The 60,948-nt window shown below is 35.9% G+C and overlaps 3 protein-coding genes across 3 annotated transcripts; 1 reads left to right on the top strand and 2 right to left on the bottom strand.

Moving 5' to 3' along the window:
* Window positions 1-32,128: 32,128 nt before the first annotated feature.
* On the bottom strand, window positions 32,129-35,143 carry LOC143563851 (putative disease resistance protein At1g61300). Its single transcript, XM_077051301.1, has one exon. The coding sequence runs from the start codon at window positions 34,963-34,965 to the stop codon at window positions 32,245-32,247; it is 2,721 nt and encodes a 906-aa protein (XP_076907416.1). The 5' UTR covers window positions 34,966-35,143; the 3' UTR covers window positions 32,129-32,244.
* Window positions 35,144-48,060: 12,917 nt separating this feature from the next.
* LOC143563858 (uncharacterized) lies at window positions 48,061-48,741 on the bottom strand. The gene has a single exon (XM_077051307.1). It carries the CDS (start codon window positions 48,739-48,741, stop codon window positions 48,061-48,063), a length of 681 nt encoding a protein of 226 aa, XP_076907422.1.
* A 3,782-nt stretch (window positions 48,742-52,523) lies between these two features.
* LOC143563859 (uncharacterized) lies at window positions 52,524-55,509 on the top strand. The gene is made up of 6 exons (XM_077051308.1): window positions 52,524-52,673; window positions 52,745-53,213; window positions 53,336-53,850; window positions 53,934-54,487; window positions 54,622-54,757; window positions 54,853-55,509. The coding sequence occupies exons 1-6, from the start codon at window positions 52,524-52,526 to the stop codon at window positions 55,507-55,509; spliced, it is 2,481 nt and encodes an 826-aa protein (XP_076907423.1).
* Window positions 55,510-60,948: the final 5,439 nt, after the last annotated feature.

A 60,948-nucleotide genomic window follows, 5' to 3' on the forward strand; every position in this document is an offset into this window, starting at 1 on the left:
CGCAGCTCAAGAGGGGAATAACTATTAACGGAGAGCGTAACAGTATTCAGGTGAGTTTCTAGCCCCATTTATGTGTTATGTTTTCGGGGCTGTGTGCATACTCGATGTGTTGTTAATACATTTATCCTAAGTGATAAGTGTATGCCATATGTGATATATGTGATGGTTATGAATGGTTGCTTGTCGGTACGCGAACGATCTTCGGATATTGCGCGTACTGTCAGGTCAAAAATAAAGGTACGAATATTATACATCGAAGATGTATGAACATTACAAATGAATACTTGTCGGGGCGTGAACGATCTTCGGATATTGCACGTATCGACAAGAGGTATGGTTGTTAAATGAATGATGTAAAGAACGCCTAGGGTGTTCTTATGCTATGATGTAATTATTGTATATGTGAAGTAGGTGTATGCAGTTACACGAATGGTATGTGAGTTCTACGTTCGACATAGTAAGTTAGGATGGCAAATCCCTCTAGCTTTTGTCGGACATTGACTCGGCTGGTGATGGCGTAGTTAAGGACTGCGGGCCTTATACGTAAAGTAGATGATAGATGTAAACGTAGTTAAGGACTGCGGGCCTTATACGTAAAGTAGATGATAGACGTAAACGTAGATAGGGACGGTGGGCCTTATACGCGTTACAGATAATAGACGACAACGTAGTTAAGGACTGCGGACCTTATACGTATTATAGATAGGCATCAGCATAGGAAAGGACTGTGGACCTTATACGTGCTGTAGTTGTATTGTGGTAGCATAGGGGAGGACTGCGGACCTCGTACGTGCTATGGTTTAGGTTGCAACATAGGGGAGGACTGTGGACCTTGTACGTGTTGTGGATGTAGGATGGTATAGGGAAGGACTGCGGACCTTGCACGTACCATAAAGGGTGAACATAGGTAAGGACCGCGGACCTTTTACGTGTTCACGACCTTGAGTACAGGTATAGACGGCGGACTATGAACGTACTCACGGTAGACTGAGGTTAGTGGTTATAAATATGTGTGTATGTATGGTAGTAAGTGTGTATGTAGAACAGAAGGGTAACTAGTGAAGTATGGATATGTATCTACGGATATGTATGTATGTGTATGTATTGTATGGCGTTCGATTAACTAGAACTCACTCAGCGTAGCTGACTTTTAGTATGCACGCAGGTGAGCTGATTACAGAGTTAGCATGAGGACGACACACGGCATGGATTGAACGGCTGGCATCTAAAGAAAGAAGTAAAGATGTTTTAAATATAAAGTTTTGTGTTATGGTATCAAAGAAAAAGTTTAACGTTTTGTAACAAATGATTGATGTTTTATATTCCGCGAAAAGTTTTAATAAACTCTGATTGAAGAACTGTGTTTATGAGTAAATCCGACGCTAAAGTAGGGCTACCGGGTTCGGGGCCTTACAAGTAAGTCAGCTACGCTGAGTGAGTTCTAGTTAATCGAACGCCATACAATACATACACATACATACATATCCGTAGATACATATCCATACTTCACTAGTTACCCTTCTGTTCTACATACACACTTACTACCATACATACACACATATTTATAACCACTAACCTCAGTCTACCGTGAGTACGTTCATAGTCCGCCGTCTATACCTGTACTCAAGGTCGTGAACACGTAAAAGGTCCGCGGTCCTTACCTATGTTCACCCTTTATGGTACGTGCAAGGTCCGCAGTCCTTCCCTATACCATCCTACATCCACAACACGTACAAGGTCCACAGTCCTCCCCTATGTTGCAACCTAAACCATAGCACGTACGAGGTCCGCAGTCCTCCCCTATGCTACCACAATACAACTACAGCACGTATAAGGTCCACAGTCCTTTCCTATGCTGATGCCTATCTATAATACGTATAAGGTCCGCAGTCCTTAACTACGTTGTCGTCTATTATCTGTAACGCGTATAAGGCCCACCGTCCCTATCTACGTTTACGTCTATCATCTACTTTACGTATAAGGCCCGCAGTCCTTAACTACGTTTACATCTATCATCTACTTTACGTATAAGGCCCGCAGTCCTTAACTACGCCATCACCAGCCGAGTCAATGTCCGACAAAAGCTAGAGGGATTTGCCATCCTAACTTACTATGTCGAACGTAGAACTCACATACCATTCGTGTAACTGCATACACCTACTTCACATATACAATAATTACATCATAGCATAAGAACACCCTAGGCGTTCTTTACATCATTCATTTAACAACCATACCTCTTGTCGATACGTGCAATATCCGAAGATCGTTCACGCCCCGACAAGTATTCATTTGTAATGTTCATACATCTTCGATGTATAATATTCGTACCTTTATTTTTGACCTGACAGTACGCGCAATATCCGAAGATCGTTCGCGTACCGACAAGCAACCATTCATAACCATCACATATATCACATATGGCATACACTTATCACTTAGGATAAATGTATTAACAACACATCGAGTATGCACACAGCCCCGAAAACATAACACATAAATGGGGCTAGAAACTCACCTGAATACTGTTACGCTCTCCGTTAATAGTTATTCCCCTCTTGAGCTGCGCACGGCTAACTGTATAATATTTACACGTATCAATTAGCTACTACTACTTATGTTGCGTTTCTATCTTTATATGACCCACAACGAACGGGGGTCCGGGGGCAGCGCCCCTGGTAGCGGGGTTCTAGGGGCGGCAGCCCCTAACGGGGTCCAAGGGGCAGAGCCCCTGGCTGGGGTTAAGCTGCCAGGTCAGCTTGGAAAAATTTTATTTTCGATAACTGCCTTAACACATTTTCCATTAGGTTTTTAATTTATTTTACAGACGAACTTCGCTTCAGGCGAAGTTAAACCTTAGGCGAACTTGGAAACAGCTTGGTTCTGGCTTGATTCGATCGAATAGGAACACGTTCGATCGAATAGGAACACGTTCGATCGAATACATCACGTTCGATCGAATAGGAACACGTTCGATCAAACAGGAACACGTTCGATCGAATACATCACGTTCGATCGAATAGGAACACGTTCGATCAAACAGGAACACGTTCGATCGAATAGGAACACGTTCGATCGAATACAACACTCATTCGATCGAATACAAAACTCATTCGATCGAATGAGTTGGAGACCATTCGGTTGCTTCCCTATTCGGTCGACTGGACTTGTTCGATCTACGCATTCGATCGAATGGACTGATTCGATCGACTGGTTCGATCGAATGAGTCTGATTCGACTCCTTCAAGCTGGGCGACGGAGAAACCCACGGGTTTTCCAGATTTTCCAGATTTTTGACCCAAAATCGAAGTTTTTGACATGGAAATGCTCGGGATTGAAAGGGCTATCGATCCCTAGTACTTTTAAACACAAAAGCTTGTATTTTGACACCAAAACAAGGCGGTTTTTGACCCGAAAACTCAAGTTACGAAAATGGGAGTTTTTGCTCGATTTGAGGTCGAAAATGGTTATGAAAACGGATGATTTTCGAGGGGGACTTACCAAAAACGATTAGGAACAAGATTGTGGACTCGGATTTGTGATTTGAGAACTTTCTCTCTCTAGCTTCTCTCTCTAGAAATTAGAGTGTTTGGGTGGGTGTAAGTGAAGGAAGATGGTGAAAATGGTGGAAGTGTCAAGAACTTTCGTTTATATACTACGGGTTTGGTTAGGCTCGGGTTGGCTTCTTACGGGTCGAGACAGGCCGAGTTCATAAAATAACTAAGCCCAAGACCCGTTCCTTACTCGACATTAAATAACTAAAACGTGAAATTACTAAACATAACTTTCTTTATTCAACATTATAAATTTTAGGATGTTACAAGTCTTCCCTCCTTAAAGAGGTTTCGTCCCCGAAACCTAACTTATTCCCTAAAAAGGAAAACTTCTTACATTTACACGTTTTATAGAAATGCCTTCGCTTTCTGAGTTACCCTTCCTACTTCCGACTTTACAGCCATCGAATGGTGGTCATGTGTTTTAGCTATTTAAGGTAGCTTGTCCATGAGACCCTCGATGCACCAAGACTCATCTCATCCTTCTAAGGGTTTCGATTAGTACTTTTAACACTATTGTCTAAAACAACATTTCACCATAACATAATAATCATTCTTAACCAAACTCAAAATAATTACACGCCACAGATAAACATAAGTTTTTAGACCTTAACACAAAACAAGTTCTTAAGCAAATGTAATTTAATAAAACCATTGCATGAGCAATTATTCCTTCATCAGGTGTTCCTCTCTGCAGTTTCCCAAAGTCTTCATCCTTTCGCACCTACCGCCCCTGATTCCTTGCAATCCCTAGCCATGTGGTCAGCTTTTCCGCATTTGAAGCACTTTGGACGATCAGGGCATTCTCGAGAATAATGCCCACTCTTTCCACACCGATAGCACCTGTCTGTCCCAGTCTTGCATTCTCCCAGGTGCACTTGCCCACACGTCTTACATGCATCCTTGTTCCCAACCTTGGCCTTCCTCTCATCAGTTGTTGTCACCATCTCGCCAGACCGCTTAGCAGAGGTAGCCCATTTCTTCTCCTTCTTTTCCCCCACCACCACATCGTCCTCAGCCAGGTCAGCATAAACCACTTCTGCAAGTTCAACAGCAGAGTCAAAAGTAGCAGGTTTATTTGCCCTGACCAACATGCGGACTTTTTGTGGCAATCCCCTCACATAACATTTGATTCTTTTGACCTCATTGTCAACCATATCAGGCACCAATCTAGATAGTCGGCTGAATTCAGTAGTATACTCACGATGCGTCATCATACCGGCCTTCAAATTCAGGAACTTCATCTCCGTCCTTTCAACCTCTGCATCTGCACAGAACTTCTTCATCACCAACTCTTTCAGATCGTCCCATCTCAACGCCTTGATCTCATCCCTAGTCTTTCTCTGCTCCACACTTTCCCACCAATACATAGCTTCTTCCACAAATGACTGAGTAGCATAACCCACAGCTTGGTCGGGACGGCATTCGCTAATGCGGATAACCTTGTCCATAGTGGTTATCCATTGGAGAGTAGCGATTGCGTCTCCCAACCCAGTCAGCTTCGGCGGGTCGCATCCTTTGAAGGACTTATAGCTGCACCCACCTTGTCCTCTTCTCATATCATCGACTTTCACAGACTTATCCTCGCTCGAGGCCCCTCTTTCTCCTTCCCCAACCTCCTTACCATCACCCCCTGCCCCTTCAGCAGTTCGCTCACGGCTTCCAGCAGATCCTTCGGGATTCAGGTTCTTCACAGCAGCAACTACAGCTTGAACAATGGCTGCTTGAACTGCAGGGCTAAGTTGAACTTCTTCATTGTTGTTCTGGTCTCCTCCAGCTGCGCTTCCTTCATCTTCGGTGTGGGAAGCTTCTTCTACCGAGGGTTGCCGGACAAGACGAGGCCTGCCACGACGTCCTGTGCGACCCCCAGTTCCCACAAATTCTCCAGCTCCAGCCATCCGTATTCTAAAAGGGAAAAACACAAACATCATCACTCAAGGAACTATTTAGTACAAGGATAGTAAGGCTAACAGGTAATAACAGTGGCCAGTTGTGATTAGCTGATCACGTTACTTTCCGTGTCCTATACACTTCCCTTTATGAGTCTATTTGTGCTGGTTCTACTTAAGCAGTTTTGTCAAATCAAACAATCAATTATTCCTATCCCTGACGTTCACATATCTTTCTTTTCTCATTATCATATATCATTTAATCATACACTTTACCTTTACTGATCTTGCTTGAACGACACATGGCATTCTTGAACTGGCATCTTCTTTCCTTTCTTACTTAAATCCCATTTTCTGTTCGAGTCTAAGCATGTAGGATGCTTAAATCTCTCGAACTTATGCTCTGATACCAACTTGTAAGGCCCCGAACCCGGTAGCCCTACTTTAGCGTCGGATTTACTCATAAACACAGTTCTTCAATCAGAGTTTATTAAAACTTTTCGCGGAATATAAAACATCAATCATTTGTTACAAAACGTTAAACTTTTTCTTTGATACCATAACACAAAACTTTATATTTAAAACATCTTTACTTCTTTCTTTAGATGCCAGCCGTTCAATCCATGCCGTGTGTCGTCCTCATGCTAACTCTGTAATCAGCTCACCTGCGTGCATACTAAAAGTCAGCTACGCTGAGTGAGTTCTAGTTAATCGAACGCCATACAATACATACACATACATACATATCCGTAGATACATATCCATACTTCACTAGTTACCCTTCTGTTCTACATACACACTTACTACCATACATACACACATATTTATAACCACTAACCTCAGTCTACCGTGAGTACGTTCATAGTCCGCCGTCTATACCTGTACTCAAGGTCGTGAACACGTAAAAGGTCCGCGGTCCTTACCTATGTTCACCCTTTATGGTACGTGCAAGGTCCGCAGTCCTTCCCTATACCATCCTACATCCACAACACGTACAAGGTCCACAGTCCTCCCCTATGTTGCAACCTAAACCATAGCACGTACGAGGTCCGCAGTCCTCCCCTATGCTACCACAATACAACTACAGCACGTATAAGGTCCACAGTCCTTTCCTATGCTGATGCCTATCTATAATACGTATAAGGTCCGCAGTCCTTAACTACGTTGTCGTCTATTATCTGTAACGCGTATAAGGCCCACCGTCCCTATCTACGTTTACGTCTATCATCTACTTTACGTATAAGTCCCGCAGTCCTTAACTACGTTTACATCTAAGCAAATGTAATTTAATAAAACCATTGCATGAGCAATTATTAACCCAACTTATGAAGACTACCATCTCCATTCATTCTACCTTAAAATATGTTTATTAACTTACTATTTTCAGTATAAACCTAATGTTTTGACATAAGTTTTTTTCATAGGTTTACTCCACATCATGGTTGTAAAAATCGCATCTAAATGTCGAGTACTCGACAAGTAATCCCTGAGTACTCCCCGCCTAGGCCGATTACTCGGAAGATTAATTATCGAGTACTCCCTGACTATAGTCAGCTGGTACTCGCAACTCCCACTCAACTAACTAGGCACCGCCTAGCATTTTTTGCAACCGTACTCCCCACCATAAGACCATGTGTAGTGGACGTTTTTAAATGAATATTGAAACTAAAATGCATCCAATATGCTAAAGTTCGAACAACTTGAGACTGTAAATGTAAATATTAAACTAGTAAACTCTAAAGGAAGTCGTTTTGCTTACATGGGCCACGAAAATAGAACAGATCCAAATGTGAGAGTCACGGGAAAATCGCGTAGCGGCTGAGAGAGCGGGCCATTTGTGCTTCTGGTGACCGGAGGAAGGTGGTACGTGGTGGGTATGGCTTGGCGTTTTAAGACTAGGTGACTCAAACCCCTTTGACGAAACACACTTCTTTGTGATATTAATATCAGATATTCAATATTAGTTGAGTTATAGTTTATTATTTAATAATATAACAATAACTAAGAGATTTGATATGATATTATTGAATTTTCTTTATTATTTTTCCATTGAATTTTTTGAAACTTGATGGGAGGGGGTGGTTCCAAATTTATCACTCATCACATCCAATGGTGGTGTGCCACCTCACCTCATCACATTCCATCACTAGTAATGGAATTTAGTGGGATGGTGGTAATGTGATAGTTTTGATATACATACATATATATAGGTTTTTTTTTGTGTGTGTGTGATGGGTTTTGTGTGGGGATTCGTGTGCGTGATGGCAATCACGTAAACCCTCTCATCACGCGTGATGAGAGGGGTGGCGGCGGTGTTTGTGATGCCATCATGCGTGATGGTTTCCCATCACGCACCACCCCGAGTCCCCTAAACTAGTGGGATTTTCCCATGCTACATCACAAGCATCGGTCAGTATTAATTTGGTTCGTTAATCGTATGTTACTAGTACAATACCACATTTGGCTGATCTCCGTTTTAGCCACACCAAACAAAGAGTCCACTATTTTTTCAACTAGGGAACTGATGGACCTCCATTCTTTTCCAGTCGTTTGGATGCAAAAGTGGTTCAGAAGGATAGCTAGTATGTAGATCAACAAACAAGAAACAATTGTATGGTCGATAAAAACGAGTTTTTTACCAAAATGGATTGGGAGGAAAAATTATTTACTAAAATTGGTGATTTTAACACTATATACCAAGATAAGTTATTTTCTCTCTCTTAATCACCATAATAATGGATAAGAATAATTTCTATTATAATTTTTATAAGATATACAAAATATTTTTACATATTGAAAAGTAATAAAACTCCATGTTTTGCATCTCGTATTCTCAATAGTATTCAAATATTTTCTTGAAAACTGTATATTAAGTTTTTTCTATATAATTGACAAAACCGATAAAGAAAAGGTGTTATATTATTATATATTTGTTTTTTTAATCTTTATTGTTTTTATTGCTATATATTCTTTTATGGTTTTCTTCAAGCTATTTTTATATATTAAGCGGCCTAGAAATTTAAATTGGACTAATACTAATTACGGTACCTATGTTATCAAGTCAGACGTAGTTCGCTTCGTCATCGATACCGATACGATTGTTTTGAATACTACTCCGTCGCAACAAAATTTGTATTGTAATGTCAAAGGAAAAAAATAAACATGGTTACAAAAGCTACAAAAACGAATATGATATAACCAAAACCAAAATATGATAATATAAAGCTCGTACATTGACTCACGTTTACACAAAAATGTGAGTTTTATTACTTTTCAATGTATATATATATATATAGGGTTGGTATCATTTAAGAACTCTAAAAAAATTAAGAACTCTTATGAACTCTAAACAATTAAACGTTTTTTTAAATTTTTTTTATGTATTAACATTATTTAATAGTAGTTTTATCATATTTTATATAAAAAGTTTTGATTACATATGTTAATCACAAGTTTACATATGTGTAAAATTTATAACTAACAAATTTACATAGGTGTAAAAAAAGCATAGATATGTATAAAAACTAATTTTCAAAATTGTAATCTATAATATATATAAACGAAAACATAAAAATCATACGTGTCACGATTTGGTCGCTCCCCCTTTTTTTGGAGTCACCAGATTTGCTTGATTTTTAAATGAAGTTTTCTCATGCATTTGACCCGAATTCATGAGTATGGGTCTTACCAAACCCAGATATTCCAAAGCATGTCTGCGGTCGAGTATAGGGCCATTCTTAAGTACCATTTGATGGTCCCAATGTACACAGAAGACGAAACATGTCCGATCTGCCGTAAGGCTTGCCTGGATAAATTCGGAGAGCATGCGGTTCATTGCAAGGAGATGCCTGGGTTCAAATACCGACATGATTGGGTGCGGGACGTTCTTTGGGACATCTTAAGGCGAGCTGGGATATCAGCTAAAAAGGAAGCCCCCGTAAACTTCCTTACTGTCTCAACGGAAGGGAGATCCACTCTACCACTGTCAGATTTGTTCGTCTTTGGTTGGGCCGGGAGAAAACACGCTTGTCTTGACCTCACATGGGTATCTCCTTTAGCTGGTTTGAGGGATAATGGGTTTGTAGTTGGGCAAGCAATGAAAAGGGCTGAAACGAAGAAGGTGGAGAAACATGCTAAAGCCTGCGAAGAGAACCAACATGTTTTTGTCCATCTGGCTTTTGATACCTTTGGCTCCTTGGCACAGGAAGCTATCCGTTTCCTAACCAGGGTCCAACGGGTTGTGCATAACAATGTGTCGACTCCAAATGGGGCAGGGGTATGTCTTTAGCAGGTTAGGGTTTGCAATTCAGAAAGGGGTGCGCGGCGCAGCTTTTTGCCCGCCTACTTGCTATGTTGATGTAATATCTATGTTTCTATAAAAAAAATCCAATTAAAAATTATTCTTATCAAATATGATGTAAAAATCCTATAAAATAGGATATACTAAAAATTAATATCTTATTTATTTTAAAAGAGATATATATATTTTTTAAATTAAAAAACCAATTTTATAATAAATAAAAATAAACGAGTCTTAGGTCTAATTAAACCATAAGTATATTATTAACTTTCATAAATATTATTTATAATTAAAAAACCAATTTTATAGTAAAAGAAATAAACGAGTCTTGGGTCTTATCAAAACCATATAGCTTTTAAATCGGGTTATAACATTTTATTTATTTGTGAAACAATTTATCACCAAACCATAAGTATATTATTAACTTTTATACAAAAAAAATTAAATTCAAAAAATAAATAAATATTTGAACAAATAATATAAAACAACCCCCGTAATACGGGGGATAAAAACTAGTTGTAAATATATATATAGAAAAATGATAAAACTATACTCAATTAATATTGACATACATAATTTTTTATAAAAAATGTTAGTTTTCAAGGGTTTCTTCAAATTCTTAAATAATTTAACAGTTTTGTAATGATACTCATCATATATATATATATATATATATATATATATATATATTAGTACTTAAATAGAAATTATTCTAATCCATTAATATTTGAAGTGAGAAAAGACCATTTTACAAGAAGAAATATAAAAAAACCTATTTAAATAAATAATTTTTAAATCACCTATTTTAATAAATTCTTTTTTCATCAAACCCATGGTTAAAAAAACCTACGTACCTTCCCAAAAAGTCACATAATGGTCTTAGAAAAAGACAAATATTGATTGATTTGAAAATATAGATTAAGCCCTTTCCTTTTTTACTCCTATTATATTGAATATACCATACACTTAATGGATATACTTTAATTAATTATAACTTTTAAAATGGAACGATCTTTTAGTCGCTAGCCTTACATTCAATTTACTTTAGTTATAACGAACAATACATGTATTAACAAGCATGTTACATGAGAGGTTAATTATTTTTAGTTTATATTATTTTTTATTTTTTTAAAAATTTTGTGAACCTTGTTCAAATATATTGTTTTTTACATGTTATTGCTATTTGACATATGTCTTCCATGTGGAGAGTAAAAATCAACAAATGTGAGTATTCTCTTTACGCCCTTCAATTTTCTCTTCAAATTAATCACTATCTTTCAATATCTAAGATAAATAGACTGGATTGCTCATGTATTTCTTCTTTATTGTGTATACTTATTTAAACGCAATCCTGTATACTTAATCCATATTTACGTAAAGCTATTTCTTGCATTCTACTAATTAAATTGATGTGCGACTCATTTGACCTTTTCTTATGGATGAAATTGAGTTAATTAAATCAGAAATCTGGTAATTAACTATGCTACGTGCCCCTTTAAATTTGTGTCAAGATCGTGGAGACTAGAAACTCTTGACCTATTCATCTAACTTTTTTCGTTTGTTTGTGTTACTCATTTACTCCTCATTTAAATACGTTATCTTGTATCTGCAATCAAAGTTAATAAATTATTATTTTAACATTAAGGAAAACGATGGTGAGGGATCCATCTATTCCGCAATGTCTTGGAAAACCTACCAAAAACAATAAAAGAAAAAAAAAAACTTTATAGATCCTTGTTTGATACAAAAAAGTGTTTTATTTGACGCGTTACGCTGTAGCAACTAGTAAAACCCCAAAATTGAAACCCGGATATTGGTAAAATTCGAGCGTTAAGACGTCGAGTTGATGCGTATTCAGTCAGTACGCTTCTGCCCGTTACGATATAAACACCATTGGTAAAATCTAAGCGTTAAAAACCCACAAATATATTCGTCAAATTAACATATAAAAAAGATTTAAAAATAAAAGATCAAAATACTCGACGTTTATCGGGTCACTAAACCCGAGCCTTGTTGGTCATACTTCCAAGTATGGAGGCGGTAACTCGACACGACACTACAACAAAAGGGGTTTTTAGGACCTTTTGTGTGAGACGCTTGTAAAATAGGGTCCTAAAAAACTATTTAATAGGACGAATGAATTTTTGGGGTCCTTTTATAATATACGTTACTAACCGGTGTCCTAAGAAGCTATTTAATAGGATGGATGATTCTTTGGGATTCTATTATCATATAACATTATAAGACACTTAAAATTGTAGATCCTAATAAAGTATTTTATAAGACATTTAGTTGGTGGTGTCCCATTATGTGATAATGTAATAGGACACCTGATCAAAAGGGTCTTATTATAACATAACTTAATAAGACACTTGAAAGTTAAGTCATAAATGTTCAATGCTATAGGACACTTTCTAGTCGAAGTCATATTAGAACATAACTTAATAGGACACTTAACATCTTTGTAAGACGCTTAATTATTGTGGTGTTATAATAATACATCATAATAGGACACTTGATATTTGAGTCATAAAACATCAGTTTTATAGGACGTTTACTCGTTAAAATTTTGTAACAACATAATATAATAGGACACTTGACACTTGGGTTTTGAAATCACTCCATTTGCCTCATATGAGGCTCAAACCCACACCCGAGCAAAAGGCAAACACCATAAGATGACTAGGAAAAAGATATTCGATTATTCCAGTAAATCAATCAGCCCAACTGCCCACACAAGAAGTCCAATATTAGTCTACGTATTTTGACCTTCAAAGTGGTTTACCTAATTCTAAAATTACACATGCTAAAAATTTAAACATGCGTAACATTTTAGTTTGAAGAACAAAACAACAACGAAGGAAAATACCATGAATCCCTCCCATTCAATTTTTAAAAAGATTCGTATGACATAAATTTATATTAATTATAAACATCACATATATTGATGTAAATTACTTATAAATTCTTGTAATAAAAATACTAAGAAATAAAAAAGGCCTTTAAATAATAGACATATATAATGTTACATTCGTTGAATAATAATAATAATAATAATAATTTAAGTTATAATACTGAAAGTCAAAGATTAAAATTTGTGCTATGAATCACGTTTTTATACCTTTTTAAGCTTCAGTAAATAAGGAGCAAATTTTGGGCTCACGAATCACATCCTTTCCAAAGACGATGAGTTGCCAATTAACCCTTTGATTGAAATCCCATAAAACCTAGTTCGCATCCCACGTATATCCACGTTTCTGCTGTCGTGTTTCTCTGGCCTCCATTTCTCAGTTCGCCCACAAAAGCATTGCCGACGAGTTCTTAAACTATTGCGAAGCATCACACAAAAATCGGCTTCTACATTGTTGATCTTCGTGTCTGCCCTGTTCTACAGCCACAAGGATCGAAGGAGAATTGTTGTTATACTCTCAAAGTAAAACCAGGTAACAATCAACAGCTTTTGTTGGGTTCATATGAAATCAATATGGCGATGTTTTGATTCTTTGAATATGGTTATGTTTGATTAAGCTTGATTATCTACTTAATAGTTTTTTCTAGATGAAACATATACTTAAAAGTACGGGTGTTTAAAAGCTTGAAACCATTCAAACCGGTCATTGGTTTAGCTTCACCGTCGGGTTTTATATTAACTTTCGGCCCGTTCGGTCTTAAAAACTTTAAACCGTGATAAATGGTTTGGTTTACGGTTTATATTTTCAAACTGTACAGGGCCGGACCTTAAGATTTATATATGTTTCAGTTTATAAAATATTTTATATTATATATATAGTTTTATACTTTGTATTTAAGAACTGGATTCTGGTGTATGTTTTGTCATATTCCTTCACTTACATGTTTATGTAATTTCAATCATTATTTGTTAGTTTAATAAAAAATAAACCAACTAATTGCTTCATCACCTTTTTTTAAATGGGTACATACAAATATGGATCAACAGACGCCGCTCCAGTTTGTGTTAAGTGGTTAGTTTAGCAATGAGGTAAATGATTTTATGTATGTTAGGATAGAATTATGTAAAAAATTACTTATGAATCAAAATGTGTTATCAATAATGTGACGGGTCTATCTCGCCTGAACTGCTGACCAGAAAATGAGCAAACTCTACATGAAACTCGGGCTTGCTATAGATATTAAACCCAAAAACTATGATATTCATTGAAGAAACCAAGCTATAAACAGAGGACTTTTTAGCTACAAACTTTCAGTTTAATACTTTAATTAAGAAAACCTATATAAATTTAATCCAATTTCATTAAGAAGGACCAACCAAAAAATCTTGAGTTTCATCTTTGACAAGTAGTCATTTTAATCTAGATGCAAAACATTTAATGTTTCATTCCTAGTTACAAGATTAGTTCTCAAACCACAATTAAAGAGTGTGAGATTTAGGAGAAAAATGCTAAACAATACACTTACATGACTTGGTTAAACAAATAACAAATAATAAATAACTGATCAATGTTGCTAAAATTAAAAGAACACAATTTGGTGACTAACTGAAAACCAAAAACAGCACAACTTCTGCAATATTGGCACTTAGGAACAACCTATGCTTCAATAGATAACTAAATTCCACAATAACATGTTATTATACTTAAATGCATTAGTAGATAACCAATGGCAGCCTTTTTTGAACTTTTCTCTCCTCATATACCTTCTAGAAATGCTTTGGGCAATCTGAGTTATGTTTTTATACTGGTTGGATACCTAACTTCAGTTTATATATTGATATTGTGTATAATGCTTTGGGCAATCTGATAACATTTTTCTCTATTGTGTACACCGGTGATGGAAGATAAAAGTATGCAAGGCCAAAGCTCCACAAGACATATGAATAATTATGAACATGGTAGAATGTTGAACATTCAAGAGAACAACAAAAAATGTCAAGCTTTGGGAGTGCCAAAACTTGCTAAGTCTTTTGTGAAATATTATTTTTTTTAGGATACACTAGAAAACAATAATATTATTTTTTTCTATAAAATGTTAGTCTGCTAGTGTAAAAACTTCTTTTTTGTGAACTGATTTTTACACTATATATAATGACTCGAGTTTAATATATAACTGCTTGTTGAAAACTAAAATCTAGGTCGGAGATGAAGTTTTCCTCAAAAGCATTCTAAACCCTACTGAGCATGTAGCAAGAGGATGGGTGTAGAGCCTGGACCCAAATGAGCTAGTTTGTGGTATAGAGATTGGACCAAAATGGTGTGAGGTAAATGTTCAAGTACCAATAAAGAAAGATGAAATGTTGGTGAGACCATATGGGTTATTTTCCATAATTTAAAATTGTATTGGTGCATCCATCGCATTGCCTTGTCCATTCATCTCGGTATGTATTTGTTAAACTTGTGATACGAATAATTTTAATAACATGGAACTTAATGCTTATACATGGATGGTTTTTTTGTAGGTAGTCCGTGAGGATTGATGACGTATGTTGACTCTAGATTTTATGGTGCTTGTTTCTTTTATTGCTTTTAATTTTTTTGTTGAATGTTACAAGAGTTTATGTTGGATAATGTTATAACTTATTTATGTTTAGTTTTTTGGTTATGAACAAGCTTATTTAATATAATGGAGTTTTATTTCTTTCAATATTTAGATGTCCATAACTGTATTGTAAAATTGTGTGTTTACGTTTAGAAAAGGGTTGTATAATATGATTTGTTAGAACTTCAAATGTTTGCCCTATTAAACGTTAGAACATTGTAAATCATAATATGTTTTTTAGGACGTTGATTAAGTTGTTCATAGACATATTATGCGACCATAAAACTTAATTTCATAATCTTGTTTAGGATATTAGGACTCTTTTCTTGGTACAATAATGTTCCATTGTAAAGGTCCTATAAATTAATTTTTAAGGACGTTTGTACGTGTATCAAAAGTTTACAATTAGGTAAACATATGTCAGAACATTGTAAAAGTGTCATAATATGTTTTTATTGGGACGCTTTTTGGCTGTTAATGGATATATTATGCGACCATAGAATTGGTTTCATAATCTTATTTGGGATATCAAGACACTTTTTGAGTTTAGAGACTTATTACGACCCCTTTACATGAAACGTTTTTCTTGTTGGTCCCATTAAATGAAAGGTCCTATAAAATAACATTTTAAGACGCTTTTGTGCGTACTAAAAAGCCCTATTTGTTGTAGTGCGAATTCAGTCGGTTTTGATTACGCTTGTTATGGAACCGTAGCTAAAAACGGAAAAAGAAAATAAAAAAATTGATCGAGGTAGACTAGTGGGGTCGTTTTGGTCGGTAAACTCAGACTTTGTTAGAACCCGAGCTTAGTCGGTTATGACCGTTGAGGCGGTGAGTCTAGACGAAATCGGCCGGTTCCTGTAATGTTCATTTCAGTATCGAAACTAAAACAAAATGGTTTTGGTTATGGTTTTTGTTGTATTATTAAGTTATGGTTTTGCCCCAGTGAACATGGGATTACAAGTAATCCCTTCTCCATATATATATATATATATATATATATATATATATATATATATGATTGAATTCTTTTGAGAACCAATTTGGGTTTTAAGAACTCGAAAAAACTCAACGTAACATTTTTTTTTCGAATTGTTTTTGTAGCTGGGCAAGCAATGAAAAGGGCTGAAACGAAGAAAGTGGAGAAACATGCTAAAGCTTGCGAAGAGAACCAACATGTTTTGTCTCTCTGGCTTTTGATACCTTTGGCTCCTTGGCACCGGAAGCTATCCGTTTCCTAACCAGGGTCCAACGGGTTGTGCATAGCAATGTGTCGACTCCAAAGGGGCAGGGGTATGTCTTTAGCAGGTTAGGGTTTGCAATTTAGAAAGGGGTGGCGGCGCAGCTTGTTGCCCGCCTACCTGCTATGTTGATGTAATATCTATGTTTCTAAAATTGGAGAATATATTGTTAAAATCGATTTTTATCAAAAGAAAATTGTTTTTACACACATGTAATACATAAGTGTAAGTAACGTAAAAGAAAATTACGGTATGTTTTTACACACCAAATTAACTTATTACACATGTGTAACTAACATTTAAACTTGTGTAATTATCAAAAATACTTATTCTCTCTCCTGATTTATTTTTTAATTAGATTTATTCTCAGCCACATAATCCATACTCATTTAATTAAATGTGTGGTCTATATTGAGTTCTTAAAGTTCTTACAACTCATCAATGTTATTAAAATAACCCTCCCACACACACACACACACATATATACATACATATATATAGGTAGTTTGGGGCTTGCTATTACATGAAGGATTCTTATACTATCCATTATCCTCCAGCTCATTCGTCATTCATTCTTTTATCCTCCAGGCCTTAGCTTGTGTTGGGGGACATACCCATCTTGGGCCTTTCCCCTGACTCAGAGGAACAGTGCCCAGGAGATTCCTTTCCCTCCTTCATGTTGACCTTCTTTCCTGATTCATATCTTCATTACTCACTTGGGCTTCCTTCCTTAGGCCTTTGTTAGGTCTCTTCTAATCTTGTTCATCATATGCTTGCTTGTGGTCCACCTTTGATTGGCTATTGTCGGGCCTACCATTTTTCTTATCCCGGAGGCCTCACTACAGAGGCTTTGGGCCACACCATGTTATTGGGCCTGCATCTCTTGTTTCTGTACTAGCCCATTACGAGGGTAACCTCTTAAGGTCTCCATAGTCTATTGTGCTCGTTGTTTATGACGAATATAATGAACTTACAACAAGTCTCTATTGTACCTTTGTTGTGACCTCTTATGTGATCCCTCTTAAACTTCGATTGACTAAGTGATTGTGAGTATTTATTCTTTCAAGTGGGAATTGAGTGAGAACAAATGAATGATCCCCACCTTTTATATCATGAGGTATCTTTGATACAAAAGACTATTTCTGGGACTATTACATGTTGGCTCTTGACTTTGGAGCTTTCTCTCGGACTGTTGTTCTCTTTGACTTAGGCCCTATCCATTCCAACAATATGGCCTAACACATGTATTGCTCTATTAACTTCTTTTGGGTTGGTACTTGTCACACCCCAACCTAATGCGGAAATGTCGGGGCGCGAACTAATTGTTCACAGCTCTCAAGGTACTACCATGCAATAAATTAAAACTGGCAATATCTATTAAATTAAATTAAATATTCCAATAATCCAAACAATTCCAAAAAACAAGTACAAAGTATTAAAACAAAACAAATAAGTTCAAGTTAAGTCTTGATAGATTGTGTCTTGATAATATTCTTCTAACTTAAAGCAGCATTTAAATTTCTTCCAAAAGCTTGCATTCAATTCAATCTAAAACCTACATATACGTATAAAATAGATATATATTGTCAACACTAGGTTGAGTGAGTAAAACACCAGTTAATTCAATACAATATAATATGAGAAAAATAAGCAAACTGTCCTTATGACATATACAATCAAGCCAAATGAGCAAATAAATGAGAGTTGGTAAAACCATCGCCATGCGAAGTGGGTTTTGGCTACTACGACGGTCGTATGATCATACTAATATGTGAATATGTTGGACCTCTCCGAATACGTTCAAACAAACAAATTAACAAGTAGCAAGTTAGGCACATAATTGATAGCACACAAAGTTAACAGTTGCTAATGTGAATACTAATAGTATGTAAATAATGTAAATACACATATGTTCGCAAAAGTTAAAACCAAGTAAAATGAGGGGAGTGAATTACTCACCTTATCAAATAAACGAAGGTATGAATATGATAAGAGAAATAAATACTATGCGTCATGCTCTCCGGGAAATATCATGGGAAAATCCTAAGTAAGAGTAATAATCGGAGAATACTACGAATTAATAAAGAATTTGAGATATGAACGGGTATTTGAGAGTTTAAAATAATTTATTTAAAGTTTATTTTATAAATACTATTAAAAAATATATAACTACAACAAAAATAAATTCTTTTAATTATAAGTATTATTTAAAGTTGTAATAAATCATATAAATATTTGTTTATAAAATAATTAGCCAAATTATATTTATATAATTTAATTATGTATTTTAAATTAAAAACCTTATTAAATATTTATAGTTAAAACTTATTAATGTTTAATACTTATTACACACACGCGAGCGCGCGCACGCACACACACACATATGGGTTTAACAAATGTTCGGAAAATCGACTAGTTGATATGTCGGTTAGGACAAAATATTAATTAATTATTGTATTTATGTTATTAATAATATGATTTAAATGATTGAAAGACTTAATAATATTGATTTTTTAAAAATAAAAAAAAGCAACACGGACAGGGGTGACTTGAACCCGCTCCCCCAGCCACTTAGAGCCTTAACACACACACCCTAGCCATATGGGCTAGGGTGTCAGTTGATATTATCTTGCAATCGGTTAATAATAAACACACAGACGCATACCCAAACCATAATATGAACCCTAGAATCGTCAATCGGCCAAAACGTAAATCGTGTGGCCGATTGAACTTGGGGCATTGTTAATGAAATTAAGACGAACTCAAACACATAAACAATTACCTCGTACGTCGGTAAGTATTAATTTGGTTCGTTAATCGTTACGTTACTAGTACAATGCCACATGTGGCTGATCTCCGTTTTAGCAACACCAAATAACAAGGAGTTCACTAATTTTTTAACTAGGGAACTAATGACCTCCATTCTTTTCCAATCGTTTGGATGCAAAAGTGGTTCAGAAGGACTAATTATATTATATATATAATAAAAACCAAAAGTTTGTTCTCTCAGTGTTTTCACTATTCATGAAACTTTGATTTATAGCCACATGTTATTCCTCAAACGTTCATTGCGGACCACACACCTATTATTCCACTGTTTGCTTTACATTTTCAGTTTGATAAACCTGCAAACGGTATTCACACATCTTCTAAACCTTCTCCTCATCTCTCTTATTTGTGGTCGTCATCATCAAATCAGGTACCTATTTTTTTTGGCTTATAATAATCAAATTTATTTTACTTTCAGTTATTGATACTTAATTTTAGTTGACTTTATTTTGTTCCTGAGTAGATGTGTGTTGGCGTATTTTAACCAATTACGGTGAGTAATGGCCAGAAGAAGGAAAACCCTAGGATCTACAATGGCAAAGAAGGCTACATCGAGACGCAGTGGATCGTATCGCCAGTTTTCCTAAAGCCGACATAAACGCCACCTCGTGGCTAAGGTAGTGTTTAATTTTAGGATTACTTACCTTCTTATTTTTTTTAATAAACTTTTTATATGATTATCTGTTAAAATCATTTTTTTCAAAGTTAGTATGGAAGTGACATAATGAACAATTGGTTGTAGTGAACAAACTTGAATGATGATGATCTTGGTAATGCATGGAGGTAATTTAGTTCTAATATGTTATATGGAGGCTTTTCTATATAAATGGCATTGCTTATTCTTTACTCAAGTTGTGACACCATCTATGTGTATTCAGTTTATAGTCATCATATACACTGCTTTTATTTCAGTGTTAGTTTGATCAAAGATATGTTTTGATAGTTAGTTAGTCTCAGTTTAGTAAAATCAGTTTTCTCTTGACTTTAGAGAGCATATAATATCAGTTGGTACATATGAATGTGTGGTTTAATATATAGTGTGTGTCAATGTCACATATAATATACCTATTTGAAACATTTTGTATGATGCAAGAGGGTCTTGCAGTTTGGAATATATCAACTAATTGTGGTACACTTCGAACTATGTTTAAACGTGCATTTTTTCACTGCCGGTTACATATCTATATCTGTTGAGGATTGCAGTAAGGCATCAATGTGAGTTTATGATTACAAAATAACACAATTTTACCCTAAATAAAAATGATATGCACTTGCACATACTAATGGGTCGGGGATTGACTTTACAGCTCCTTCTGCCTAAAAGACGGATTTGCCCTTCAACAAAAAGTCAAGTGTAATCCTCATCGAACCGGTTCTCTAACATCATTTTCTGCATCATCTCATAAGAACATTTATGTTTATCACATGAGGTACTAAATTATTCATAATTTGCAGTTTCTTTATAATAAATATTACCATGAAAGGCAGCGGGTTGTTCGTTGTCCACTGGTGGTTATTAATAACAAAGGCATAGCTCAATTTGGTTTGGGTTATTAGTTTTCTATGCATTTGGTTAGTATAATTCATTAAAATTCAAGGGTATATACTATTTAAACAGATTAATCAAGCACGAAGTCAAAAACCGCTCATTTCCAGGGCAGTGCACACATCAACATGGCTGATATTGGTCGATTTTTAAAGGAATTGCGGAAGATGGGTTGAATAAGGCAGAATCTTCGGCGGCAGAGTTAGCTGGAAAATTTTGAGTAGGGTAACAAGATCCAAACTATAGCATCTACATATAGATGAAATATTTTGTAGCCGGACTTTTCTTTTTTAGGTAGAATGCCAACTTACAGTTGTAAGCAAATCCAAGAATAATGAAATCTGTATTACAACATTTATACCAAGTTAAAATCCATTTTTATGTTATTGATAAAGACTGTTATTTTAGCAAACCTTTTATTAAACTTCTATTATGTGTTCGTACTAAATAAATAGAATTTAATTCCTAAGATGGAGTGTGAACTGTGAAATATTTGATTTTTTTTGTTTGCATAAATATCTATAACACCACTCTCACCTTACTCTTTAGTTTTTTTTAAACAATAAAACTAAACATACATGTGTTTTGTGCAACTGGGCAGCACATTTTTGGTTTATGACTGAGCAAACATGTACCATTAAAGGTAGTTGCATTTCGTATATCGACTGACTGTAAACACAAAAACACGCCCGCGCGCCGCAACGCGCGGGTACAAAACCTTGTTACCGTGTAAAAGCACTTCTCTTTTATTTTTAGGAGTTTATAGTATATTCTTTATGCATGTACAAATTGTTATATCGATCAGATGATAAAAAGGTAATTTATAACATATCTGTTATCTTTTCAATTTTACTCTTAACTCTTATATATTTATTTATTACTTACTATATTATAGGCAGACAGGACTAGCTACCCGCCTCCAAAGTATTGAAAAAAAACATTACATATAGATATATATATTTAATCGGTGGATTAAAATTAAAAATAACTATTGATTTAGTGGTAAACCTATGTGCTGCTTAGTGGTAGGTCACAAGTTCAAGACTAGTTTTTTTATGGATTTTTAACACATTTGTCTAGAAAGAGTCACAAATATCTTTTTAAGGCCTCCAACATAATTGAGCCGAACCTGATGACATAATAGTTATTTGATAACCCTAAACTGACCTCTTAGAACCAATCGAGCAAAAATGAACTATGTGAACTTCAAAGGAAATAGAGCGTGCGTGCACACACAAGTAGCTTTAATTTTATCATTTTATTTTGTGCGAAATAATATTAAACTAAAACTATAACTTGATTGTACTAAACAAAACTTAATAACCATTTTAGTAAATATTTTTTTGTAACTACACTCGTTAAATAAATATAATTTTCAACTATGTACCCTAAAATATAATTTTACTTTACAATTTTTAATCATTACCAGACATACGCATGGACAAATCCTATGCCCATAAAATAAGGAACTTTGAATCAAACTTAACCTACTTATATTTTTTTAGAATAAACAAAGGTACTATGTCAAAACCGACAAATTTTGTTTAGATTCTTCACCCAAACCATCAAGATTTCGTCGAGGGGATAAATGATAATAAGTCTGTTAAGTTCTTGATTTTTTTCTTTATATGGAGTTACAATATTTTAGTATAATTAGATTAACTGATCAACCAGTGTAATTATAAAAAAACATTAAGCAAAATAGGGATAGTGATAAAAAACATTAAGTAAGTTAGGGATTGGAGAGTGCACACCTATTTTAGTTTGTTATGATGTTAGGGGCAAAACCTCTAACGAACAGGGGTCTGGGGGCCGCCCCAGTTAGCAGGGTATAATGGGCTGGCTAAGGCAATTTTACTAATTATTAAATTTGATTTTTGAAATATAATTGCATAAGTTAGTTTTTCAAACCCAAACTGCTTCTCTGATAAAGATTACGTTTGTTTTATTTAGTTGCTTCTTTTGGTTAACACTCACAAAATCATACTAAGTCATGCGGGTCATTCCCACTCTCCCTAATCAGATTTTTTTTTCTTTTTTATTTCTATATATTATTAAATAATATGATAACAGAGAATTATGGAGAACGAGCGGAATAAACCATAACATGTGTTAAGTGATGAAGTTGAATGATGAAGGAAATGCTAAGTTGGCACTGAGGTTGCGCAAATGTGACGAATAATGAAGAATGATGAAAATGAACTATAACACATGATAGTAGTAGTCCTGAATTTCATGACCCAGTGATAGAGAGAAAATCTATATAAAACACTCAAAGATCTTGAGTTTAGATCCTGTAAACTAAAAAAAAATTGCTTAAGAAAAACATAACCATCGGAAGGATTACATGTTTCCAAAGGTTGTGTTGTGACTTGTGAGATAAAATGGCTTTTTCATTTTTTAAATCCAACTGGCTACCGACCTTCCCAAAAAGTCACATCATGGTCTTAGAAAAAGACAAATGTTGATTGCGTTGAAAATATAGATCAAGTCCTCCTCTTTCTTCTGTTTCTTTTGTTATTAATATTATATTTTTAAACACTTGGTATAACCTTTTTTATTCATATATTATATATACAATACAGTTAATGGATATAGTCATTATAACTTTCAAAATGGAATGATCTTCTAGTTTAAATTCAATTTACTTTAGTTATGAACTACACATGTATTAACGAGCATGTTACATTAGAGGTTAACTTATCTTAGTTTATTATTTCAGATTTTTTTATTAAGAATTGAATTTTAATAATCCTAAACTAATGCAGTTGACCGATATTAATTTCAACTTAAAAAATTGTTGTTACAAGTCTCAACTTTCACACAATTTGTTTTCATTGTATATCTGTTAAAAAAAAACTTAACGACGTTATTTTTTTTTTCAAATTTCAAATTGATGTTTTAGGCTTTCATTTGGAATGAGGATGTCAATTGATCGATGTAAAACTTACCCTGAAACGGTGCTCCAAACAACTTGATTTTTGTTAATAAAAATTTTACACACTGGAATTGAAGCGTCGTTTAGTCGCTTGGACCACCATTTTGAGGTAAGTTTTACACCAATTGTACAGTATTCTCATTCTGAACGAAAACCCTAAAATATCAATTTGAAATTTGAAAAAAAACTTAACATCGGTTAAGGTTTTTTTTACGGGGGTCAATAAAAACAAAAAATGTGAAAGTTGGGACCGGTAACAGCTATTTTTTAAGATGAGATTATTATTAGCCAACTACGTTAAATTGAGATTATTAAAATCCAATTTACCTTTTTTTAAAAACTTTTGAACCTTGTTGGTTCAAATTTATTGTTTTTGCCGAGTCACTTTTGTTTAAGTCAGAAACTGCGTGAGCAGCCCTTCAGAGCATTCCTAGCCCGTCTTTCATCCTCATATTTATAATTACGTTAAAATAACACTACAATCCTCTCATTTTCAACTAAATAATATTTTCTTATACATTTATTATTATAGTTTATATCTCCTCTATTCATAACTAATTTCAACAAATATTAAAAAATTAATGGATGCAAACACTTTACCAAAATTTAAAAAAAATTATAACATTTTCTCTTCTTTAGTCACATCCACTTTTAATTTTATTCTATAATTTATAAAATCTCACAAAAATTTAGGGGATATTTGGGAATTCTATACCTTGTTTAATTGTATTGTTTTTGCCGAATCATTACTATTTGACATGTGATTTCAATATGTTGAGAAAAAGTCAACAAATGTGAATATTCCCTTCATGCCATGCTAGTAATCAATGTTGTAAAAATCGCTAGTCGAGCGGTGAGGTGGGGACTAGCGATTAATTGAGATTAATAAGGATTAATCGGATCGGACTTTAATGAATATTTTTCAGTTTTAAATATACAAGCACACATTTTTATATGTAATTTTCAGTTTTATACATACATAAACATATTTCGGCCGAAAATTGGTTGGAATATGGCTGAAAACTGTTTGTTTTTGCAGAAATCTTGCCGGAAACAGCTCATTTTGGTTGGAATATCGTCGAAAACCGTTGATTTTGGTTGGAATCTCGCCGGAAACTGTTGATTTTGACCGGATTTAATCGTCGACTGATTAATTGGCCGACTAGCCCAAAATTAATCAGTGAAGTGGGAACTAGTGATTAATCAAGGATCAATCGGTGCCTAGTCGAAATTTTTACAACACTACCCGTAATTTTTCCCCTCAAATTTGTCTCTACCTTTCAATATAAGATAAATAGACTAATTGCTTCATACCTTTCTCCTTTATTGTATATTTATTTGAACACAATCTTATATATTTAATCCATATTTACGTAATGCTATTTCTAGCATTCTACTAATTAAATTGATGTATAACTCATTTAACTTTTTCGTATGGATGAAATTGAGTTAATTAAAATCAGAAATCTGGTAATTAACGATGTTACGTGTCCCTTTAAATATGTGTCAAGATCGTGGAGACTAGAAACGCTTGACCTATTCATCTAACTTTTTTCGTTTGTTTGCGTGACTCATTTACTCCTCATTTAAATACGTTATCTTGTACCTGCAATCAAAGTTAACAAATTATTATTAAGGGTGCTGATAGATGTATCATAATTTATACTAGAGATGAGATCGCTACCGTATTGGTACGAGACTGAGATTGAAGGCAAAAATTCAGAAAATACCGGTCTCGTACCGTACCGGTACCGATACCGATTTTGCTCATCCCTAATTTGAATTTTCAAGTCTTTATTGTTTAACTTTGATCGGCAATATTTTTGTGTGTTATATAATACTTGATAAAAATTATTTCAATGTAAAATACATTTAAAAACCAATCCATTTATATATTTTACATCAAGTATTATATAACACAAACAAAAATATTGTCGGTCAAAGTTAAACAAGAAAGACTTGAAAAATCAAATTAGGACACCTAAAATGGGACGAAGGGAGTACCATTTTGACTGAATATACACTCCTGAAACTTATTATATCAATTACTATTAACTCTTAACATTATATATATATATATATATATATATATATATATATATATATATATATTAGTCACTATAACATTTTTTCACTTATCCACTACATATATTAAATTAAAAACTATCATGCATTATATTAATTTAATTTTTTAGTATTAATATTATAAATATTTATATTTTTTTTGAATTTTAATAGTATCAATATATATATATATATATATTGTTTTAAAAATATAATAATACATCGATAGTGATAATAATAAATATTATAATTATGATCAAGACAGTAAACACAAAAAAGTGAGACTTTACAGTTTTTAATTTAATATTTTAAAGAAAGACTATAAAATACAAAAAAATGTTACATGAAAATAATATGTAAAATAAAATTCTTAAAAAGAAATGAAAGTTAAAAGGAGATAAAAAGTAAGATATAAAAACTTTATAGTTTTTGATTTAATATTTTTAATACACACCATAAAATACAATAAAATGTTAAGGGTGAGTAACCCTTATTCCAGTGTCTTGGACAACCTACCGAAAACAATAAAAGAAAAAAAAAACTTTATAGATACATGTTTGATACGGACAACTGCTTTACTTGACGCGTTACGTCGTGGCAACGGGTAAAAACCCAGCATTAAAACCCAAATGTTGGTAAAATCTGAGCGTTACGACATCGTGTTGATGTGAATTCTGTCAGTATCGGTTACACCCGTTACGGTATAAACATCGCTGGTAAAGGCCCTAGACATCATGAAGCCGATCTCAAATCCAGAAACTGTATGAACATCAGCACAAACCGTCGCGATGCCCATGCATTCAAGCTTGATACCCTCCCGTAACTCATTGATGTCAAGGGCGCTGATGGCAAAACAACTCTTCTACATTCCTGGTTCAAGAAATTATTAGAACCGAATTGTGCTCGGGCCACCAACCCCACCACTAACCAACTCGCAAACGGTCTTCAAACTATCTCAAACCTATGTTCTGATCTTTCATATGTTAAGAAAGTTGCAGCCATGGATTCCGAGGCTCTTAAAGAAGATGTTAGACACTCGAACGGGATTGCTAATACTATTGATGTTGTTAAACTGATGGAAAGCAGAAAGTTTTCTGATTCAATGGGCAGATTCTTGAACGTTGCGCAACAGGAGGTGATGAAAATTTTAGTTCAAGTTTAAGAAAGTGAAACACTTTGTTTGGTTAAGGAAATAACTGAATATTTTCATGGGAACTTCGCTAAAGAAGAAGCTCATCCGTTAAGGATATTTATGGTTGAGATATTTCTTGACGATTCTTGATATTGTGTGCAAAGAAGTCGGGATGTTAAATGACCGGTCGATGGTTAATTCGGTTCATAAGTTCCGGTTCCAGTAAACCCGACTCCAGTTTTTAATAGGTTCATGGGAGGCGTCAATATAGTTCTTCTGATGATGAAAGCTCGTGTTCTTTGTAGGTATTTATAAAGACAAATGTCAAATGTTTAGATGAATGTGGGAAGCACAAGAAAATGAAATCCATGTTTAAAGGTTGGATCACTATTAATTAAGTTTGTCAATTATGAAGAAATCAATTTGAATTGTTGGTAATTTTGATCAATGTTCACAAGTTGGTGAATATGGAAGGACCTAAGCTCACAAGTTGGTCAAGTTGATTACTTTCCAAATTGTATTATGATTTTTGTGGTAATGTATTGATCACCAAGTTAGGGTTTGATTATAAATACAGCGCTTGGTTAGAGGCTTTAGATGGTGATCAATAGAGAATTATTTTTACGAGTTTTTGAGTTATTGTTTGGTTTTCGAATGAGGTTTTGATATCATTTCAAATGGGGAAAGTTTCGGGCATGCCCTTAGGAGGAAAAATTCCAACTTTGTCCGCGTAACAATATCCCAAATCCCACAAATGCCCCCACCCCTCCCTCAAAGTACTCGTGATGCCTAGATTTATAGCAATGCCGAGTATTTGCAGACACCAATCAAAAACTAATGTGTGACACTAAACTAGCCGTGACTAGCAGTTCCCCCCTCAATCTCATCGTCCCTAGATAAAGCACTCGTCCCTAACATTTAAAAGATATTAGATTCAAAAATAGTAGGTTTATAAAAATACAGAGTAAACCTTTTGGGTTATATGTACTTTTATTACTTAGTTTAAAATATTCCTTTTGGATTACTATGTATTTTTATAACTTAGTTTAAAATATTTTTAGTATATTGTTATAAAAAATTAGAATATATAACTCAATTATTCAGTTTAAAAAATAATATATTTAAAAGCAAGTTACAAAAAGACAGAATTACAAATTTTGTCCTTTAAAAAAAGCCAAATTACGGTTCGTGTCCTTTTCTAAGTTTCCTTGCAGGCGGTGTACTTTAAACTTTTTTTTTCTACACGTTATGTCCTTTACGCTAACTGGGTTAGAAAAACTCAGTTAAATGCCCTCACGTGAGACGCATGTGAGGGCATTTTTGTCTTTTCACCTGTACCTGCAACTTCTTCTTCCTCTTTCTTCTTCATTTTTGTTCTTTCATCAAACACTTGGCAGACCTTTCAATCTCCATTGCTACCAATAACCCCAAATCCTACCAACACACTCTTATAACAATCAAACCCACAAATTACACAAACCCCTCAATCTCCATTGCAATTCTCACATACCTTTCTCACTTCACGGCTCCACCACCGTCGCCCCTTCCAATTCCGGCCACACATCCGAGGATTTCGCATACAAGCTTCGCACATGGGATTTCGCATACCACCTGGCCGGAACTTCAAAACTCCGGCAAACCACCGACCAATTCTCATCCTTAATCTTCCTCTCTCACTCCATCAAACCCTACTTTAAAATTTTTGGGTCGGGTTCCGTTATCTTGCACCATGGTCCCCTCGTCAGAGGCTGAAGCTTCTGTGCAAAGATACCCGTTGGATAAGCTTGGATTGTTTTCGAATGTTCGAGGAGATATCGCGCTTCGAATCTACCTTGTTCATGGTCAATTTTCCACAAATCAACAGCAACCGCAAGAGCTAGGGTTTGGAGGTGGTGGAAGATGGTGGAGAATGAATGGACGGATTTGCGCCACGTGGCGGTGGACCAGAGGTGGTGGTTTTTGCGGTGGATGGTGGTGGTTGGACGGCGGCCGGCGGCGCAGGAGGATTTGGGATGGTGGTTAGGGTTAGGGTTTGGTGAATTGCAGGTTTGTGGGAATTGGAATTGGAATTGGAAGAGGAAGATTAATAATATTAATGTGGCAATGGTGATTGATAGGATTGAGATCTTGTGTAAGAAGATTTGAATGTGTTTCTCCATTGATGTTAGGGTTTGATGCTATCAGATGCACTGAAGCAGAAGAAGAAGTTGCAGGGTAGGCAAAAAGACAAAACTACCCTCACATGCTTCTCACGTGATGGGATTTAACAGAGTTTTTCTAACCCAGTTAGCGTAAAGGACATAACTTGTAGGAAAAAAAAGTTTAAAGTACACCGCCTGCAAGGAAACTTAGAAAAGGACACGAACCGTAATTTGGCTTTTTTTAAAGGACAAAATTTGTAATTCTGTCTTACAAAAATATGAACTAAACAAAAAGGTATCTTTAAACAACATACCTATAAAAATTGATTTGTTAAAAATACACATTATATTTTTTTTGTTTTTTAAATCAAAATATACATTAAAAAATTAATTGGTTGGGATGACTTTTTTGGCTTCAAATATGGTAATTTTACGAGTATTTTAGTGCCAGGGACGATATTTTTGGTTTCGAATATGGACTCCACGAGTAGTTTGGTGCTACGTTTACAAGGCTCTCGCATGCACGGGCCGGATCGAAGACACATGATATTGTCTAGCCTTGATCACAAAACCAAAGATAGTCACTGACGATTTCGATTTAGACAATATTATTTGGGTCAATCGAGGCTAGTTTTGAAGTCGACTTCAATAATCCCGATTTGGTTTTGTTTGGCTTTGATCATGGTTCGGGTTCTATGATAAAGTTGTTGCTTGATGGTGATCATTCGAAGGTGAACCATGATCATGTTGTTTGGTTTGGTTGTTTGTTTCCAACAACTTGCTAGCTAGTGTGTTTGTTTTATAAAGTATTATACTATATATTAAAAGAAACTTAGCTTCTAAAGTATATTTCAAAGTTTTACCATATTAGCTTTAACTTTTAAGTTATTAAATTAGTCTTTTTAAAGTTTTAAAATGTTTTAATTTAATCTCAAATATTCTTTTTTGCTAAACTTTGTTTAATTTTGCTCCCTAAAGTATTCATGGTTTTAACATGTTCCCTATTTTTCTATTATATATGTATATTCAAGTTACTAACATTTTTTAACAACCACCATACGAAGTTTTTTATTTTTATTTTTATTTTTAATATGTCATTACGACATGTTTATTTCATTTATGTCGTGCCGTTAAAACGAATGTGTTTTCACAATAAAGTATATAAGTTTCGTTGAAAATGAAATTGTGCTCGCAATAGAATATAATATTTTTAATTGTAAGCTATATAGTGAGTGCAGTACCACGTTGATCAGGGTCGGTCCAAGCATTTTAGGGGCCTAAAGCGAATTACAAATCTGAGGCCCTTTTCAAAAATGTTTGGGTTCTTATATGTTTTCTATTTGACTATTCAAGGAACTTAATAGCTTTAAACCAATTTTTAAACTTGGTAAATATTTTCTTACACAATAAAGTTGGTAACCAACATATAAACTACATTTTGATACAAATTGGGATAGGTTCGTCAAATAAAACAACATTTCGTGATATATTATTATGGTTATCTCAACATTTTTAGGATATAATAGAATTTTATAAAATAACTTTTTATTTATGTACATGAACCATACTAGAAAAGTAAAATTATTAAAAGTTATATATTCTGTTTGTACGCATCAATTTTTTTAACATAGTTTAAGAACACCCCTCCTTCAAAGAAAATTGGTGTGAATTCCTATTCTTTTAACATGGTTACATACCATATGTCATGATGTCTTAAAAATCTTAGGAGAGTGGCTACGTTAAAAACTCTTAGGAAAATGGCTACAGTGGATTCGAACATGCGTTTGTTCACAATAAAAACAAATGACTACAACTAAATTGTTGCCATGTACAACTAAGTTACGGCAGGATTTGTAGAATCTTCAAAGAAAATATAATATTTAAAGTTTAAAATTTTTAAAAGGGGCCTCAAATATTTTGGGCCCAAAGCCCAAGCTTGGGTTGCTATAGATGTTGGGCCGACCCTGACGTTGATACTGTAATAAGCCGAACTGATACAAACAATATTTTTATACTTAGATAAATAATTTTTTATTAAGGTGATAGTCGTTATGATATGTTTGTATATTTGCGTTTAAAAACTCGATTAAGTTACCAAGTACCTCGCGCAACGCGCTCTAAGGAAACACACTAGTTCTGCTTTAAAGAAAAAGGAAGGAGTGAGGACAAAGAAAGCACGTGGTTGTAAAAGGCAGTACAAACAACAGTATAAAAGGTAGTAGTACAAAGTGAAATAGTGAATATATGAGGAGAGTGTATTTTGCTACTAAAAATGTGATTTGTTTATCAAATTTTGATTCTACCTGCCTAATAATAGGAGGTTTGAACGTTGAGAGGGCCTAACGTGTCGGGATGAACTCGAACACGATTCATAAACTGATCTCTTGGATAGACTTAAAGTCATGTCGTGTTCTATGTCAACTCATTTAAGTTCATTTGTGAATACGATTGATTTAGTAACAGCTTAAATAACTGCTATTTATTCACTAAAAGATAATTAAAGATCATATATTTTTTTCTCGCTTTGATTTTAATTGTAATAACTAGTTTGAACATAAGACCATTGTTCTTGAAAAATGACATAAATAAACAAGGAATGAGAATTCAAGGACCAGAAGGTTAAAAATGTATGTGTAACACAATTATACATATAAGATTACTTGTTACAAACAAAAGGAATTCTAAACATAATAAAAAGTCACACATTATTTGTCTTCAAAGTAAACATCTAATGCGACAAAGATATGACATATTCCAGCTCGATCTCAATTCCAATCTAAGAGCGCCTCCACACCTACAGTTTTATCGTTAATCAGCGTACCTTGTGTAAGACCAACATTGCATTCTCCTTGTACCAACTCATTCTTCAGTAATTTCATCTGCAAAAAACTCGTAAATAATTCATGTGGACTTGTAGTATACCACGCCATAGAAATCCTAAAGATGAACAAATGTGTTTACATACCCTCTGAATCATTCGTACAGCAGTCACACCACATATCCAACTTTCCGTTCCCCACGTAAAAGTAACGTACAAGTGATGTTAAGTCGCATAACAGCAAAACAATATTAATGATTTATTAGGATATTCGCTTTTCATACCTTAAGCCGTGCTTTAATGTAATCGTTAATATTGCTTTCATGCTCAAATTTGATGTTGGGTATATGATTATCTCCATAACTCCATCTATTCATGCTAGGACATCCATCCACTACAATAAACTTCAGAGATGGATAATTGATGATAGAATGGCCAGAGTAGAAACTCTCCAGTTTGGGCAGCTCAGTAAGGTAAATACTACAAAGGGGAAGCATGCCAGTTTTAACTCCATATGTTTGCTCATCGTCGGCCGAAATAACAACCGTCATACTCTTACAATTCCAAATTTCTATTTCTCTCAGATTGGCAAGCCCTTGTGCTACACTTACAGGGAATAACTCTGATAAGGAGTCACAAAATGAAATGTCGATTTTGGCAAGGTTACAAAAGATTATGTATTCATGTGGCCTGTCCCATAGAACTTTCAACCTATTCAATTTGTACAAGTTTATTTCTTTCACTTTGGAGAAACACTCTCTATTTGCCAAATACCTTATTTCTTCGAAACCTGCTGGACAAACTGGTAGGATGTTATCCAAACCTTCAAGCCCCGACATACACAACACTTCACTTGCCTGAATCAGTTTTGCTATTGCCTTCGTGAATGGGAAGCTAGTTTTTGACATTCTGAGGGTGCGTTTGTAACCACGATTATCGAAATAGTCATTATCGTCCTGAATTTTATATTCTATCAAAGTTTCAACTTGGAAATCTTCAGGAATATAACCCAATTTAGAAGCTCTTAAATGCAGAATTTTTAGGGACTTCAATTTACTTAGTTCCTTAAGAAATCTACAATCCCCATCCTCCTTCAACCAAACATACAACTCTTCCAACCTAATGAGCTCTGATATGACACTCTGTGTTACAACAGAAATACCACATTTGCAAACATCTAGCACCCTTAAATTGGTCAATTGCCCAATCTCTTTAGGGATATCAGTAATTCCAGTTTTTCTAAGTTTTAGAATCTCAAGGCATGTTAACTTCCCAAGTATAGAAATTTCACGAAGAGATCTGTTTCTAGATAGATCTAGAATGAGAAGTTCTTTAAGCTGATCAAGTGATCGTGGGAGAGATGGAATTTTGTTATTCGACATATCTAAAACTTTAAGTTTCTTCATATGTTGAAAGAAATCATCATGAACGATTGAAAGAACATTGTCTTGTATAAGAAAAGTATCTAGCTGTGGGAAACGAAGTTCATGATCAGGAAGCTCACGGATTTTATTTACCATAAGCGATACCTTATTGTAGCTTTCTAAGTGTTTTGTTGGTTGCCATTCTCTCAAACCATTTCCGGACCGCACCCAAAACTTGTCATTACCTTCAGAAGCAATGAGCATTGCCATATCACGAACAAGATCGTGCATTTTGATCAAAACTTTTTTGTATCCTTTTTCAGTCGATAACAAAAAGGATGATTTAAGGGTGTCGATAGCCCCTCGAATTATATGTTTTGCATCCTGCATACTACAATCAGGATCATCAAATATTCCTATAGCCAACCCATAATATGCCAACCTTTTAAGGTCAATGGCTGCATCTTCTGGGAACAAACTACACAATAAGAAACATGATTTGGCTACTTTATTTTTAAGATAGTCGTAGCTTAGCTTCAATTGCAATATTCCTTTAATTTTGTATTCGACGTCCCTAGAGATTGGATTACGTAGCCGGTTAAGTGCCGCCTCCCAACTTTCTATCTCTTTGTTTTTCAAAGCTTTTCCCACAGCTTGAATAAAAAGTGGCAATCCATCACATTCTTTAACAATATCCAAAGCAACTCGTTTTAATATAGCATCCCATTCACGCTCGCCAACCACGCGTTCAAAAAGAGCCCACGCTTCTTTTTCTTTCAAAGGATTTAATTTAATAATCTTAGCATTCATTGCCTCACACGCATCTTTCATTCTAGATGTAAGCAAAATCTTACAGTTCATATAGCTATTCCCACATGGAATGCCCACTTCATCTAGCTTCAATTCCTCCCACACGTCATCTAGGATGATCAGAACCTTCTCTCCGTTTAATATTCTTCTTGCTGCTACTTGAACCATTTCTCTAATCTTTTCGACAACAATATCTTGAGAGACTGATATAAATTCAATACAATCAAACTGATTCTTCATTTCTGCATAAACTTCTTGGGCCAGGGTGGTTTTACCCACACCACCTAATCCAACTATTCCAACTATTTGTTCATCTTTTACAGCTTGAATAATGGTCTTCAAAGTTGACTTTTGGGTATCAATGTTTTCAAGATCTTTTGGTTGGTAGATGTCCGTGAATCCTGGGGTGGGAAGAGGATCGAAGACATAATCTTTAAAACGCTCACCGTCTTGTTGGTGCTTAATAAGAGGAGTTTCTTTTTTCGCCATCTTACCGTAATGATAGAGGTTGCCCAAATTTACACAGAAGGGTAAGTTGCAGCAAGTCTTCTTGGATTCATCTTCTTCGCTAATCAACTTAGTGACTTCGGATATTGTAACATTTGCATTGTTTATCCAGTTTACCAGTTCTCCGGTATCCTCCCCTTTATCTTCAGCGACAGACATTCGTCGTTGAAGTGTTTCCTTCATAGCCTTGAGCTTTTCAACTTCCTTTTTCAAAGTTTTAATATTTTCAGAGGAATTCCACATGTAGCTAATTTCCTTTGTAGCCACACCAAACAAGGAGTCCACTACTCTTCCGACTAAGTAATTAACGGCCTCCATTCTTGTCCGGCGAGATTTGGATTGAAAAGTAGTTCAAAATGATAGTATGTAGATCTACAAACAAGAGACAATTATTATAAGATGACAAAAACCAAGAAAGATAATCATGGAAGTGAATAAGTATAAAAGTTAGATATAATTTAAAGAGTTGGTTATATACACCATTTGACATTTAATCTCACACCGTTTCTGTCCAGATAGAGGTCAAAAGGCCGTTTGACCAACTTTTATCAAAGTTTGACTGTTTTGATGGATCAAGAGCGATTATAACAATTGTATTCTGCCGTCAAGTTATCAATTCATTAATCAAAAGAGGCTTTAAATAGCCAAACAAATTACAACCAACTCAAGACTCAAAACCCTAAAAAGACTGAACAACCTGGACTACGTGGACTACATGACCACGACTTCTAGACTTATTCAAAATACCAACTACCCACTAACTTAACAAACTGAAAATAAACAAACGTGCATTCTAGATAACTTGGACAATACGGCGACCCTTTTCAATAAAGACTGACCCGACCCATGATCCATGACACCAATTTGAATTATAAACTCTAACACCCCCTCTTAATTCAAATTGTTGTTACTCCCAACTTCAACCTCAGCTTACTGAACTGTTCCACCCCCAAAGCTTTGGTCATAATATCTGCCACTTGATCTTCTGTGTAACATGACTTCTTCTTTCAATGGCCCGTTAAGAAAGGCCGATTTCACATCGAACTGTTGTACTTCCCACCCCTTTTGTGCAGCAAGTGACAAAACTGTTCTTATTGTTTCGAACCTTGCCACCGGTGAGAAGGTGTCTTCATAATCTATTCCGTATTTTTGTGCGTACCCCTTTGCAACAAGGCGTGCTTTGTACTTGTGAACTTTCCCTTCTGCTGTTGTCTTTACTCTATATACCCATTTGAGCCCAATTGCTTTCTTCCCTTGAGGAAGAGTTGTGAGTGTCCAAGTTTGATGCTTATGTAAAGAAGCCAACTCCTCCTCCATTGCTTTTCTCCATTCTTTAAACTTGGCTGCTTCAACATGAGATTCTGGTTCAACTAATGATAGTGCGAATTGACAAGAACCATAGGCATCATCTTCAATGGCATGTGTATTATCATACACATCATTAAGTGAACGCATCCTCAGAATTCGATTTTCTGAGTCTGAGCTTGACTCAGCATTGTCACAGTTGGTTGGAGGAGTGCATGGAGAACCTTCACGAGAAGTTCTTTGGCTGGATGACCTTTCTTCTTCAGGAGCATTTGAATGACTAACTGGTGAATCATTTTGAGAAGTTCCATTTGATTCACTTTCTTCATTGACAACATCAGCAACATTTTCATCTTCGGCCAACAATTCACCCCCTTCATATCCAACCCCGTTTGAAGTACCACAATCTTCACTTTTCCACTTTGCCCCCTCATCAAAAATGACATCCCTACTTGTTATAATTCTTTTTGTACCAAAATCATAAAGCCTATATGCTTTTGAATTTGAGCAATAACCAACAAATATGCACTTCCTAGATTTGGAATCCAACTTTTTTCTAAGTTGAGCCGGTACCAAACCATAGGCAATGCACCCGAACACTTTTAAATGACTCACCGAGGGTTTTTCACCATACCATGCTTCATACGGTGTCATGTCTTGAACAGCCTTTGTTGGAGACAAACTTAGAATATATGCAGCCGTTGCAATAGCTTCACCCCAGAAACATTTGCTTAAATCTTTCCCTTTTAGCAAGCATGTAGCCATATCGACTACCGTTCGATTTTTACGTTCAGCCACCCCATTTTGTTGGGGAGTATAAGGAGCTGTAAGTTCCCTATGGATACCATGCTCTTCACAAAAACTTGTGAATGCTCTAGAACAGAATTCTCCTCCACGATCTGTTCATAAAGTTACAATTTTCTTTCCTGTTTCATTTTCCACACGTGCTTTGAAAATTTTAAATTTTCCATAGCTATTAGACTTCTTAACCATAAAATACACCCATGACATTCTTGTATAATCATCAGTGAACATTATAAAATAATAGTTACCCCCTAGAGACATGGTTTGCATGGGTCCAACTAGATCAGCATGAACTAGTTGTAGTGTTTTGGTTGCTCGCCATGCACCTAGAGGAAACGCCTTTCTTGTCTGTTTGCCAAAAATGCAGCCTTCACATACACCCACTGCATTCAGCCTTGGCAGCCCTTTTACCATTGCCTTGTAGACTAGCACCTTTAACCCTCTTTCATACAAATGCCCATACCTTTGATGCCATAACACATCGTCATTGTTGTTCACAGTTGCTAGTGCCTTTTGCTTTTGCCCTTTCTTAACATGTAGAGGGAATACATTGTTTTCAGCCATTTCTATTCGGCTAACATGTTTGCCACTTCTAGAACGAGTAATAGTACATGCACCATTATCAAAAAGTAAGGCATACCCGGCTCTCATAAGTTGCCCTACACTTATAAGATTATAACCAAGTGCTGGTGCATATTGTACCTCATTTAGTGTCTTGTGTTTTCCCATGCTATCTTCTAGGCTCACAATACCTTTTCCTTCCACTTGTATACCCGTTCCGTTTCCCATCTTCACTGTAACTTTCTTGGCCTCATTTATGTCTTTGAACAACCCACGTTGTCCTGTCATATGATTAGAACACCCGCTGTCTATAAACCAGACATCATCCTTGTGTTCTTCATTTTTTGCAATGGCCATGTACAACAGACCATCTTCCTCCTCTTCCTCTTGCTCGTTAACAGCAGCATTCGCTCTTGGCTCACTCCAACATTCTGATTTCACGTGCCCAAACTTGTTACAGTTGTAGCACTGAACACCCCCTCTTCCTCTTGCAGAGAATCTGCCACGCCCTCTGCCTCTCCCTCTTGGGAAGCCTCTTCCCCGTCCTCTATAAACGGGTTGTTCATCTTCTCTAGCCTGGAATGCTTGTTCTTCAACAGCAACATCTGTACCTCGGTTAACTCGACATTCATGAGCCTGCAATAAGCCCATAAGCTGATCAAAAGTCAGCGTTGTGAGATCTTTTGATTCCTCAATTGCAGTCACCACATGATCCCACTTGGGTGGAAGACTTCTTAAAACCTTCTCCACAATTGTTTGATCTGACACATCTTCTCCAAGAGATCTTTTCTGGTTTACATTCTTCATGACCTTTGACAAGAAATCACCCACCGTTTCATTTTCCTTCATCTGAATAGTTTCAAATTCACGTCGTAAAGTTTGCAACTTCACAGTCTTCACCTTTGAATCTCCTTGGTACTCCGTTTTCAGAAGAGCCCAGGCTTGTGCAGCCGTCGTTGCTGCTGCTATTCGTGAAAAAACTTCATCATGCACTGCTTGTTGAATTAAGCTAAGAGCCCTAGCATCTTTCTGCCTGTTGTTACGAAGGCGAGTCCTGTCAGCATCTTCTTCATTGTAGCCCGTAACCACAAAATCCCAGAGATCATGAGAGGGGAGAAGGGTTTTCATTCTGATATTCCAGAATTCATAACCCTCACCTTTGAAGATTGGGAGTGGGGTTGTTGGGTTGGATGAATTAGGGTTTGCCATGAGAGAGATGATTGTTGAGATTTGGAGAGATTGATTATGTAGCGGATTCAGAACCTAATGCTCTGATACCATATGATGGATCAAGAGCGATTATAACAATTGTATTCTGCCGTCAAGTTATCAATTCATTAATCAAAAGAGGCTTTAAATAGCCAAACAAATTACAACCAACTCAAGACTCAAAACCCTAAAAAGACTGAACAACCTGGACTACGTGGACTACATGACCACGACTTCTAGACTTATTCAAAATACCAACTACCCACTAACTTAACAAACTGAAAATAAACAAACGTGCATTCTAGATAACTTGGACAATACGGCGACCCTTTTCAATAAAGACTGACCCGACCCATGATCCATGACACCAATTTGAATTATAAACTCTAACATGTTTATGGTCCGAACAATAATTATCAAAGTTGACTTTTTTGGTAACGTGGTTCATGGTGTTAAATTAGATGAGAGTGGTGTAGTTATAGCTTTGAGAATTTTAAAATTGTGTATTAAAAAATCAGTTTGTTTCCTTTATCGTTTCTTGTAATCAGGCATCAAAAGGTCCTGTTTGTCATATCATAATTTGTTGGTAACTTCAGAATCAAACTGTTTACAGGTTGTTTCTCTGCAGAAAAGATGTTACAAAATTCAAACAAAAATGAAAATTTTTTTATCAATTTAAGCCTCAAACAAATAATAATCAAGTTCATAGTTACCTAAAGCCTCTGAATATCACCACCACACATGTCTTTCGTATTACTTTGATACTGGATCATAAGAGAGGAATTGTGATGGGACAATTTGAAGTCTCTAGACTTCATTCTTGGTTAAGAATCACAGGAGGTATATTGACAATTATACCCTTCCGGATAAAGAGAAATCACATACCAAAAAGATTGGCTTAATTTTGATGTACTAATATGATAAAGTTAGGATAGGTGTTTTTAAAGGATAATATTGATCGTCACCCTACATACATAATTAACCTCTTTATATTTTCATGTAGGCATATGCATTAGCTAGCTTGCATGTATGTTCAGCACTTCAGCTTATCAATCATCATGCATGTAAGTTGATTGAGTTTCTCTAAATGTTTATGTTGTTAATGGAAGCATGTTGATAAACCATCCCAAATCTAAATATTTTGCATAATTATTTGATGTATTTTTATTGTATACATAGTTATTTAGGGAAATTTTAATTGGGGACATTAACGGGGGTTTGGCCTGTCACTTATAACCCCAACATGAAACCTGACTTCAGAAATTTTTAGCCGAAACTAGTAGTACTCGTACTCATGAAACTTGAACCCGAATTTAACAAACCTGACCCAACCCGCACTATTTCGAATCGAGTACTGATTACTTTTAGGGGCTTCGGGTAAAGCGGAATAACCAAGTATGCCCTAACTAATAGTATCAGATGCTCGATAGCCTGCCTTTAAAAAAAGATGGACTTTCAAAAAAACAAGATGCTTGGTAGTCATTTTCAGCATTTCATGTTATATCTAACAATTGTGTTATATTCAATGTTTTCATAACAGGATCGGACATTGAACCGGACGGGCAACTAGTTTACCGGTCGAACAGGCCGAACAATATTCCCTAAAAAATGGCGGTATGGACTGAAAAAATGTTTTTTCAAATAAAAGACAATTTTTTTCATAGTAAACCGGTTCGGACCGGCCGGTTTTCTGGAACCGGACGAAATGCATAGAACCGGACCGGTTCAACCGGCCAATCCGGTCCGATCTTAACAACATTGGTTATATCTTACAATTAATATACTAATTTTATTTTGCTTTCTTTTTTAATATAGCGTTGGAAATGGAGAAAGAAACAAAGAATCGAACGTGATCAAAGATGTTTTTGTTCGATTTTTTTTTCTAATCATTGGACTATGAAGATGTAAAACTAAGAAATATGAATTATAGGTTACTATTAAAGGAATATTGAGTTCTAATAAATATGGTACGTTCAAGAATTTGCATGACATATGCAGGTTTTTGTCGTGTACATATGACACTTATATTATTCACTATAAAAGGATGTTTTCTGATGATGTTAGTGAAAAAAGCTTAATAGTGTTGTTTCATGTATCAAAGACTCATGCACAAGTAAAAATAGTGTCACAACTACGGAGTCACATGTTCATTACTCATTACTATATGTCTAATTTGTCTTTGACTCACAAAGATAACTACTGTATTAATGATTCTCTACACAATAATTGAACGATTGATAAAAGAAAGAAAGTGTAAATAAGATTCACATTCTCTTTAATAGTTGAGTGGTTGAATAAAGATAAAAAGTATACATTATATTCGGAAAAAGAATACCTGCTAATGAAAACCATGCGTGGGACAAGTGCCATGGACTCTTTTATCAGTTGTGCTACTTTATTATTATTATTATTATTATTATTATTGTTGTTGTTGTTATTATGGGCACCCTCTCTCAAATCAATGTTTTGTTTTACTAGATTCCAAGTAAACATTACAATCCACTAGAGAAAAAAAAATCATCTTTTTTGTTAACTTTAGATTAATTGTCAATAGATGTTAACGAATTAGCGGAATTAATAGTGTGACATCAAAGATTAGAACAAATCTCAGATCAAGAATACAACAATGAAAAATGAAAATGAATATGATTCAATATTTTACGAGTTCAGAGAAACAATAACGAATGAGAATTGAATCGAATAGTAGTCTATACAAACAAGCCCTAATTTTATATTTAATTGAAGCCAACGGTCATTAACAAACTTATCAGACAAAATGTTCAAAACCAGTCCCTGACCTTTTTCCGGTTATTCACTTATGCATTTGAATCCCTTGTTCTTCATTAAGCACCGTTACAAAAAGTACCAAATACCCCCCTGGACTTTATTAACTGTTAAACAAGCAGTTCAACAACCCGACTAAACTAAGCATCATTTGCCTAACAATAGAATTATTAGTAATTATTATATACAATTGGTAATTTATGAGCTTAAGTTTTATTGATTACGAAGTTGTGTGACCCAACACATTGTGTGACCGAGGAGGATGGGAATTGGATTCCTCCATTATTTGTGTTCGAAACTGGGTGACTCGCGGTAGCATTGAAGAGTTCAAGTAGGAAATTAATTTTATTTATGAAAATGAGTATTCTGAAAAGTTAAATTAATAAATTAAACTTTAAATAACAACACTTCTTATTCAACAATCTCCAAAATTGCAATATGAACTTTTTAAAAACATTTTGTGGTAAACGGTTCAACCGGTTTACTGAAAATGTTGTTAAATTAATGGAAAGCACAACAGGCGGTGATCAAGATTCAAGTTCAGTATAGTGAAACACTTTGTTTGGATACAGAAATAAATGAATCTTTTCATGGGAACTTTGGTAAAGGAGAAGCTCATCCGTTAAGGATATTTATGGTTGTAAGGGATTTCTTGACGGTTGTTGATAACTTCTTTAAAGAAATCGGGATGTTAATTGATAGGTCGATGGTTAAGTCGGTTCACAAGTATCTGGTTCCAGTAAACCTGACTCCGGTTTTTGATGGTTTTCATGGAAGGGGGCGTATAGTTCTTCGGATGATGAAAGCGTGTGTTCTTTGTAGGTAATTGTAATATGATAAATGTTTAGATGATTTTGGGTAGATTTTGAACGTGGGAAGAACAAAAAATGAAATCCCTGTAAAAAAGGTTAAAAAGGTTGGATCACTATTAAGTTGGTTAATTATGAACAAATTAATAACTTTATTAATAGTTTAGGTGTTGTTTGGGTATAAAAACACAAGTAAATCATACCTTTAGCTTTTAATTATATGTTTAAAATCAATAAATATATAATATTAAATGTATCTTTTTAATCTGAAATGAGGGGTCACAATTTAATGATGTACGGGAGGCTAAGGCTCTCACATGCATGAGGCTGGTTCGATGTCTCACTATTAATGCGGTGAGTATTAGAATTGGAAGTCGGGATATCGATCCCAATCTTCTAGCTCTCAGAAGTGTACCTGAGTCACTACTCAAACACTTAGCACAAGATTGCAATCAAGCTAGAGTGGTTTATGGTGTCATTTTAACAAATACATTTAAAAGAAAACTGCTATATATGTAACTATATGTGCTAAACAGTCTATTTTAATCAACTATTATAGTACTTTTAACTACTATTTAAGAACCAGACCGAAAAGCCAAAAATTTTGACCCGAGCATGTGGTTTGGAGACTGGGGTTGTGGTTATGGGCTGGTCTGATTACAATCAATTGGATTACCGGATTGGACGAAAATGAAATAATAAATGGGCCATATGCTATTGAGCAAATGCTGTTGAATTTAGAAGTTGGCGGGTATATATATCTTTTTTGAGTGACCAAAGAATAAAGACCGTTGTAATTCAGGACTGATACATACCCGGTTTCAACATGGGTGTGTCAAGGCAGTTAATTAAGTGGGAATATGAAGAGGAAAAGTTTAGGGAAATAAATATTGCAATTATTATCCCAATTAGGTCTATTTATATGTTCTTGTTTTAGTTTATATATATATATATCCATGTTTATATATTAAAAAATATTGGGGTTTGTTAACCTTGTATTTGGAGAATTGCCATCTCGAATCGGCTAACCAGAGACTCACCCATCTCGATCGGGTCAACTATCCTATAATTTCTTGTTTCAGTTTCGGGGTTCTATCATTTGGCTTCATTGTCGGAAACGAAGCAAATATGGCTCATACCCGGAATAGTCAAATCAAAATGGGAGGTTCAAAAGATGATCTGATTGTTGTTCAATTAGCAGAAATCGCAGCAAGATTAGATGCAATTTTTGGAACCATGAAGGACGATGTTGAAGCAATCAAGGCTCGGATGTATGGAACACCTTCCAGGTGCCACAAATATGAAGCCATTCCCATAAAGTCAGAAGCCGACTACTGGTAAACATGATTGTCTTCGCAAGGGGGACCGTATCAGATCCAATCTGGGTATGGAGGTTGATGAGATCAGTCTGACGGTTGATGAGGTGATGGGAGATGATTACAATCGTAAAGAAGCAGATAATGATGATGAAAAGGACACGGTGGCGGAGGATGGCCTTCACAGTCCACTAGCACTTCTGGTTAAAGAGAAGAAAACGTGAGATTATTCCATACCAGGAGTCGAAGAAACAATTCGTGAAGATTTTTCTCTTCAAATAAATTGAGAAGAATTTACCAAAGAGAAAGAAACTCAAGAGAAAGGGAACAAGTATGAATGTCTGTGCCAGGATAATCGGGATCAAATCCAAGTTGCAGATGATGATCAAAATCGAAGGCTGATAATGCAAAGGCCTCTCAAGGTCCTTTCAGATCAAAGCACTCCCAGCTGCGGCGGCTGTTTTATCTTATGCCAATCCGATCTTGATGATGATTGGATCTACCACCTATATTACATGTGGCCGGATGAAGTCCCAAGAACGATGACAGTGTTTCAGAGAATTGAGCAGGGTCTTCAGAAAAAAAGTCAAAATTCAGCAGCCTTTCACCATCTCACCATGAAGCCATTTGAGGAACATCAGACAAATGGAACAGATCGAGATAACTACATCCGACTTGAGGACAAGTCTTATTCTCGTGCCGCATGTATTGATACATACCCGGTTCCAACATGGGTGGGTCAAGGCAGTTAATTAAGTGGGAATATGAAGAGGAAAAGTTTAGCGAAATAAATGTTGCAATTATTATCCCAAATTAGGTCTATTTATATGTTCTTGTTTTAGTTTATAGATATCCATGTTTATATATTAAAAATATTAGGGTTTGTTAACCTTGTATTTGGAGAATTGTCATCTCGAATCGGCTAACCGAAGACTCACCCATCTCGAATCGGGTCAACTATCCTATAATTTCTTGTTTCAGTTTCGGGGTTCTAAATGATAGAACCCCGCAAATAAAATATTAAGTTGACAGAAATAAGAAATAAAAAAGAACAAGGATAGTTAGCCCGATTCGAGAAGAGCTAGTCTCCGATTAATCCGATTCGAGAAGGATTAGGTCTCCGATTAAAAAGGTATAAAAACCCTTAATTTGATCAACATAAACATTCTTATCCATAACTTAAAACATGAACACTTATATAGACACAATGTATTAATAAATGATGCGGTTACTTAGATACATCCCGCCGGGTAAAACGACTTGTCCTCAAGTCGACAACCCGATATTTGTTGACCGTTGGGCCAAGCGATAAGCCATTCAATCATGGGCTGACCCACTTCATGAACCAAATGATGTGTGACAGTCGATCGGAACACCATGTCAATTCCCGAACCTTTTGTAATAGGCATACGAGCTACAGGTGTGGTGCTCAACTGATCTACACCAACCAAATTCGTATCACACAAATTAGATGGGATATCGAGGCTGTTTTCTGGATAGCACCCCATGATTACCAACAAAACTTTATGATTATTAGATTCTGGAGAGGGTAACGACTCAACACCAAAAACACTCTCGGATCCTTCCTTATCACCAGATCTGATCCACTTCAACTTTTCCTTGCACAGGTCTTCTTGTTTGTCATTTTTCCCTTGATTTTCTCCTTCCGGTATCTCATCAGTTACTTCAGAATCATAGCTCTTGGCAACTCCTAAAACTCCGGACACGGAACTGTCACCGGTATCGACCTCCTCGACCCGATCTGCCAATGGACCTTGAGGTACATCCTCAGGTTTCTTGTTATCACTGGAATCACCAAAACATGGTTTAATTTCAGAATCACCACATTCATTGTTACACCTTGCAAACGTTCCCGGCAATCAATATTTCCCAGCCGCTTAAACGACTTGTCCTCAAGTCCATCCAATAGTTGTAGAGCCACGCGATCAACCTTTCAATCATGGCTTGACCCGCTTCCTAAACCCCATAGCCATCTTGAACTAAACAAGGCTGATGTCGAACATGGACCAGATTGAACAATGAAGCATAAGAGAACGGATGGAGGCGAGGGTCTATTAGGAGGGCAAGCTCACAAGTCACATGGATGACCCTACTGATGGTAGGAGGCAGCCCAGGCAATGGCTTATCCTCAAGGGGATTGGCCAAATCAAATGCTAGGTTTTTCTCCAAATCTCCGTTCTTTGTATTTAGGGGCAATACAATCAGATTAAATTGATCACCCAAAATGTTCTGATTTGAAAACTCCCTATGGAAGCCTTGTGCCCATTGTTTAACACTTACCAGCTGCTTAGATTGATCTTCACCATTGCTAGGGTTATCGTCTAGGTCTTCCTCTTTAGCCAGATCCAATTGTGAGTCATGAGGTTCCTCCTGGACTTTGAGAATGGATTGTGATGACTGAGGTTTGGCAGGTGAATCGAATTTATGGGTCTTAATCTCCAGAATCTGATTGTCACCCTTCCAGCTATCAGAATTGACCATCTCTTCCTTTTTGTCGGTCATTAAACTGTCATCCGCCACTGTGTTCTTTCGATCCTTTTTCACGGTAACTGCCATCTCCGATCATCTGAGCCTTGATTGCTGCATTATCATCCTTCATATTTGCTAGGATGGAGTCTAATCGTGACGCAATGGCTGATAATTGGGTAGCGATAACCGAATCCCGGGTTGTAAGCGCTATTCGAGTTTCCCGGCAATGGAACCAAATGATAGAACCCCGCAAATAAAATATTAATTTGATAGAAATAAAAAAGAACAAGGATAGTTGGCCCGATTCGAGAAGAGCTAGTCTCCGATTAATCCGATTCGAGAAGGATTAGGTCTCCGATTAAAAAGGTATAAAAACCCTTAATTTGATAAACATAAACATTCTTATCCATAACTTAAAACATGAACACTTATATAGACACAATTTATTAATAAATGATGCGGTTACTTAGACCCTTCGTCATCCTCGTCCTTTTATCTCCCTTGGACCCTTCAGCCTAATACGGGTTCGTATCAAGGACCGTGTTCATAAGTTGGTGAATATGAAATGACCTAAGTTGACAAGTTGGTTAAGTTGGTTTAGTTTCTTAATTGTAATTTGATTATTATGGTAATGTCTTGATCTCTAAGTTAAGGTTAGATTATATACGTAGGGCTTGGTTAGAGGCTTTAGATGTGTGATCACTAGCGAACTATTGTAACGAGTTTTTTAGTCAGTTTTCTCGTGCAATTATAAAGCATTTGATTGATCATATGTCTTGAAAGATCAACTACCTACATAACACAATGGCAAAAGATGACTTCATACGCCCGCGATAGCAGAAAACGTGGGTACGTAGCCTAACCCACCATCTCGTGTTTCCGGGGAACCCATCACCCGATTGCCCACTATGATAAAACCCAGTTAGAATCAGATTTGAACTTGAGATCTTGTAGTCTCCAACCCAAATCTTCACTTATCCTTTAATGCCAGTTGAGTTAAAGCCCATTGGCATGTGTATGTCTATATACTTGGATGATATTAATATTGATATAAGGGTAAAACAAAGGTTGAGTCCCCAACTAGTACTTTACCCGTAAACATCAACACGAAAATGTGATGACTACATTAATTCAATAATTAATGCAAACTTACAAAACAAATGCACTCAGAGAGATCAAGAACTACTTTTTTGGACTATTTTGAGTTCCTTATCTTTATATATATTATACATATAGTTGAATAACACAACACTAAAGCTGAATAATTTAAACAATACATCAGAATATTAATAAATGACTAAGCATAATAATAGCAATAAATGTGAAAAATTTATAATTTTCGTACCTCCATAAATGTTGGTTGAAAGATTTGGAGTTGAGAATGAAGGAGATAAGAAGAACAATGAATGAATGTGCTATTGGAAGAAGATAAACGTTTGAGTTTTGAATTCGGCCTGGTTAAGAGTGGTTCCGACCCAAAACCGCTTCTAATTAATCATTGTGAATCTTTAGAAGCGGTTCCACCCGTAAACTTAATCTTTGACCGCTAGTAATCTTGACATTTGTATTTCTAGAAAATAAAATAATAATAATAATAATAATAATAATAATAATAATAATAATAATAATAATAATAATAATTAAACTTTTACCATGAGCGTAAATTATCAGAATTGTTATGTGGACTATTTACTTCATCAATAAGATTTTTACTAACCCTCTTCAGAAATCCGCCAGTCTCTAATCACCTAAAAAAATAACAAGTTAATTCTAATACATATTATGTAGCAAAGCAATATATATTACTACAATTAGGATATGTATATTTCACGCCTCATGTCGTATCGCAATATAATCATTAATAATATAATTAATCTTTTATCATTAAAAAGAATGTAATTTATCAAAAAAGTTATGTGGACTATTTACTTCATCAATAAGATTTTACATACCCTCTTGAAAACCCTCTTCATAAATCCGCCAGCCTCCAATTGCCTAAAAAAGTAACAAGTTAATTCGCATACATATCATATATCAACGAAATACATATTATTACAATTAGGATATGTATATTTCATACCTCATATCGTATCGCAATATAATCATTAATATTGTTATAGTGCCTCCTTTCATGCTCAAATTTGATGTTGGTTATAATGATTGTCTCCATAACTCCATCTTTTCATGCTAGGACAACCATAAGCCTCAATAAGCTTCAAAGAAGGATATTTGATAAAAGACCGACCAGAGAAGAAGCTCTCGAGTTTGGGCAAATTATCAAGGGAAATAAGTGCAAGTGGGAACACGATATCTGGAACCTGGTTTACCAATTCAATTTCACTTTCACATCTTTGCTCATTTTCAGCCGAAATAACAACCATCAAACTCTTACATTCAGAAATTGTTAATTCTCTCAGATTGACAAGCCCTTGTGCTACACTTACTGGGAATAACTCCAATAAGGAGGAGCAAAATTGAATGTCGATACTCTTTAGATTACAAAAGCTTATATATGTATGTGGACTATCCCATAGAAGCTCTAACCTACTTAAAAATTCCAAATTGATTTCTTCCACTCGGGAAAATAACTTGCCCTTTGTTTTCCTTTGACCAAGTTCATTTGATGTAACAGAGATCTGCAATGCATCCAGGTCACATGTCTTCACCAACCTTCTAATATTGTCACACTCACGCAACTCAATATGCTTTAATTCATAGAAACCTTCTTGATAGAGGTCAGGTAAGATATTATCTAAATCATTTATCCCACGCAAACTTAAGATTTCACACAACCGAATCAATTTCATAACTTGCATCGTGAATGGGGGACTAAGTTTTGAAATGTGTAGAATGCGTTTATGATGGTGTGTAACATCCTACTTTCGGTTATTATAATAAAATAAATTTTGTTATTTTGTAGTGGGTCGTTATCGGTTTAGATAAATAGAATGCGATTTGGGCTAGTGTTGGGTTAAATGGATATGGGTTATGGACTTGGGTTATAAAGAAAGAAGGAAAGACCATGGGCTTAAGCCCATGATCCATAAATATATAAAGCTTAATCACCATCTAATTCTCCATTCTACACATATTCCATACACTATCCAAAACACACACTTAAGATCTCTCTCTAGTTCTTCCCTTTTCTCTAGCCGAAACCAAGAAGGAAACCGAGCACCGACCCGAGGTAATGATAGTTTAATATTGTATGAGTTTAACCCGTTAGATATAGTCACGAAACGACGAGCCGACACCGTTAAACCGTTAAGTTACGGAATCCGGGTATTATCGGGTATAAACCGAACCTAAGATGAGCTTAGGGGTCACCCTAGCTTAGATATGGATCGAACGGGACGAAAAACGGTGAAAAACGAGTTAAAACCCGTTTTTCCGACGTATTCGCGGTTTTCCGGTGGCTTTCCGGCAATGGCGGCGCTGGAAAAGTTAATACGAGGTTAGGGGTGTCAGGGAATGTTCTGACATTCCCTGACCTAGCCCTAGTTCGCTAGGGAGTAATTGACGAATTAGAAGTAATTCGCTACCTGATTCGCTAAGGAAAGAATAACGAACTAGCCTTAGTTCGCGTCCAGATTCGTTAAGGAAAAGATAACGAATTAACCCCCGATTCGTTATAGCCATTCGTCAAGAAGATAATGAATTAGAAGGTCCAATTCGTTATCTGGACTGGTTCGTCATATGGACTGATTCGTTATAAGGTCCAGTTCGCTTAATAACCAGTTCGTTAAAGGGTTCAACTCGCTACATGGACCAATTCGTTATGATAATCCAGTTCGCTAAGACCAAAGTAACGAATTAGAAGTTTAATACAATGGCAGAATGGTCCCTTGACATATGAAAGAATGGTTTATTTACAAATAAGCCCTCGAACTTTTGAGAGAATGAATTAATTAATGATTCAAAATCTTAATGAAAAATGTGTTACGACAGTTAATGGAAATAAAATTTTTCCAAGCTGACCTTGGACCCTGCTAGGGACTGCCGCCCCTAGACCCCGCTGCCAGGGGCGCTGCCCCCGGACCCCCGTCCGTTGTGGGTTATATAAAGATAGAAATACGATATGAATAGCAATAGTAAATTGATACATGTAAATATTATACAGTTAGCCGTGCACAGCTCAAGAAAGGAATAACTATAAACGGTGAACGCAACCGCATTCAGGTGAGTTTCTAGCCCCATTTCCTTGTTATGTTTTCGGGGCTGTGTGCATACTCGATGTGATAGTTAATACACTTACCTTAACTGGTAAGTGTATGCCTTATATGGTTTATATGTTATGTATGTATGTCTTAAATGTAAATGAAAGCCTGTCGGTACGTGAACGATCTTCGGATATTACACGTGCTAACAAGGGAGGTATGTTATGATAGATGGATGTATATGATAGATATATGTACAATATATGGATATGTATGATTGATTAGAGAAAGTATGTATGTTATGAGTATGAAAAGACAGTATGCATGAAGATGAAGAAGGAGGGACCAGACCCTAATAATATCTGAGATAGAGAAGAAAGGGATCAGACCCTAATAATATCTGAGATAGAGAAGTAAAAATGGATCAGACCCTAATAATATCTGAGATAGACAAGAAAGGGATCAGACCCTAATAATATCTGAGATAGAAAAGGAAGGGATCGGACCCTAATAGTATCCGAGATAGAAAAGGACAGTAATTTATATAGTATGAAAATAATAAAGTATGAACGTATGTATGAACTTATGTATTGAAAGTAAAATAGTAAAGTAATTATTATGTGTCTTCGGATGCATAATTGAAGGTGAGTGAATGTATGGTATAATGTGTGATTAACTAGAACTCACTCAGCGTAGCTGACTTTTCGTATGCACGTAGGTTAACAGATTGAGACAGCTGGTTTGAGGTGGACACATGGCAGGTTGAAGAGGCTGGCATCTAAAGATCGTCATGATGTTTTGAATGTTATAATTTATGTTATGTTTTAAAAGACAATTTATGGATAATTGTAACGAATGGTTGATGTTTTATATTATTCCGCGAAAGTTTTAATTCACTCTGATATTTAGAACCGTGTTTATGAGTAAATCCAACACCAAATGTAGGGTACCGGTAACGGGGCCTTACATGGTGTTTTACATGTTTCACACTCCAGTAATATGAATTCGAAATGTAAAATTCTATCAAATTTTCATATTGGAAATCTTCGGGAATATGATCCAAGATAGGAACTAATAAACTTAGATTTTGGAGCGATTTCAATTCACTTAGTTCCACAAGAATATTACAATGCCCCATCATCGAAAGGTGCAGCTCTTCCAGCACTACCAAAAAACTTGATCTTTTCCGAAGGCGTTTTTTGTAGGAAAATTTTTGGAAACGGCCTATACCGAAAACTTCTGACAAATACGTGTTGTCGAAAAAACCCTCGTATACTTCCAACAAATTCACGACAGAATAATGTTGTCGGTAACTTCCTACAACATTTCCACATAAAGTAGTTTTTTGTTTTTCTTTTAGTTTGCTACAACTTTCCCACAAATAGGTGTTTTTAATATTATTTATATATTTTTAATAAAAATGAATAACATTATTAATACTTTCATTAATAGAAACACAATTAATTGAATTTTAAATTTTTGACCAATCTCCAACAAAAGAAATACATTATGTTGTTTAGTACCAACAACTTTTCATCAAAAAAAAGTTTATTTTTTGTTTTACAGACAAAATTTCCGACAAAAATGTATTTTTATTTTTTTACCGACAATTTTTCGACAAAAACATATTTTACGTTTTTGTTTTTGCTGGCAATTTTCCTACAAACTGAACGTACAAAAATACAAAATCGGGAAAAACCTTACTTTCTGCCAAAAACTGCATATAAACCCAATAAACCTTTTCGATTACAAACAACGTTTGGTTACAAAAGTAACACAATATTTTACGCATTCCAGCCGCTAACAAAAAAAACTAAACAAGATAACACATGCCATCCACAAAAATATCTAGATAAAATGTTTTAATAGAAAGCATACTAAGATTACTTCTTGGCTAATGTTTTTCATCGTCTCTTCAAATTGTTCCTATAAATGTTGCTCCCTTTCCTCTCATTCAGCCCGCTCTCATTCCATTTGTTTCAAACGATTTTCCAAGTTTTATTGAATGTCACGCTCTTTGTCTAATTCGGGTCCAACTTCTTGACGTAGCGTGATGATAAAATTGAAAGTCAAACACGTTGATTCTAAGAATACCCGTGAAGAACTTCCCAAAACTCCCAGAAAAGACGTAGATCGTAAATAAGATAAATAATTGAACCTGTTGATTCACATGAATACCAGGATCAATTCTTCCAACTATCGTTGATTCACAAAGAATACCGATAATTAGGTCTTTCACACACTAACACACACTATGATAAAGAGGAAATGATTTTTTCATATATTTCAAACTCCATTTTTTACATTACATAATCTCAAGTATTTAAAAGAAATAGAAAACCATTGGGCTTCTAATGATTAAACCAAAAGATATAAAATATTAATTTTAAACTCTTGTAATTCCATAACTTATTTCGTCATTATTTGTTAAACTTTCGAATATGCCTCCAAGGAGACAACAGAGACCGCTCGATGAGGTTTACGGACGAGAGTTGGAACAACGATTTATGGCACGGGTGGAGCAACGATTGGATCAAGTGGTCGATCAACTCACTGATCGAATGGCTGACTTAATGAATCGTAGAAGACAGGTCCCCGAAAACAGGGAGGGGCGTGACTTCGATAATCCTTTTTTGGTCATGATGGTTCGTCTTCCGAAGAGGGGTACGAGAGGGGACCAAGGCAAGAACCTAGTGATGGCAACCGACGTTGGGATGCGGGGATCCAAACTGATATCCCAGAATTTGATGGGACTAGTTTGGATCCGGAAGGGTTCATTGATTGGTTGGTTATTGTAGAAGAGATGTTTGAGTTCCGAGAGGTCCCTGAAAATAAGTGGATCTCTTTGATTGCTACCAGGCTATGTGGGAGGGCGTCAGCATGGTGGCAACAGTTGAAGATGACACGAAATAGACTCGGGAAGTCACGGATCGTGACATGGGCCAAGATGAGAAAGTGTTTGCGAGAGACTTTTTTACCTCACAACTTTCAACGGTTGATGTATCAACGTTTGCAGAATCTGAAACAGGGATCCAGGTCGGTTGATGAATATACGACTGAGTTTTATCATTTGATTTCTCGTAATGATATTCAAGAAACTGATGAACAACTCGTTGCTCGGTATATTGGAGGTTTAAGGGTTCAGATCATGGACTCTGTAAATCTTTTTGATCCATTAACGGTCGCCGAGGCATACCAAAGGGCCTTGGCTTTTGAAAAACAAAACCATCGGTGGGCGGTTCGTATTCACCAGCCCCTGCTGGAGGAAATTCGGGGTCGGGTAGTGGAGGACCTCGTGTTGTGCCTAGTCAACAGAGGTCGGGGGCCAACAACACTGGGTCGACTTCTAAAGGGGCTAGTAGTAGCAGGGTGAAGTATTTCAAGTGTGGTGAGACGAGTAATCGGCAAGTTGACTGTAAACAGGCGGGTAAGAGGCATTTGCTTGTTGAATCCGAAGATGAACAGTATGAAGAATATGAAAAGGCCCCAGAATATGATGTAGAACCCGAGTACGAGGAGGAGTTTGTGACCGGTGATGTGGGGGTGAATTTGGTGGTTAGGCGTTCTTGTTATACACCAAAGGCTGATGGAGACGGTTGGCTTAAACATAATATCTTCCACTCCACATGTACCATTTTGGGGAAGGTTTGCACGTTTGTTATCGATTCTGGAAGTTGTGACAATCTGATTTATGAAGAGGCAGTCCAAAAGTTGGTCTTGAAGACGGAGAGTCACCACAAGCCTTACAAGCTTCAGTGGCTTAAAAAGGTGGGGTAAAGATAACGCTTGTTCCTAGCAAGCCCAAATAGCTAGTCACAAAGCAGTCGGGTAACCTATTGACCCTTAATCAGTTTGAAGATGAGTTGGTGGAGGCAGACAATGTGTTTGTTTTGATAGGGAAGCCAGTGGCCGAGGAAGTTGAGGTTCCTGAAGCTATGATTCCTTTACTTGAGGAATTTTCTGATGTTTTCCCTGATGAGTTGCCTGATGGGCTACCACCTTTGCGTGAGATCCAACATCATATTGATTTGGAGCCTGGTTCACAATTGCCCAATAGGCCACATTATAGGATGAGCCCAAGAGAGCATGAAGAGTTGCGTAGACAGGTTGAGGAGTTGATTTCTAAGGGTCATGTTCGTGAAAGTATGAGTCCTTGTGCTGTTCCTGCTTTGTTAACTCCAAAGAAGGATGGTACCTGGCGGATGTGTGTTGATAGTCGAGCCATCAACAAGATTACTGTGAGGTACAGGTTTCCTATTCCTCGACTTGATGATTTACTTGACCAGATTAGTGGAGCCACTGTTTTCACAAAGTTGGATTTGAAGAGTGGTTATTACCAGATTCGTCTTAGACCTGGGGATGAGTGGAAAACAGCCTTCAAGACTCGTGAAGGGTTGTATGAGTGGTTGGTGATGCCTTTTGGTTTATCAAACGCGCCTAGTACTTTATGCGTGTGATGAATCAGTTGCTCAGGCCTTTTATTGGGAAGTTTGTGGTGGTATATTTTGATGACATTCTTATTTATAGTGCTTCTTTCAGTGACCATGTCGTGCATGTCAAGGAGGTTTTGGCCTTGCTTCGCAGAGACAATTTCTATACAGCAACAAAGAAATGTGTGTTCATGACCCCTAAAGTTTTGTTCTTAGGGTATGTTATTTCAGGTGATGGGATACAGGTGGATGAATCTAAGGTTGCAGCTGTTCAAAACTGGCCAACTCCTACCACCATTACTGAAGTTCGAAGTTTTCATGGACTTGCTTCTTTTTACAGGCGGTTCATTCCACACTTCAGTTCCATTATGGCCCATATTGCATGAAGGGAAAGACGTTTGTATGGACAGAGGGAGCAGAGTTAGCTTTTCAGGTTATCAAGGAAAAACTCACTACCGCACCAATTCTGGTATTTCCTAACTTTTCACTAGTTTTTGAACTTCATACTGATGCCTCGAAGGTTGGGATTGGCGGGGTCCTCAGTCAAGGGGGTCGACCAATTGCTTATTTTAGTGAGAAGTTAGCAGGGGCAAAGTTGAGATATAGTACTTATGACTTGGAGTTTTATGCAGTGGTCAAAGCTGTAAAGCATTGGCGTCACCATTTGTTTCATAAAGAGTTTGTTTTATTCACTGATCATGATTCTCTAAGGCATATTCGCACGCAAGACAAGATATCTCATAAGCACGGGCGTTGGTTGGCTTTTCTTGAAAAGTTTACTTTTGTGGTCAAACACAAAACTGGTGTTTCAAACCGTGTTGCTGATGCCTTGAGCATGAGGGGGAATCTGCTTGTTGCTGTGAGGATCAATGTGTTGGGGTTGGATGTTATTCGTGAGCAGTTAACCACTGACCCGTATTTTGCAGTTGTATTGCAGGATGTGCAAGTGGGTCAGCTATGTATTCCTGACTCCAGTCTTCGGTTGAAAATTATTTAGGAGTTACATGGGGAGGGTCATGTTGGTCGTGACCGTACTTTACATTTGGTGCAGTCTTCCTACTTTTGGCCTACTATGAGGAAAGAGGTAGATCGTTATGTTAAAAGGTGTCGAATTTGCCAAGTCTCAAAGGGCACTGCTACTAATGCGGGTCTCTATATGCCTTTACCAGTCCCTTCAAAACCTTGGACTGACATTAGTATGGATTTTGTGTTGGGGTTACCTCGGACTCAGAGGGGTAACGATTCGATCTTTGTTGTTGTTGATCGGTTCTCCAAGATGGTGCACTTTATTCCTTGCAAGAAGACGACCGATGTAGTTAATGTGGCTCAATTATTTTTCCGGGATGTTTATCGTTTGCATGGTTTGCCATCTTCTATTGTTTCTGACCGGGATACTCATTTCTTGAGTCATTTTTGGCGCAGCCTATGGAAAATGGTGAACACTCAACTTAATTTCAGTAGTGCCTATCACCCTCAAACGGATGGGCAAACAGAAGTTGTTAATCGGTCCCTTGGTAATCTTTTACGTTGTCTTGTGGGTGATCATGTGAATTCTTGGGATCAAAAGTTATGTCAAGCTGAGTTTGCTCATAATCATGCTGCCAATCGAAGTACCGGGTTTAGTCCTTTTCAGGTGGTTTATTCTGCTCAGCCACGGGGACCCCTTGACCTGATGTCACCCCCTGTTCCTGGTTCCGTACCCAAAAAGGTGAAGGATTTTGTTGAAGGGCTACATGATATTCACAAAGATGTGCATGACAACCTGGTTCGAGCCAATTCAAAGTACAAGCAAGCTGCTGATCAAAAGCGAAGACATGTTGAATATGAAGAAGGTGATTTTGTCTGGGTTGTTTTGACAAAAGATCGTTTTTCTGTTGGGGATTACAACAAGTTATGGGCTAAGAATATTGAACCCGTGGAAATTGTGGAGAAAATAAACTCAAATGCTTATCGTTTAAAACTATCGAGTCACGTTCGTTGTTCTGATGTGTTTAATGTGGAGCATTTACTACCTTATTACGGGGACACTTCCGAGGATGAAGATGCTGCGGATTCAAGGTCGAATTTTTTCTATCCAGGGGGAATGATGTGGGCCCAAGTATTGAAGACCGGGCTATTATGTTTCTGGAGGCCCAAGATCGCGCAACAAAGGGTGGCTCACGAAAACGGGCATAACTTGGCCCACGAAGCTCCGTTTCAGGCCCATTACCAGTCAAATCGAAGCTTGAGACGAGGAGCACATTGTGGCAAATGCCTACTGTGGTTTAGCCCCTGTCTGAAGCCCAAAAACGACTTCTAAATAAAGTTATGGGTCTTTTATTGTTTTTTCAGCACTTTTTATGTTTTTATTTTTGGGTTTGTGTTTGGCCCATGGCCCGTTTTAGGCCCATTTCGTATTTGAACTCTTATTTATAGTTTGGTTATGTAATTTAGAAAGACAGACTTGATTATTAATAAATTTCATTTTTCTCTTCATTTTCCCTAGACATTTGGGTGGGATTTGGGAGTTTTGAAGTTCATCACGAGTATTCACTGAATCAACGTGATTTGATCTTCGTTTTTGTTTATACCGCTGCATCAGTATCACATACTCAACACAACCTTCGCAAAACATGTTATCTTACACACCTACAAGCTCTCTTCTCCCTCTCCATTCTCGGCCGAAATAAGCATACAACAAGATCCGAGATCTCGGTCCTAGCTAGTTGTTTCCGCCAACTAGTTGAGAGGTTGATCCAAGACAACTAGTAATAGTTTGTTTGTTGTTATATCCGGTCACGGGACCTACAATTGGTATTAGAGCGGGTCGAATCTTATGATTCAACTTTTCTCTTGATATTCGGGGTTCTATTTCCGCTATTACCCAAACCGAGACGTTAAAACCCGTTGAAGTTTGATAACAAAGTTTGAAGATCTTGGAAATAAGGTGGGAAATAAGTGTGTTTGAAGCATTCTCCTTGTAGATCCTGATGCTCGGGATCTACAAGTGTCCGATCCGGGCGTTTCGGGAACCATTCCGCCATACTGGTGTAACTTGCAAGATGAATGATACATGAAGGGTGTAATGTGAAACTTCGGGAATAAAGTTTGTTAACCAGTCGTTAGCCTATATAGCCGTTGTATTAAGGTTTCATAGTTTAGTTTTTAATTTCGTTTCATTCTGCAATCATTTTCAAATTTATTCGTTTCTGGAATTCGTTGATGTATCGTGAATAAAAGCCCTAATTGTTTTATTGTTATTACTCATTCGTTTGCTCTAATTTGATTCACGTTTGTTCTCGTAATCTGTTTCTATATACGATTGTATCTTTGCTTGATTAAATTCAGCACAACGACAATATATATTTAAATTAAAATCAGATTAAATTGAAAGATCTCATTTTTGCTTGAAAACAGATGTGATGATTCATAAATTTCCAACAGGTAAAAATAATAAAAAAACTTATGGTACCATGAATTATGATCAGAACAGGTTTGGGTTTTAGATCCGAACAGGTTTAGAGTCAGAATGGGTAGCGGGTCAGGACGGGGTTTCGGGTCAGACCCTACCCGTCCCGACACGGATGCAATTAATCAGTACATAAACACTTGATAGATCTATAAAGATAGAGTCTTCCAATAATAAATTGTCATATGATCGTTAAAACTAGAAAAGCAATCAGACGACGTCAATAATCATCCAAATCTACGTAGTACAAGATATTTAGCTCCTCGTCACAATAATAAACGAAAGGGAAAAAAATCAAATCAGTTGAGTTTATTGCAAGAAACCGAAAATAAAAACAAATTAGAGATTTCAAACCGAACAATTAACGTGACGAACACGTTAACCGAATGTGCTCGTCTAATGTTTAATGATGAGTTCTTGAACGGCTGATCTTGCTCCCCTTGCTGATCTTGTGTTTAACTTTGCTACAAGTTAGCTTCTATTTTTAGTGATTCATTAGCTATTATTTTTATTGTTATTCTGTGCCAAATAAAAATAGAAAGTACACGTTATAGGAAATAAAAAGGAAAATTTTTATAGAAAAGGGCCTCGCATTTTACCTCGTTTTACTCCAAATGAATACAAACATGTAGCAAAAGCCCATATAGTAATTTCGCAAACCTCGAATCGTACACAAACCAAAACCAACTTGAAATATTAGCCTTTATGTCATAAGATATGCAAATTCCGGTTTAGTATGTTATAGGTTTTCAGTTATTAACCGAATTGGTTATTAGTCAATGCGGTCAAAACCAGTTACTCAAATTTTAGCATGTCTAAACCATACTATAAAACCGGTTATCTTATTATATAAACAAGTCAACAGATTGCTCGTTACAAAAAGTGATGTTTTTTTTTATAAATTATAAATAAAAACTGATTTAATTCAATTAAATACTAAAATATATTAAAGAAATATGCACTAAAGTGTTTTGTTTATTTATTTTTAAATGTATAGAACAAATAACCACTGTGATAAAAAAATTAAAAAAAAAGAACATTGACAATACATTTTTATTTGATGATGGAAATGAACCATTATACAATACCATCATCTAATAAGTTAGCATTCCTTCCCCGATTCAAAAGATTAAAAAAGCAAAAGCAATACAATCACCATGAGATCAGATTATTAATCTGAAGTTAATAGATGATGACATACTTTCTCTATTTTTCCAAATTTTGATACCTAAAGTTAAACACAAGAGATGTATTTGAGAGGGTGCCCACATTAAAATCATAACAAGTATATTTAGATTCTGTTTCTAATATATATCCTTTACTTCTTGTCTTCTTACACCCCAAAAGTTAAGTTCTTTCCTTGTACATCTCACATTTTATAATTCTTTCTAAATTCCTTTCTTTTATATTATACCAACTCCCTCTCTAACACACAATTAGACGTCCAAACAGGCATAAACTCAAAAACGTACTTCGTTTTTGTTCGTCCACTACAAGAAACAAAACACAGGTTTGTTTTTCTTAATAATCCTGTTACATATGCTTAGTTGTCTAGAATCTTGTAAAATAGGTGTCTGATTCATTTGTATAGCATAAGAGTGTTTGTAGTACATGCCTATGTTGGCGATGGAAGGAAAGCAATGTAGAGTGAGAGATCGACCCTAATTCTTTTTTGTTAGAATTAGAAAAATCCCGACTATCGATCCGTCGATTAATCCTTGACTAATCGCTAGTCCTCATCCCACTGTTTAATTTTGGGCTAATCGGTAATGGTTAAATCCGGCCAAAATCGAGATTAAACAGACTTAGTTGGGGTTTTCCTGATGAGGTTCCGAAAAGAAATTATTATGTACCCAAAAGAAAACAAAAAGTAAACCCTAATCCCTTTTATCAAAGATAATAGCTACTCTCAACCAAAGTTCTAAAACTAGCAAGAAATTTCCTTCTAGTTTGGCCCACTTAACATAACATAACCAAACTACATGTAATTATAGGAAAGTTACAGAAAACACCCCTACAATTTCAATTGTTGACATTTATACAACTAGATACCAACAATATGTGTACTGTAAATGTTTTGTACGATCTCACTCCAGTTCTAGATAATGTAGAGTTGCTAATGGATAGTCAATTAAGTTTTTGTTGGAAATCTTGTATTAATAATAAACAGAAATAAGAAAACGATCAACACAGTAAACCGGGCTTGTGTTTAACACAATTCCCTTAAACAGATTCTCGGTCTGTTCCCAGGGTACTCCGGTTCGAAACAGAATCAGTGCTCTGCCGGACTCGATCACTTGCCTGAAAACGAAACGAGATAATGTTGCTGCAGAGAAGAATATGAAGTGTGTTTGTTTGTGTTGGTGTATCTAGACTACAATCTGGTCATGGTATTTATAACCAAGAGTCATAACCTTAGAATCAATTCTTAGTTATGACCATTAAAGAATATTAAATAATAATAATACTCATCTAATGACCATAATCAAAAGAAATTGAAACTGAATTACAATAATCATAATCATTATGATTATTTATTGTTTTGACTAGACCAACATATTTTGAATTTCAAAAAATCGTCTGACGCGGGCTCGGGTTTTCAGAGTTGCATTCGTGTCCGCGGGACGTGCGGGCACGCACGAGTTCGATGAATTTTTAGTCTAGAAACCCAAATTTGCACCCCCCTGCGCGCGCGTAGAACTTATGGTAAAACATGTCGCAAATAATTCAAATGGATGTAATGGCTCCACCTTATAAACCATTCATTATTTTGTTCTCAAACCGATGTGGGACAAACCTTTACCACTTCCACAACTTTCTTCATTCACACACTTAAAACTTCCAACAGTTTCCTTTATTACCAAACTAGCTTTTGGACCGATGTACGACAAAGGATTTGTCAAATGATAAAAATAAATAAGGCTCGTTATTTCAGTTCTGATTCTCAAAATACTTATAAATTAATTTAATGGAAAAACAAAAAAGGTT

This window comes from Bidens hawaiensis, unplaced genomic scaffold (assembly GCF_021521415.1).
Source record: "Bidens hawaiensis isolate Kalapana, Puna unplaced genomic scaffold, B.hawaiensis_p1.1 tig00021540_1, whole genome shotgun sequence".
Classification (NCBI taxonomy): Eukaryota; Viridiplantae; Streptophyta; class Magnoliopsida; order Asterales; family Asteraceae; genus Bidens; species Bidens hawaiensis.

Bases quoted from the DNA above. Each gene is read 5' to 3' on its own strand.
- LOC143563851 (XM_077051301.1), bottom strand. From the start codon at position 34,965: ATGGAGGCCGTTAATTACTTAGTCGGAAGAGTAGTGGACTCCTTGTTT.
- LOC143563858 (XM_077051307.1), bottom strand. From the start codon at position 48,741: ATGCAAGTTATGAAATTGATTCGGTTGTGTGAAATCTTAAGTTTGCGT.
- LOC143563859 (XM_077051308.1), top strand. From the start codon at position 52,524: ATGCCTCCAAGGAGACAACAGAGACCGCTCGATGAGGTTTACGGACGA. The intron at 53,214-53,335 runs GTTTAAGGGTTC...CGTATTCACCAG, and splicing joins CGTTGCTCGGTATATTGGAG to CCCCTGCTGGAGGAAATTCG. The intron at 54,758-54,852 runs GTGGATGAATCT...TTCTTTTTACAG, and splicing joins TTTCAGGTGATGGGATACAG to GCGGTTCATTCCACACTTCA.